The 72089-nt window shown below is 39.8% G+C and overlaps 3 protein-coding genes, 1 long non-coding RNA gene, 3 other non-coding genes and 1 pseudogene across 7 annotated transcripts in view; 4 read left to right on the top strand and 4 right to left on the bottom strand.

The window, feature by feature from the left end:
• Positions 1–4131: 4131 nt before the first annotated feature.
• LOC112084486 lies at positions 4132–5096 on the bottom strand. The gene is made up of 2 exons (XM_024153632.1): positions 4184–5096; positions 4132–4136 (listed from the first exon to the last, which is right to left on the bottom strand). Exons 1-2 carry the CDS (start codon positions 5094–5096, stop codon positions 4132–4134), a joined length of 918 nt encoding a protein of 305 aa, XP_024009400.1.
• A 5529-nt stretch (positions 5097–10625) lies between these two features.
• Positions 10626–10732, bottom strand: LOC112084769. Its single transcript, XR_002898430.1, has one exon. It is a non-coding gene; the product is annotated as a small nucleolar RNA R71 (small nucleolar RNA).
• Positions 10733–24909: 14177 nt separating this feature from the next.
• Positions 24910–47751, top strand: LOC112084485. The gene is made up of 9 exons (XM_024153631.1): positions 24910–25095; positions 45993–46067; positions 46125–46184; positions 46242–46626; positions 46686–46742; positions 46860–47298; positions 47377–47422; positions 47467–47605; positions 47648–47751. The coding sequence occupies exons 1-9, from the start codon at positions 24910–24912 to the stop codon at positions 47749–47751; spliced, it is 1491 nt and encodes a 496-aa protein (XP_024009399.1).
• LOC112084842 lies at positions 30517–30622 on the top strand. The gene has a single exon (XR_002898501.1). It is a non-coding gene; the product is annotated as a small nucleolar RNA R71 (small nucleolar RNA).
• Positions 36379–36486, bottom strand: LOC112084985. Its single transcript, XR_002898630.1, has one exon. It is a non-coding gene; the product is annotated as a small nucleolar RNA R71 (small nucleolar RNA).
• A 439-nt stretch (positions 47752–48190) lies between the features above and the next one.
• LOC112084343 lies at positions 48191–48898 on the top strand. The gene is made up of 2 exons (XR_002898238.1): positions 48191–48331; positions 48704–48898. It is a non-coding gene; the product is annotated as an uncharacterized LOC112084343 (long non-coding RNA).
• Positions 48899–66100: 17202 nt separating this feature from the next.
• On the bottom strand, positions 66101–66501 carry LOC18014162 (annotated as a pseudogene).
• Positions 66502–71848: 5347 nt separating this feature from the next.
• Positions 71849–72089, top strand: part of LOC112084484 (uncharacterized protein At3g60930, chloroplastic-like) — a 3980-nt gene continuing 3739 nt past the window's right edge. The window contains exon 1 of the mRNA XM_024153630.1: positions 71849–71943. Within this exon, the coding sequence (XP_024009398.1) occupies positions 71849–71943 (95 nt within the window). The remainder of the gene's footprint in view (positions 71944–72089) is intronic.

The following is a 72089-nucleotide window of genomic DNA, read 5'->3' as shown; positions in this document are numbered from 1 at the left end:
GGCGCTTACCTACGAGATAACGCTGAGGCATGTGTAGAAAGATTAACGCTGAGGCAATTTCCTGGGAGATAACGCCGAGGCGTGTGTTATTGTTCCTAGTGCTTTGTTTTAGTGAGAATTTCCAGTCCTTATTGTGAGAATTTCCAGCCCGAGACACGTGAGCGGAATGAGTTTTGCGATGATTCGTTTCCAAATAAGTAACTGTTGCAGACTCCACACACCGTAATTGATATTTTGCTATTTCATGAGGCTCACGCAGACCCCACTGATAACACCTGATTTTGATCATTTTTATGGATCATTTTCAATATCTTATGCAGGTGTTTTCACTCAGTTTTAAATGTTTTATAAGTATTTTCCATGTTTTGGAGTTTTAAAAAACTTTTCAGGAAACTTGGATTTTTGGAGTGCATTTTGGAGCAAAAGTACATTTTTGGATAAATTCAGGCCATCAGAATTTTGGTAACCAAAGAAGACCTTTTCACCGTCCGATCATCCCTAAAATTGACGAAATTATAGAGGAAACAACCAGCTTTCCAACACACTTGGAATCAATGCAATCCAAAGGTTAGATCTCCAGATATCATCAATGCACTGAAGGTCAATCAACACAGTCTGGGAAGGGACATAAGCTTGCACCCGCGGAAAAGCTTCTCCCCACCGTGGCTCAGCCCCCTTCACCCGCGGTGGACCTCTGTCTGAAGCCTTAGAAGCCCAACTAAGGCCCAAGACACTTTTTGCACTCATTCTGAAAGCCCTAGACGCCCAGAAGAGAGGAAACACTATAAACACTATAATTTATGCACTCATTTTTAGGTCTTATGTAACCAAGTCTCTTTCATCTCTTTGAGTGAGAACTTCATCTTAGTTTTAGGTTTTACTTTTATGCAATTGTAGATGCTTTTCATCGCCAATACTGTCTTCAATCAGAGAAGTTTTTCTGCATCCTTTTGATACGATCCTCCCAAGGATTTGCACTTGCTTGATTGGTAGGGGTTGATAAACTCGGCCAGATCGGTTCGATCGGAGAGATGCTAAGGGGTGAGGGTTGCTTCGAAGGTCCTTAGGCCCAACTCGCGAGAAAACTGAAACCGAACAAGGGATGAAAACACCAAGTGTAGATCTCGCGGGTAAAGGATGAACAGGCGTGAGACTTGATCTCGAAAATCCTGTTGCCCCTAAACTAAGTTGAACGAAATCGAAAACAAGATGTGAGGAAGGCTGCGTCGAATCCTATGGATTGAATCCGATAAACCAGAATGAAACTTTCAAGGCTAACCACCTAAGAAAGGAAAAACTCAAAAAAGAACAAGAGAAAATCTCGAATATATTGATAAAAGTGAATGAGAAAGGACAAGGGGTTCTGGCTCTTTATATAAAGTCTCATAAGAAGTGCAAAAGACAAAAATAATAAATAGATACATTGAATACGATAATGGACCACTCGGCTCCCTTGGAGGACCGTTTGACTTCTCTCGCGCGAATGGTCTTTCAACTTCTTGTAACGACTATTAACCAATTCAGATAAGGAAAAGATGTGGGCCTTAACCTCATTAAAATCCCATCCGGTAAACCCAGTGGGACAAACCCGTATGCAAGGAAAAATAGTATCAAGGGGCCACACCGTCCGAATAGGCTAAAAGTGTTACAGCTCGGTCGTTTAGTGTAGCATCCGTGAACTTGGCCATCAGCTCGGTGTATAACCTCCAAATGACCATGGAAAGCTTCTTAGCTCGGGACCGTGTAATTGGACCAGTGAGCTCGGTCAAATCCGGACTTGGGTCGTTCACCTCGGCTAACTTTCCTTCCTGAACCTCCATCTCGCTTAGCTCGGCCACTTGGTCATGATTTCCGGTCTGGACTAGTTCTCCGGCCTGTCCCTCAGTTCGCACCTCGTCCATGCTCGTATCATTCCCCCCCTCTTGAAAAGGACTTGTCCTGAAGTCTGGTCCATCTGGAAGAAAGGGAACTAAGTCAGAAACATTAAAGCTTGAGCTGACCGTATACTTACCTCGGAGGTCGATCTGGTAGGCTTTGTCATTGATGCGGTTTAAAACTGTGAATGGTCCATCGACTCGGGGTAAAAGCTTGGACTTCCGTTCCTCAGGAAATCTTTCCTTCCTTAGATAGATCCAAACTTGGTCGCCGGGCTAAAACGTTCTTTTGCTCCTTCCTTTGTTTGCTTTTCTTTGAAATTGCTCGGTTTTCCTTTGAATGTTTTCCTTGGCTTTCTCGTGCATCTGTTTGACCAGTTCGGCCTTTTTCTTACCATCTAGATTAAGTCTTTCACTCATAGGCAAAGGGGTTAGATCAAGTGGAGTAAGCGGATTAAACCCATACACAAGTTGAAAAGGGGAAAACATGGTAGTGGAATGAACCGAATGATTATAAGCAAATTCAACGTGTGGCAAGAAATCTTCCCAAGTTCTAAGATTCTTTTTAATCACAGATCGTAGCAAAGCTGATAAGGTTCGGTTAACTACTTCAGTTTTTCCATCAGTTTGAAGGTGACAAGTAGTTGAGAAACAAAGTCTAGTTCCTAGTTTTGACCATAAGGTTTTCCAAAAGTAACTAAGGAATTTAGTGTCCCGATCTGAAACAATGGTTCTAGGAACCCCATGTAATCGGACAATCTCCCTAAAGAACAGGTCGGCAACATTGGATGCATCATCGGTCTTATGGCATGGAATGAAATGAGCCATTTCAGAAAACCTATCTACAACCACAAAGACCGAATCTCTACCTCTCCTAGTGCGGGGCAATCCTAACACAAAGTCCATTGAAATGTCTGTCCAAGGTTCACTAGGGATTGGAAGGGGAGTGTACATACCTGGGCCTTGGCTTCGGGTTTTGGCCATCTTGCAGACCGTACATCGGCTACAAATTCGCTCCACATCGCGTCTTAGATGCGGCCAGAAGAAGTGGTCTTGCACCACACTTAGAGTCTTAGCTACTCCGAAATGCCCCATCAGTCCTCCTCCATGTGCTTCCCTAACAAGTAAATCACGAAGAGATGTGTTAGGTATGCATAACCGATTTTCATAGAAAAGATAGCCATCACTTTGGTAGTATTTGCCATGGGCAAATTTGGAACTGGCTTGGTAGACTTCCTAAAAGTCTGGATCAGTGATGTATGCTTCCTTCATTAGTTCGAACCCCAACACCTTTGCGTCCAAAGTGGAAATCAAGGTGTATCGTCGAGACAAGGCGTCGGCCACCACATTCTCTTTGCCTTGCTTGTATTGAATGACATAGGGAAAGGTTTCGATGAATTCCATCCATCTGGCATGCCTCTTGTTAAGCTTCTGTTGCCCCTTTAAATGTTTGAGCGATTGGTGATCCGTGTGAATGACGAACTCCTTCGGCCACAAATAGTGCTGCCAAGTCTGTAGGGCGCGAACCAGGGCGTACAGCTCTTTGTCGTAAGTCGGGTAGTTCAAATTTGCCCCGCCTAACTTCTCACTAAAGAAGGCCACTGGTTTCTTCTCTTGCATCAGCACGGCTCCAATTCCAACTCCTGAGGCATCGCACTCGATCTGAAATGTCTTGAGAAAGTCAGGTAGCACCAGTAAGGGCGCATGGGTTAGCTTGTGTTTCAAGAGCTGAAAGGCTTCCTCCTGAGGTTGCTCCCATTTGAACCCGACCTCCTTTTTAATGATCTCGGTCAAAGGCGCGGCTATCGTGCTGAAGTTTTGGACAAAACGACGATAGAACCCAGCTAGTCCATGGAAGCTCCGAACTTCACCAACTGTCTTTGGGCTCGGCCAATCCTGGATCGCTTTGATCTTTTCTTCATCGACCTGGATTCCCTGCGAACTCACAAAAAAACCTAAAAAGACAACGTGATCCGCACAAAAAGTACACTTCTTGAGGTTTCCAAAGAGACGTTCATGCCTAAGCACATCTAACACCTTTTTCAAATGCATCACATGCTCATCTAAGGTCTTGCTGTAAATCAAAATATCATCGAAGTAAACTACCACGAAAATACCTATAAATGACCTAAGAACGTGATTCATCAATCGCATGAAAGTGCTAGGTGCATTAGTGAGTCCAAAAGGCATAACGAGCCACTCATAAAGACCATGCTTAGTTTTGAAAGCCGTTTTCCATTCATCACCTTCTTTCATCCTAATCTGGTGATAGCCACTTTTTAAATCGACTTTAGAAAATATGCATGCACCATGAAGCTCATCTAACATATCGTCTAGCCTAGGTATAGGATGGCGATACTTAACCGTTATGTTGTTGATGGCTCGGCAGTCAACACACATCCTCCAAGTTCCATCCTTCTTGGGCACGAGTAAGACCGGCACAGCACATGGACTCATGCTCTCGCGAATGTAACCCTTGGTCAGAAGTTCATCCACCTGTCTTTGAAGCTCCTTGGTTTCAACTGGATTAGTGCGGTAGGCAGGTCGGTTAGGGAGGGTGGCTCCGGGCACAAAGTCAATTTGGTGTTCAATGCCTCGGATGGGAGGTAAGCCACCTGGGTCGTCTTCCGGAAAGACATCAGAAAAATCCTGCAAAACATGAGAAATTCTGCTCGGTAAAACCGGCTCGGGGTCAGTATGGCTAGCCAAAGCTTCTTTAAAAATGAGAAGGACAAAGGTTTGCTTTGTAACCATGGCGTATTTCACCTCGCTAGGCCTCACAAGAAAAGAATCTTTGCTCACGGGATTTCCCTCACAGGCCATTTCTAGGTTTTTCTCAGACTCTCTCTTTTGAAGTGAAGTGTTTTGGGATTCGCTCATAATGCCTTTACCCTTAGAGTTCTGCTCCAGCTTAACTTGATCGAGATAGACTTCATGTGGTGACAAGGGTGCTAAGACGATCTTGCGACCTTGGTGCTCAAAGGAATGCTTGTTTGAGAACCCATCATAGATCGCCTTCTTGTCAAACTGCCACGGCCGTCCTAGAAGTAAATGACCGGCCTCCATAGGTAAAACGTCGCAAATGACCTCGTCCTCATATCGCCCAATGGTAATTGGAACAGTGACCTGTTTAGTGACCTTGAGTTGCCGCTGGTTGTTAAGCCACCATAGGTTATAAGGATGAGGGTGTTTACGGGTCTCCAAACCCAGCTTGACAATCATGCTAGTGCTAGCCACATTGGTTCAACTCCCTCCATCAATTATCAGGCTACACACCTTTCCTTGGACCAAGCATCGGGTGTGGAACAAGTTTTCCCTCTGATCTTCCTCCTTGATCCGTTCTTGTGCTATGAGCACACGCCGAGCTACAAGTAATTCTCCAGACACAGCTCGCTCCTAGGTCTCTTCATCATCGTAGACCGGCTTGGTTTCCCCCTCGTGATCGGATATGATCTCTCCGGTGTCGAGCAAAAGCATAGCCCGCTGGTTTGGACACTTATTGGCATAGTGTCCCTTTCCCCGACACTTGAAGCACTCGATGTCTCGCATCCTGGATAAGCTGGCCTCGGCCTTGCCTGTGTTCTGGTTCGGCTTTGAGTCCGTCCTCAGTTGATTGTTAGATCGTGAGGGGTAGGTTACCTTATCGTCTCGGTAGTTTGGCCGCGAACTGGCTCCAGGGGTAAATCGATTAGTTCCCTTTCGTTTGAGTTGTTGCTCCACCAAAATCGCCTTGTGTAGCATCTCGGCCATATCGTTATACTCCTGAAGCTCCATTCGGTCCTGCAAATCTCGATTCAGGCCACTTAGAAATCTGGCCATGGTCGCATCCTCTGGCTCGAATACGTCGGCCTTGAGCATTAAACGCTCCATTTCCTGATGGTAGTCCTCCACGGACTTAGTTCATTGCGTGAGCCTCCTAAGCTTGGTATGTAACTCCCGGTGGTAGTGGGAAGGTACGAACCGTTGCCGCATAAGAGTGGCCATCTCGTCCCAAGTTTCCACTGGCCATTCTCCGTTTCTATGTCGGCTGATCATGATCTGGTCCCACCAGTCTATGGCATAGCCATTGAACTCGGAGGCCGCCAAGTTGATCTTCTTCCTCTCCGACAGATCCTGGCAATTGAACACAATATCCACCTTCTTTTCCCATTCCAGGAATGCATCTGGGTCATTCTTTCTGTAGAAAGGTGGAATCCGCAGCTTCATGCCTCCTAGATCATTATCATTACGTCCTCGAGCCTGTTCGGCTTCTCTTTGTTCATGGATGGGTCGCTGAGGTCGTCCTCCTTCACGTCGAAAGTTTTGGCCTGGGAAATTGTTGCCTCGGTCGCGGTCTCCTCCAGCTCGGCCTCGGTGTGCACCACGGGTACCTTGCGGCCTGACTCGGCTACTTCCGGATGAATGATTATCCGCGTAGAAGGGATTGTCCATCTCCTGCTCAAAGTTCCGATCTCGGCGTGTGTGCATCGGTTCCTCGCGGTTTTGGTTATTGGTCTCTTCTTGTCTGGGCTGAACTTCAAGCCGATCCATCCTTTGGCTCATACGCTCCATCATCTCAGTGATTTGATTAAGTTTGGCCTCCATTTCTCTGGGAGTATACCAGCGAACGTGATTTCCTTCTTTGAACGTGTAGAACTCGCACTCGTCCAATGAAAATTCAGATGACATGCACGTACCTCGCAAAAAGAACAAATGCGTTAGTAAAATTCCTTTCTAGTGTTTCTCTCTTTGATTCACTCACTCTCTTATTAATCTCACAAGCCCACAAAAGATTTTCTTCCGGTTCTAAAGGAGTTAATCGATTCACGATGACTGCCTCTAGGTTCCTTTGGTTTATCAAATGTTTGAAGGAGAAGAATAAGGATAGATAGATAGAAAAGAATACGATTTCCTCTTTTTTTTGACTTTTGAAATTCTTTTTTTTTTTTAAGAGACATTTCAACTTTTTTTTTTTTATAACGGAAATAACAGAAGAAAAGGGATGAGAAAAGGCGGAAGTTAAAGAGATAGATTGACACTACCGAGTAAGCAAGTGGGCTCTGATACCACTTGATACGATCCTCCCAAGGATTTGCACTTGCTTGATAGGTAGGGGTTGATAAACTCGGCCAGATCGGTTCGATCGGAGAGATGCTAAGGGGTGAGGGTTGCCTCGAAGGTCCTTAGGCCCAACTCGCAAGAAAACTGAAACTGAACAAGGGATGAAAATACCACGTGTAGATCTCGCGGGTAAAGGATGAACAGGCGTGAGACTTGATCTCGAAAATCCTGTTGCCCCTAAACTAAGTTGAACGAAATCGAAAACAAGATGTAAGGAAGGCTGCGTCGAATCCTATGGATTGAATCCGATAAACCAGAATGAAACTTTCAAGGCTAACCACCTAAGAAAAGAAAAACTCAAAAAAGAACAAGAGAAAATCTCGAATATATTGATAAAAGTGAATGAGAAAGGACAAGGGGTTCTGGCTCTTTATATAGAGTCTCATAAGAAGTGCAAAAGATAAAAATAATAAATAGATACATTGAATACGATAATGGACCACTCGGCTCCCTTGGAGGACCGTTTGACTTCTCTTGCGCGAATGGTCTTTCAACTTCTTGTAACGACTATTAACCAATTCGGATAAGGAAAAGATGTGGGCCTTAACCTCATTAAAACCCCATCCGGTAAACCCAGTGGGACAAACCCGGATGCAAGGAAAAAGAGTATCAAGGGGCCACACCGTCCGAATAGGCTAAAAGTGTTACAGCTCGGTCGTTTAGTGTAGCATCCGTGAACTTGGCCATCAGCTCGGTGTATAACCTCCAAATGACCATGGAAAGCTTCTTAGCTCGGGACCGTGTAATTGGATCAGTGAGCTCGGTCAAATCCGGACTTGGGTCGTTCACCTCGGCTAACTTTCCTTCCTGAACCTCCATCTCGCTTAGCTCGGACACTTGGTCGTGATTTCCGGTCTGGACTAGTTCTCCGGCCTGTCCCTCAGTTCGCACCTCGTTCATGCTCGTATCACCTTTGTTTCTTTACTTTATTGTTTTTTCATTCTTAAACCAATGATGATGTCAAACTCAGCCATGTCTGAGTAGTCACCTTGTTGGGTGAAGGGACCATCAAAGGGGATCCCATATGTTCAAATGACGTCTAGGTTTTTTATGTTAAATTTTTTTAGTTTTTTTTATGATTTTCTTATTCATCGCAATCTCAAAGCGGTTTTCTGGATTGATCACCCAGAGTCCGATCCAAGGTTGAATCTAAGCCAGGGTTACTAAACTGGATCTTATGAACGTCCCTATTGTAGGAGACGAAATCTACATACGGAGGTTATGTAAGCCGAGATGAATTCCGATCTGAAATGCATGATCTTTTTCCGGCATGAGAGCGATAGTTAATTGCTGAGATTAAGTGATTAGATGATTAGGATGACGAGAGTTGGCTAATCTTATAAGTGTTTATCCTAGTTTCAGAATCATAGAAAATCCTTACCTATATTTCCTGTGTCATAGATCATGAACCCTAGAGAGAAATCCTAAATCCAGCGCCGTTTTTCATATAATTTTCACTCAATTTTTCAAGCTTTTTAATTTCCTGCTTAGTTATTTAGATTTAGTGACAACCAAAACCCCCTTTTAATCTGATTAGGTCTACAATTGATTTTAGCATCAGTTAGGAGTCCTCAACACACAAATCCCTGTGAATTCGATTCCTAAGTACTACTGCGTTTGCTGTGCACCTGCAGCTTTGTTTAAGGTAAAATTTGTAGTTGCCCACTGCACCCACATCTCGAATAAAGCGAAGCGCTGGATTATCAGTTGCATCGCGAGCAAGGATAGCTTCTGGACCGAACGCTTCTTCTATGTCTTGGTGAACGAGGCATCTGTAGGCGATGATTACGTCCACATGACCAAGACAGACAGGGGACCAGTTGGTAGCCGACCTGAAGCTTTGCCTCGGCTCGGAAAATTCATGCTTTTGCTTTGGTTTTTGACTTATATTTTTTTGTTTCTTTTTTTGCAGTTCAGAGCATTCCCCCACAGGTTCCTGACGATTTGTTTATTGTTCAAGATGCTCTAGCCTCCATACGGTTTATCTGGAAATGCGACTTTTCACTTGAAAGAGTTGAGAAGGCTCGATCTATACTAACCAGGGTTCCAGTTAGTTCGGGATCGTCAAATTCTTTAGGAAACACACAGGAAAAGATGGTTATTGTGACCCTTAGGGATAAGAAGAGGCGAGAAGCCGATGAGGTTGCTAGACGAGCCGCTGAGGCTGATAAGCAAGGGGATGAAGAAATGGCTCGGGAGGATCCACCAAACCCCGAAAGGGCGAAAGACGAGGTCCTAGATACCGGTGCGGATAACGTCGAGGAGAGGGCTGCCGAGGAGAGAGCTGCTGAAGAAAAATCTGCCAAGGTGGTGCCAGGAGAAATTGTTCCCAAGGCGTAGAACGAAAATTCGGGAGCTCGGAGCCATCAAACACCGACCGCCTCGGCAATTCTTGCTCTCCCTCAATCGTTGAGGCCTCCTGCTTCTACCCTTCTGAAAAACGACTCTGGTCGCAAGCGGCCTGCAGTGGATAAAGGCAAAGGAGTTGCCATCTGTAAGGACAAGCCGTCTAAGAATGCGGTGGACGAGTCGTCTTTGCGTAAATTGTTGGTCGATGATGCAACCGCTTCGGCAACTTCGTTTTCAAGAGTCAACAATTCTAACATCCGATTTACACCTCCTGAGAAGTTGATGAGGGAAAAGTTATACGCGGTGATGGCTCAGCACGACATTAAGGTATATTTTTTTGTTTTGTTTTGTACTCGTTTTTGGCTAAGTAATAACAAGGATTTTTTCATAGTTCGTTGCAGCTATCAATGAGCTGATGACCGACTATGAGTCAGACGTATGCAAGGAGGAGCGTCGCTTAGACGAGGCACGGAATGAGGTGACGGCGGCTAAGGGCAAGCTGGACGAGGTGATAGCTCGGATTAATGTGCTGGAAGAGGAGAAGATAGCTCTCCGCGTCGACTTTGACAAGGCCGCCACTACGGCTGCTCGTCTCGAGGAGGTCCGGAGAAAGAAAAGCGCCGAGATTGCTTCACTGAAGAGATGTATCAAGGCTAAGGATGCTTTGCTTGAGGCCCAAGTGAAGCGAGCTTGCAAAGAGGCAAGGTGTGAGGCAATGCTCAAGTACCAGGAGCATCTTTCGAAGGTAGAAGAGGCCATAAAAAAGCTTCTGAAGGCTAAAAACGATGAGAATGAGCTCGGCCAGTTGATATATTCATAAAATTGCATGTTTATGATGCATTTTTGGTCCAAAAATTGAGTCCTATTCATACATTCTAGGTAGACTTTTCATGTTTTGTATTTGTTTTATAGTTTTAGAAAATTTCATTAGGTCTAGAGTGTCTTGCATTTTTTTAGAATTCAGGCAAGAAATTAATCAAGGAATTCAGGCTCCACCTGTTGAGAACAACAATTTTGAAGTTAAGGCTTTACTTTCTCAATATGGTGCAAAACTCTAAGTTCCATGGCCTGTCTGTGGAGAATCTACTTGATCACATTGATAAATTTGACAGAATCTGTAATCTGACAAAGATTAATAGGGTATCCGAGGATGGCTTTAAGTTAATACTGTTTCCTTTCAGCTTGGGAGACAAAGCTCATCAGTGGAAGAAGAACCTGTCTAGAGGATCCATTCAAACCTGGGAGCAGTGTAAGTGTAAGAAAGCTTTTCTCTCAAAATTTTTCTCAACATCAAGGACAGCCAAGCTGAGGAATCAAATCTCAAACTTTACCCAACACACCAATGATATCTTTGGTGAAGCATGGGAAAGATTTAGAAGCTACATCAACCAGTGTCCCCATCATGGTTTTTCTGAATCTTCACTACTCAGTACCCTATACAGAGGAGCTCTCCCCAAGATAAAAAACCAACTTGATACAACTTCCAATGGCAATTTCCTTGCTAAAGAAATAAATGCAGCAATGAAGTTGGTAGAAAACTTGACTATGAGCAATGACACATATGGTGAAGACTATGATAGAGCCAATAGAGGAGAAAGCTCTATTGAGGAGCAAAGAATGAGAAAAGATATCAAGGAGCTGCAGAGCAAGCTTGATAAGGTTTTAGTTCCTACTCAAAAAGCCTATTCATAGCCTTGGTGAATTTGATGGGCCGAATTAATGTTTTGAGAATGTGAATGAAGAAGGTTTGACTCAGGAAGAACTTCACTACATTGGGAACCAAAACAAATTCAACAGGTTCAACAATTACAATCAGAACCTGAGCTATAGAAACCCCAATGTAGCTAACCATGGTGACTAAGTGTATCCCCTCAGCAAGTTCAGAATCAGAGTTATGTCCCAAAGAACCAGTTCCAAGGAAACTTCCAAGGACAACAAAATTTTCAACAAGCAGGAGTTCACAACCAAAGGAATAACTTCACTAATCAGCCGCCTATGCAAAAGTTTCCACCTGGGTTTGGACAGCAGCAGTAGCAGCCGCAGCAGGTTTAGCAGATGGGTTCAGACTTGAGTGGAGTTCTACAACAGATACTTCAGGGTCAGCAAAGGGTTGAGAATAGTTTCAGTGATATGAGTTCCAAGTATGAAGCTATGCAACATCAGCTGAAGGAACTTCAAAAGAATCAAGCTTCTTCTTCTAGACAACAAGGAACACTTCCTAGGAAACCGGAGCCAAACCCAAATGAGTATGCCCATGCCATTACCCTAAGAAGTGGCAAGGAGCTACCTGAAAGAGAACAAAGACAACACCGTATTTTGACCACTTTTATGGATCGTTTTGAATACTTTTTCTATGTTATTTATTGCTTTCAAGTGCTTTTATTACGTTTTTCTAGTATTTGTAGTTCCAAGACTATTTTTAGGAAACTTAGGGAAATGCTTAACAAAATGGATAGAAGACCAGATTTTCAGCTCAGAGTCAAACCGTCAGAAGTTCACCCCCGATTGAAGGTCTTCTCACCGTCTGATCCAGCTCAAATTTGGAAATCTAAAAGATGGAACTATCAGCTTTCCAACACACTTTACAACTTGGTAATCCAACGGTTCAATCAAAAGATACGCGAAGAGCAAGATGTCCCGTAAACCAGCTGGCAAGCATTTCCATCCGCGGCTAACAGCCATTTCACCACAGTCATAGACTACCCGACCGTGGCCAAGCATCCATTTCCGGTGGCTACGCACTTCTCGACCGCGGCCAGCCAAATCCGAGTTAGAAGGCCCATTTCTGAAGCCAAAATCATTTTCTCAGCCTCAATTCCAGAACCCTAGACACCAGAGAGCATTGGAGACTATAAATACTTATCATTTAGGTCGTTTTTAGGGGTAGAAGAAAATTTAATTTAAGCTTTTGTTTTAGGTTTAGGGAGAGAGAGATCTATCTCTTGAATCCTTGTTCTTTCTTTTTCAATTTCGATTATTGCTCTACTTTTTAATACTATGTTTTTGATTTCGTTCATCATGTCTGAGTAGCTTTATTGTTGGGTTAAAGGGATTTTCGATGGGGATACATGTGTTCGATGAGGATTCCATGAGCCATTGAAGCCGAATCTTAGAACTTTTTCTTCTTAATTTACTTTTACTGCATGAAAGTAGCGTCATGAACTACAATATGATCCAGATGCTTGGTGACACGAAAGTGTTCATCCGGTGTCAGATCTAGTTTGGGAGAGAAAAACAAACATAGGAGTGGAAACCTACCTATGGGCGATTTGTGAATGCTGACGAGTCTTAAACATAATGCATCTTTTTTCTTCCAGGGCCAGAGTGGAAACCTACTGGTCAGGGTTGAGAGAGATAGTTGTTTATGATCAAGACAGAGGCGTATTCATACGTCCGTGACTCTAGTTCGAAAAGTTTTAGCTAAGATCTTATCAAATTTACTATTTAGCAATGATTTGAATCGTTCATACCCCAGAGAAAACTTCCCTGAAACCCAGCGCCTTATTTTCTATAGATTTACATCGATTTTATTTCAAGCTTTAGTTCATCATTTTTATTCTCTTAATCGATTTTCATTTAAGCAATTAGGTTTACCCGTTTTTCTCGTTTTTGTCGATTTCATTAAGTTTAGTTATTAGGTTATTTTAATTCCCGTAATTTCTCGTTAAGATTAGTTTTTACGTTTTAAAGACACCACCAAAACCCTTAAAAAATTTGCCTGGTTCTAGACTTCCTTACTTTATATTTCTTTCGAAGGCTTTTGCAGGAAAGATCTTCCTTCCCTGTGGATTCGATCCCTAAGTACTACAATCGATCAGCTGTGCACTTGCGGCTATTGATTTCATTTAGGGTAAACCTTGACAACCCTCACACAACAGCACATCAAGTTTTTGGCGCCGTTGCCTGGAAGAAACGCGTTTTCTTTTCCGCAAAACCCTAAGAAAGGTTGGTAATTGACTCTAGAACCCTTTTTCTGCATATTTCCATTTTTCGGTCCTTTTGTTTCGATTCTTGAAGCAATGTACCCTATAAATCGAAATCCCTACTATGAGGGAGGTTTTTACAACACTCCTCAAGCCACCAGACGCAGAGAAGAGCAATACATACACGATCTCTACGACGAAGTTCGAACCTCAAACTACTGAACATTCCTGAACGAGCCCTACACGCCTCCGATGGTATACCCTAGTTCACCTATGCATCACATACCTCACCAGATTCTCCAGCAAGATGAGAACGTCCAGCTCAGTAACCGATTGAGTCAGCTCGAAGTCGTGATCAAGCAGTTCACAGAAGCTCAAGCAGTCACTACAGCTGCTCTAAATGAAAGGATTGACAAAATATCGAAACTTTTCAACGAGAAGATCGACAACCTAGCTTCACAAGTCAAATCAATAGAAGAACGAGCAACAAAAGATGCAGCCATGATCGCTAATAGGTTTGACAGCATGGAGGAAGATCAAGCAAAGCACACCTACGAGCTTCACAACACTAAAAACAAGGTCATGGACCTGGATTTCAAACTCGATGATGTGGAAAAAGCCCTCAACGAAGCTAAGAACGAGTCTTACGACTTCACAGTCGAAGTTTCGGAGAAGGTATACAAAGTCATTGACAAAACCGAAGAGCTTGACTCAACCTTGGACAAAGTAGTCTAGGCTCTTGATGAAGCTGAAGAAAAGGTTGAGGAGATCATGCAAGGACTTGGAGAGCAGATTCCAGCAGACAAAATTAAAGACTTAAGTCAAGAAAGGGAGTACACCAAGCCAGAAGACCCAGGAGATCATTCAGGAAGCAAAGGAGCAAGCAATTGCAGTAACTCAACTCGGAGATATTCTCCCGCAGTCGCGTCACCTGTGACCGCGGCCAAGAAGCACTTTCCTGCGGTCGTGCTCGGCCTACCCACAGCCCATAGCCATTTCACCGCGGTTGCGTCTCCTGCAGTCAAGGCCAGCCGAAAAAACGTTCCAAAACAACCCCGTTCGGTTCTTACTAGCAGTTGCTCGACTGATGCACCCTCTGGAATGACTAAACCCCTCCTTCAAAAACTAATTTGATCCATCAGCATCCAAGAATCTGAAGACAAAGGAAAGTCACTGCCCTGCAACATGGTTTGGTCTTGCGAAGACAAGTATGAAAAAAAATACTCTGAAGAAGAAGAGTATGGATTGTTCCTAAAGGATCCAGATGCAGGATATTCCTCTGAAGAAAGTATGGGAGAAATTCAATGGATCACTAACAACATCAGTAGAGAGAAGCTGATAGAGTTTAACAATCTGGTCAAGACATTCCCTGCTCACCTCAATTTTGATGATATCAGGAAATTTGGCTGCCTGCAAGTCTTTTTCAGGTACTGAAAGGAGTCTAAAGAAGACATCCATAAGTACTTTATGCGAGCTAGATACCTAACATCACCAGAAGAAGCTGTCTATGCAATTCATCTTCAAAAGCCTGAAGAATGCAGCCACTACACCAACAAAATCAGCAAAGAAAAGCTCGATGAGTTCAATGATGTAGTTCAAAATTTACCTGAAGGAATCACCTTCGCTAGAGCTTGCAAGGACTTCATGATAGGCCATTACTTCTGTGAGAGTAAGGAATCAATCCCTGAAATAGAAGACTTGTTCAATCATGCCAGAAGAGGTAAACCTGTTTGAATACTTCACAAAATCAAAGGTGCATGTCAGTTTCTCATCTCATGTTCTATTAGAGGTGAAATGTTTAAAGACATACTTTGTGATTCTGGAGCTTGTCTTAACATGATGTCCAAGGAAATTGCTTTGAGACTTGGTATTAAGCACCTGCGCAAGACTAGAGTAAAGATTAGTCTACCTGATGATTCCAATGCAACACCTAAACGAATAGCTCATGACATTCCTTTGAGAATAGGAGATTGCATAGTGCCTGTCGACTTCTACGTTGTCGAATCAAGAGACGCAGCACATCCAGTGATTCTCGGATGGTATTTTCTAACAACTTCCGGAGCTATAATAGACTGGCCAAACTGGAGGATTTCATTTGCAAATATTGACAAAGATGTCTTCACAGAAGCTGTCCTATACAACATCAAAGCAGGAAAACGTTCTGCAACAGAAGAATTTGAAGAAGAACTTTGGAGTGACGAAGAACCTTGATGTGGACATCGACCCTAAGACCTTATCGGAGCTAATGCCATCAGTCAAAGACGGGGCCATGACACGCTCCAAGATTAAATAACTCAGAAATAGATACAAGAGGGCCTTACACATCTTTATCAACTCGCTAGAACCAGACGACCCGCCCTACCTGAATGTCATATACGACTTAAACGACCTTTGCGGCCAAACCGGGGCCGAACACTTGGGATACAGGAATGACCCACCAGACGATCACGTCTCTCAGGCCAAAATGGGTATCTCTCAACCAATTTTTGATTTAAATGCTAACATCCGAGCAGAATTTCATTTTCAGGTTCAAACTTGAAGAACTAAAGGACGATTCAAAAATAGCCGATACGCGAGAACTTTTGGCCGAGACGCAAGAATTTTTAGCCGAGAAACTAGAATCGCCTTGGCAAGTCCAAGTTGGTGAAGGAATTTGTCGTACTGAAGCTGACATCTCTCGACCAAAATCACCAGCTGAATCCAACGCTCAAGACAGAAACAAGTTTGACCGAGCAAATAACGAGATTGCCGAGACCATGCAAAATTTAGCTGATGATTCAAAGACACCCGGGCTAGAATCACAAGACGACTTGGAAACCTCCAACAAAGGTAAGATCTCTCGTCCAAGTCCATATTCTGAAGCTAACGAACGTGAAATTTTGTCCCACCAACGAGCAGATTTGGAGCTGCTTCACAACACACCACTCGGACCCGAGAAAGACCAAGAAGACCAAGAAGCTGGGACGGAGCATCAAATAGCTTGGGGACTTGAAGACAAAGACTTGGCCACAATGTAGAAGCACTTAGAAGACTTTACAAGAAGGTTTCAAGTCAGAGACGTCGCAGCTTCAAGGCCGGCCTCCACAACTACACAAGCGACCAGCCGCAGCCCTCTACACCAAGGTAAGCTTTTCAATTATTATATTGTCCTTGCAGTTGATCTCGGCCCCCACAACGACTAAGTACCACATCAAAACGGCACCAATAGTTTAGTTTCAAGAGTCTGTTGCAAACTTTCCATATTTGAGTTTAATGAAATGATTAGTTTATGTTTTAGGCGTCTAGGTTCATTTCTTGTAGTTTTGCTTTAAACGTCCTGTTGTTTTGAGTCTTTACATTTTTGTTTCGAGTGGAACCCTAGAAGGTTCAAGCTGACGGACTGTTTATAAAGTCCCACACACAGCTTTGTAGTCTGCAACCTTTTTCCCATTATCAATAAAAGAACAAACTTTCTTCTAAGTTTCTGAGAAGCGGCTTCTCATCTTGTTCATTGCTTCCTTGTGAGATTCAAGAAAGCGTGAGCTCCTGCACCGTATCAGAGAGTCACCTCCCTCTGTGTCGTGTATTCACTCCGCCAACGCACCATCTCTTGATCCCACATGAGAGGGCGACCGCCTGTGTGTCAGATCTCCATTCATCGATCATTTACCGAGCAAAGGAGAGGGCGACCGCCTGCTTTGTCTCTCCACCACCTTGTTTCCCGTGAGAACCCCTTGGTTCTTACATCATCTGGTATCAGAGCCGAAAGTTCTGCTTTCGGTTTTTTTACTCTTATCCCTTTTAGATATTTCTTGTTTCCGCATTCATAGATTGTTAGATCGGTTAGTTATTCTAGGAGAAAAGTAATTAAAAAAAAAGTTAGCTAGGGTATTAGATCATTGTCTTGTCTCTTTTCGCTTAAGAAAATAAAAAAAATTCATTTTGAATCATTTGTTCCATCTCCTTTAGTAGTGTTGCATTCTTGTTTTCATGAAATACTCCAAAAAAAATTAGTTAGAATCTTAGTCATCTCTTGCGTTAAATTTCATTTTACATTTGGTACTGTGATGAGTTGTTGTTTTTGTGAGATTACAAGAGGTATGGGAGATAACACCGAGAACGCCACACCTGCTCACGCCAATGGACAACAACACAACGAGCTCATGGCCATGTTAGCCACCATGAGAAAAGAACTGAGGGATACGCGTGAACGTGTTGCAAGACTCGAGCCACCAGCTCACCGAGCACCGAATCATGTACTGCCTCAAGCTCGAAGGAACGTGCGTAATCAGGCCGAGGAGATTCCATTTGACTCTGATTCAGACAGTATGCCTGAACTGGAGGAGGATCTTCCTCTTGACCCTATGCGTAGGCGGCAACCGAGAAGACAAGACCCTTTGCTACGCAATAGGCCGCGAGAACGAGAGCCGAGAGAAGTTTACCATGATATAAAACTAATGCCACCAACTTTTGCAGGAAAATCCAATCCCGAAGTTTACTTGGACTGGGAACGGCGGTTAGAATACATCTTTGACTGCTATGGCTATAGTGAGAATAAGAAAGTGGCCCTAGCCGCGGCCCAACTCACCGATAATGTTTTAGCATGGTGGGATCGCACCGTAGCTGAAAAGAGACGCCAAGTTTTTACCGATACAAACTTGGCACGACATGAAGTACCTCTTATAACTCAGGTATGTTCCTGAACACTATCACCGTGACTTACAGAAGCGTTTTCGTAAGTTAACTCAGGGAATAAGGAGCGTGGAAGAGTACTTTGAGGAATTTGAGAAACTGATGAACTCCCTAGAGCTTGAAGAGACCGAAGAGGCCTTAATGGCTCAGTTTGTTGACGGTCTACAAGAGAGGATAACCAGTAAAGTGGAGAGAGTCAAGTATAGTGGCCTCCACGAGTTATTACATCTTTCAGTTCAGGTGGAACAACAAATCAAGCGCAAAGCCTCGCTAACAAACCGCAACCGAGGGAGCCAGCCGTGGCAAGCTAGCTCTAGTAGAACCATTGACAAGGGCAAGGCCGTGGAATCTGATTCACGTGTCAAATCAAAACCCATCGAGGAACCAAAGACCAACCAACCGGAACCAGGTAAGTTTCAAAACATTAGTCAAGCTAGAACACACGATATAACTTATTTCAAGTGCCAGGGACGAGGGCACTATGCACGAGACTGCCCAAATCAAAGAGTAATGATCATTACTCCGAGTGGAGGATATGAGTCACAAGACGAGCCCGAAGAAGAGCCCGAGGACAACGAAGAGGATGTGGAATATCCGGATACTGGTGAATATCTCTTAGTGACTAGAAGAGTCCTAAGCGTGCAAGTTCAGCCCGAGGATCGGATCCAACGAGAGAATTTGTTTCACACGCGATGCACCATTAACAACAAGGTATGTAATCTTGTTATTGATGGAAGTTTATGTACTAACATGGCAAGCAAGTTTATGGTAGACAGATTAGGGCTGGTGAAGATCAAACACCCGAGGCCTTACAAAATACAGTGGCTTGACGATGCTACCGAGCTCAAAGTAACTGAACAAGTCACGGTTCCTTTCAGTGTGGCCAAGTACAAAGACGAGGTGTTTTGTGATGTTGTGCCGATGCAAGCAGGATACCTTTTACTGGGCAGGCCATGGCAGTTTGACAAGGCTACCTTGCACAATGGCCGCACCAACTTTTACAGCTTTACACACCTTGGCCGCAAATATAATCTAGCACCACTCAGCCCCACCGAGGTCCACGAGCTTCAGATCCGGATGCAACAAGAGGCTAAGTCTTCTAAATCAGCATTATATATATCTACTGGTGAATTAAACCGCGTTTGGAGTGCCAAAGGCACTATGTTATTAATGCTTTCCAAAGAATGTCTTAGTGCAGAGTTAAAGGAACTTGAGCTTCCACCCGAAGTAGAGGCCTTGATCAAACGGTTTGAAGATGTGTTTCCCAAAGAGATCCCACCAGGGCTACCAACCCTATGGGGAATACAACATCAGATAGATCTCGTTCCAGGCTAACCGTTACCAAATAAGGCAGCTTACCGAATGAACCCAGAAGAAAGCAAAGAGCTCGAGAGACAAGTGCGAGACTTGATGGACAAAGGCTATCAGAGAGAGCCTCAGACCCTGTGCCGTGCCTGTGATTTTAGTGCCCAAGAAGGATGGCACATGGCGCATGTGCGTGGATTGCCGGACCATAAACAACATCACTATCAAGTATAGGCACCCGATTCCGCGTTTAGACGACATGTTGGATGAACTTATGGGTCCACTATCTTCTCCAAAGTGGATTTGAAGAGTGGGTATCATCAGGTCAGAATGCGTGAAGGAGATAAATAGAAAACGGCTTTCAAGACCAAGCAAGGTTTGTACGAGTGGCTAGTCATGCCTTTTGGCTTAACTAACGCCTCTAGCACCTTCATGCGATTAATGAACCAGGTTTTTTGAGAATATATAAGTAAATTTTTGGTAGTTTATTTTGATGACATACTTTTATATAGTAAGAACCTACATGACCATCTCACACACCTTGAACTAGTGCTCAAATCACTTTGCAAGGAAGGCCTTTATGCTAACCTCAAGAAGTGCTCATTCTGTACTAATCAACTCGTGTTTCTAGGAATTGTTGTGAGTGAACAGGGCTTACAGGTGGATGAAGAGAAGATCAAAGCTATACAAGAATGGCCTACCCCTTCCACCATCGGTCATGTTCGAAGCTTTCACAGGTTAGCCAGTTTCTACCGACGATTTGTGAAAGATTTCAGCACCGTGGCCGCACCACTTACGGCTGTCATCAAGAAAAACGTTCCAATAAGTGGGGAGCAGCTCAAGATGAAGTTTTTCAAGCCTTGAAGGAAAAGCTCACTCAAGCACCCGTTCTTGCGTTACCTAACTTTGACAAGATGTTCGAAGTGAAATGCGACGCCTCCGGGTTAGGAATCGGAGCTGTACTGCACCAGAAGAAGAGGCCGGTGGCGTATTTCAGTAAGAAACTCCATGGAGCCACCCTCAATTACCCTACCTACAATAAGGAATTGTACGCACTGGTTAGAGCATTGGAAACGTGGCAACATTACTTGTTGTCCAAGGAGTTCATCATACACACTGATCACGAGACCCTGAAACATTTGCGTGGCCAAACCTCACTTAAGCAAAGGCATGCTAAGTGGCTTGAGTTCATAGAGACTTTCCCCTATGTAATCAAGTACAAAAAGGGAAAAGAAAACGTGGTAGCTGACGCTTTATCAAGGCACCATACGTTTATAGTGACCATGGAGGCCAAATGTTTTGGGGTTCGAGCACATCAAAGCACTATACAAAGATGATCCTGAGCTTGGTGAAACATATAACGATTGCTGCAAAGGCCCCACAGGTTCTTTCTATATACATGATGGTTTTCTTTTTAAAGATAAACGCTTGTGTATTCCGCAGAGATCAATGAGGGAACTAGTGCTTAGTGAAGCCCACGGTGGAGGTTTAATGGGACACTTTGGGGTGGATAAAACTCTGGCTGTCATGATGGACCATTTCTATTGGCCACACATGAAAGAGACGTGGAACGGTTCTGTTCAAGATGTATCCAGTGCCACAAAGCCAAATCCAGGTCACACCCTCACGGTCTATACATGCCTCTGCCTATACCTAACGCCCCTTAGGTAGATATTTCGATGGATTTTGTCTTAGGTTTGCCCAAGATCAGGCACAATGACTCCATCTTTGTTGTTGTTGACCGGTTCTCTAAGATGGCCCACTTTATACCGTGTGAAAAGACAAATGACGCCACACAAATAGCCAATTTGTTCTTCAAGGAGGTCGTACGTCTACATGAGATCCCGAGAACAATTATTTCAGACCGAAACACCAAGTTTCTCAGACATTTTTGGCGTATCTTGTGGAAAACGTTAGGCACCAAGCTCCTTTTCTCCACAACTTGCCACCCACAGACCGATGGTCAAACAGAAGTGGTAAACCGAACCTTATCTCCATTACTTAGGGCTGCACTTGGTAAAACATGAGCACATGGCTCGATTGCATCCCTTTTCTAGAATTTGCTTATAACCGTGCAAGACACTCAGCTACAAAGCTATCTCCTTTTGAGATAGTTTATGGTACTAACCCTCTTTCTCTAGTAGATCTTAGACCTATAGCACATGTAGACCAAGCAAATCTAGATGGATTGAGATGAGGAAAGCTATTCAAAAAGTTATATGAGACGGCGAAGACCAACATAGAAAAGAAGACCGAGGTCTACAAGAAGGCCGCAGACAAGGGCTGAAAGGACGTCTCATTTGAGTTAGGAGATTGGGTCTGGTTACACATGAGGACAGAAAGATTCCCTGGTCGACGTGCATCCAAACTCTCACCGCGAGGCGACGACCCATTCAAAGTCTTGAGCAAGATCAACGATAATGCTTACCGTTTGGATCTTCCAGGTGAGTATAACATTTCACACAGTTTCAACGTGGCTGAATTATCTTCTCTTAATGCAGGTGAAGAAGTTTTGGGGTCAAAACCTTTAGAAGAGGGAGGGAATGATGTGGACATCGACCCTAAGGCCTTACCGGAGCTAATGCCATCAGTCCAAGACGGGGCCATGACACGCTCCAAGATTAAACAACTCAGAAATAGATACAAGAGAGCCTTACACATCTTTATCAACTCGCTAGAACCAGACGACCCATTGTTGCCCGACCTGAATGTCATATACGGCTTAAATGACCTTTGCGGCCAAACCGGGGCCGAACACTTGGGATACAGGAATGACCCACTAGACGATCAAGTCTCTCAGGCCAAAATGGGTATCTCTCGACCAATTTTTGATTTAAATGCTAACAGTCCGAGCAGAATTTCATTTTCAGGTTCAAAACTTGAAGAACTAAAGGACGATTCAAAAATAGCCGATATGCGAGAACTTTTGGCTGAGACGCGATAATTTTAGCCGAGAAACTAGAATCGCCTCGGCAAGTCCAAGTTGGCGAAGGAATTTGTCGCACTGAAGCTGACATCTCTCGACCAAAATCACCAGCTGAATCCAACGCTCAAGACAGAAACAAGTTTGACCGAGCGGATAACGAGATTGCCGAGACCATGCAAAATTTAGCCGATGATTTAAAGACACCCGGGCTAGAATCACAAGACGACTTGGAAACCTCCAACAAAGGTAAGATCTCTCGTCCAAGTGCATATTCTGAAGCTAACGAATGTGGAATTTTGTCCCACCAACGAGCAGATTTGGAGCTTCTTCACAACACACCACCCGAACCCGAGAAAGACCAAGAAGACCAAGAATCTAGGACGGAGCATCAAATAGCTTGGGGACTTGAAGACAAAGACTTGGCCACCATAGAGAAGCACTTAGAAGACTTTATAAGAAGGTTTCAAGTCAGAGACGTCGCAGCTTCAAGGCCGGCCCCCACAACTACACAAGCGACCAGCCGCAGCCCTCTACACCAAGGTAAGCTTTTCAATTATTATATTGTCCTTGCAGGTGATCTCAGCCCCCACAACGACTAAGTACCACATCAAAAAGGGACCAATAGTTTAGTTTCAAGAGTCTGTTGCAAACTTTCCATATTTGAGTTTAATGAAACGATGAGTTTATGTTTTAGGCGTCTAGGTTTATTTCTTGTAGTTTTGCTTTAAACGTCTTGTTGTTTTAAGTCTTTCCATTTTTGTTTCGAGTCGAACCCTAGAAGGTTCAAGCTGACGAACTGTTTATAAAGTCCCACACGCAGCTTTGTAGTCTGCAACCTTTTTCCCATTATCAATAAAAGAATGAACGTTCTTCTAAGTTTCTGAGAAGCGGCTTCTCATCTTGTTCATTGCTTCCTTGTGAGATTCAAGCAAGTGTGAGCTCCTGCACCGTATCAGAGATTCACCTCCCCTCTGTGTCGTGTATTCACTCCGCCAACACACCATCTCTTGATCCCACATGAGAGGGCGACCGCCTGCGTGTCAGATCTCCATTCATCCATCATTTACCGAGCCAAAGAGAGGGCGACTGCCTGCTTTGTCTCTCCACCACCTTGTTTCCCGTGAGAACCCCTTGGTTCTTACATCAAACCTGCTAGGTAAAACAAGGAGATGTCAGAAAATACTTGTCTTAGGACAAGATCTTCTTTATTGGACTAAGCCACGTCCTACACCAAAGTCGAGCTAAACGACTTAAAACAAAAATGCTTAGTAGCTGGTCTTGGGAAATTGATGGACATGCCTCACCTTTGGTAGTAGGTTTTTAGCCTACTAAGGTCAATTAACCTCTTGTGTTGTAGCACTTAAGGGTCAAACCATATGGAGAGATCTTAGACGCCAGGACTATATGGAACTATCTTAATTCAAGTCTAATAAGCAGATGAGTTGGTAACCAAGATTATCTAAAAGCATATAATAAAACAACCAAGAACAAGCAGTAATTAAGAACAAGCAAACAAGAGAAACTAAACAAAGACTAAAATTCAAAATAAAGAAAGAGCTAAACCTCTAGATGTGACAGTGATCAGGGTGCTTTAAATGTGAATTCATGATGCTAAAAAACAATGCAACACTTGAAATTCTTTAGTCTAGACTTCCAAAGCAGATTAATTCATTCCCATGACAGAAATCCCTATGCAAATTACTTAATCAAGAATAATTCCCATTAGTGAATAAGCAATCAACAAGCATAAGGTTCCAAGTCTAAAATGACCAGACAGCCTCTTTGTGCATCAAAATAAGAGCTAAGATAGACTGAATCTTACACAGAAAGATATAACAAGCATCACATGATCTCAATTCCAATTTACTTAGAACTCTAAATTAGACTAATCTTCTCATGAAAGCATTAATCTCAATACTAATCCACTTTCAAACCAAATTCCCATTTGTGAAATATGAATCAATAAGCATTAAGAGACAGTTCTAATATGTCATTTATGTATCAAACAGACATTCCCATGTGGTTCAATTAACATAAGCCCTTAACTTAGCTCATTCAGGCATTTCATCAAACACCTTGTGGGTGGAGAAATACCTAAGTTCTAGACCAGAGTGATTATCAAAGATCTAGCATTAAGAGCAGCTAACTAAGGAAAGGAAATGAGAATCTAGAACCTAAACATAATAAATCAAACATCAAAGCAACCTAATTTACACACCTAGAAGCTTAAAAGAAGACTACTCACTTATCATGCTTAACACACCTAATCTTTTGCTAGAGATGATGTTAAACATGATTAGGAGCAAAGATAAGAAGATGAGATGATAAGAAACAGCTTTAGATTGATTAGATCCTTCAGATATCTCTTAACAAACTCGTTTTTAGCTAAAGAGGAAAAGAAAACAAAGATGGAATAAAAGATACTTAGGGGTTTTCCCAACAAAAAAAACTATTTATAGAGAAAGCTTTGGGCCGGGTCAGCCCAGGACAAAATGGGTACTGACCCGTCCTTTCTGGGTTGCTGGAGCCACCCCTCGGCCACCTGAAAAAGTCCTAGACCGAGGCCACACACCGAGGGATCTTGAACTGGGTTGAAACTTGATGAACTTTTCAAGAACATGTGTGAGCTTTGGTCTTTGATCTGGTTGATGTCTTTGAACGTGAACCAAACTTGTTGGTGATCTGGGTTGGTGACAGGAGGCCTCAGTATGGCTCACACCGAGGAGTCAGGTCTAGTTCTGGCTTATTTCATTCGTGACACATGCACCTCGGCATAGATCAGGCCGTGGGGGTGAAGCTGAGGTCCTGCACCTTTGTTGCGTGTGATGTGTACCTCGGTGTGATCAGGTCGAGGGGTCTAGGTCAAGGGGGTCATGTCACAGAGGGCCTCGTGGTAAGTAGGTCGAGGGGTCTAGGTCAAGGGGGTCATGTCACAGAGGGCCTCGTGGTAAGTAGGTCGAGGGGTTATGCTGAGGTCAGCTGTAACACTTAGACAAATCTCAGATCAATCCCCATAGATGTTTGACCTTGATATTTAGTTGTTTGGAGACTAGTTTGGTGAGCACGGGTGCCTCGGTGTTGTATGACCGAGGGGTCAGCCCTAGGTTTAGACCAAAAGCTTCGCAAACAGGCCTCGGTGCACAGATATACCGAGGGTTTCACACCGAGGCACAAAAAAAACACTTAGTCCTCAACAAGCTCTTTGAACCCGGAATGACATGCTTCTCTTCTGTTCTATGTAACTTTCAGCTCAGTGATCCAAATGACACAAGACCAAGTCCTTGGCATATATGAATCTACCATCTCAAACTTTGGTGAAGAACCCGATTGCATCCGGGGATATCTAGGGTTCCCGGGCGGCCGATCTTTGAAGTGCATTGCACTGGTCGGAATTGGCTTCTAGACCTGTCCTTCTTCCGATTGCAATATCTCACAGCTCACAGCTCCAAATCTTCTGAATCCAAGTGTTCTGGAAACTAGATTCAGTAATCTCAAACTTTTATGAAAACCTCGGAAGCCAGATAGGAGGAAAGTCTTTCCGGTAATGGCATCTTTGAGGCGTATTGGATTGCTCCAGAATGAATGCGAGACAGGTTCGTCTTCCGTTGGCCATATCTTTCAGCTCAGTGCTCCAAATCCATTGATTTCAACCTTGACTCAATTATCTTGATCTTTGGTGAAGACTCCAGAAGCTGAGTTGACTGGTAAGACCTTCCGGTAACTCGATGTTTGGAGCGTATCAACACAGGAGATTTTATGTCGAGGTTTATACAAGCGGTACGTGTTTTTGGAACGAGGTTTCCTTCCAGCGGAATGGGTTTGGCCGAGAAAGTCGACCTGCAGTACAGGGTTCCCCCGAGAGACTTCAAAATGCCATTTTCACCATTTTTGATCATTCAAACATCATTTCTCCACCTGGTTCACTTCTTCCACTCCAAGTAACCTCCAAAAGCACCTGTTTGACACTTCAAACCATGCAAAACTCTCTTGGACCTAATGCAAGCTAAGTCCTAAATTAATGCTTAAGGACCTCAAATGCATGAAATGAGACCATGATTTGGACTAAATATGCAAAATAAATGAGGCATTTTATGAATATATCAACTCCCTCACACTTATCATTTGCTTGTTCTCAAGCAAAAAGAACAAATGAGAGAGAGGTTGTGAGTTTGGGAGTTCACATTTCTTATGGGAAGAGAGAGGTAACCACAAAAAAAATTCAAATTCAGGGTCCAATTTGCTAATTCTCAAATGCAATGCAAGACTTTACTTTGATGGAACAAATTCAAACAATGATCTTCACAAGCATTCTTATTCCTCAGCCCTTTAACATTCATTAATTGTTACCATGTGAATCAAAATGATGCATACTTAAACAAACAAGCTTGGCTAGGGATGAGTTTATGAGATAAAAATGATCTTATTCTTTGCACAATGTGGGTTCAGTTCAGCACGAGGGATCTCTCATGATGATCAAACTGTACAAAATGTGGGTTCAGTTCAGCACGAGGGATCTCTCATGAATGATCAAACTTTGGTAAAATGCTAAAGGTAAAAACCAACCAATGCATACAAGGGTTAGAATCCATCTACCCATGCACCTAAGAAGCTTCTAAACCCAATGCACCTAAGAAGCTTCTAAACCCTAAACCTCTAAACTACACTCACATGAACCTCGCACTCTCTCCTCATTCATTTTCTTCTCATTAAGGGATTCTCTTTCATTTACAAACACTGGTTTTGGGGTCTAAACTTTTACACTTAGCTGTTTTTCACTTAGCACTATCTAACCTCTTTTCTCATCTCTTTAGACACTTGAGCCATTTTTGGCTTCTTTTCTTTCTTTCATTTCCACTTAGAGGCTAGACTTTTTTTTTTAATCACTAGAGCTTTCTTTTCTTTGAATCACTAGACCCCAAACCATTTTCTTTTCTTTTCCATCCCCTAGTTCACATCATTTTCCACTTTCTTTACATTTCTTTCTCTTTTCCCTCTCAATAGATTTCTTTCTTAAAGCTCTCACCAATGAAACCTCTCCCCCACACTTGTTTCTAGCATAGATCTACTAGTTCCTTGATGTTGGAACTAATTAATATGAACCCTAACCCTTGTCGCTCCAAACCTAACACTTTTTGCTAAGTTTGATCCAAGGTGGCCTCATAATCACACACAAACATTTGGCTTGACAGAAGGATTGGCTCAAGGTGTGGTAACTGTTCCAATGATGGGAATCAGCTATTTGAGCTAAGGAAAAGAGTGGTAAAATGGGTTTCCAGCTCAAATATGTATATGCTATGCACAAGTTTATTCAAGCATGCATCACATGATAATTGCAAATCAAGTTTAAGGTTTTCATTTGCTAGGGCTGAGTTCAATTCAAAGCTTGTATCAACAATCTCACACATTTCAAGTCTTGCAAGCATAAAAGAACTAACAACTTGGGCCATGAACTAAACTCTTAATGTGATCTTCTCTCAAGGAAATCTATCATTACTCCATGCAAATGATGCAAACCTATATGAAATGCAATCCTAGACACAATCTAAAATGTGAGTACAGCTACATGAGCATTTTTTTTGTGAAAATTTTCAAAATTTTCAATTCTTTTTTTGGTTTTTCTATGCAAATATATGCAACTACATGATCAAATGAGACTCAAGATGCAAAAGAGAAAATAAGAATATAGAAAACATGATTAGTAAACATAAAATACCTCCTCCACACTTAAATAATACAGTCCCTTATGTTATAAAAATATGAGAGAGGAGTGAAAAACAAAAGCAAGAAAAATGCAGAGTAAAAAATCAAGAACTAAATGCATATATACAAAGATTTTGGAGTGTTACTAGACATGTTTTTGATGGACTGGAGGCATGGACTATGAAGTGGCCTTTTTTTATTCATGCACGTGCAAGGGTACTTCGGCCTGGCCATGCCGAGGTGTTTATGCCGAGGGTGTCATGTTTCTGGGCTTGTTGCAAAGGCACTTCGGCTTAGACTCAAGAACTCCTCGGCTTAACCTTCCCGAGGCATCACACCAAGGCTAAGCATTTTTCACTTGATCCAAATTCCTCGGTGAGCACCACCTCAAGGTGTTTGCCCGAGGTCTTGAGCTTTTCATTCGGTGGAAACATTCCACACACCTCGTCCTAGCTTACACCGAGGCTTATGTACCGAGGCCTTCACCAATGCTGAATTAAATCACACGGCCGCCTCATCTAAACTCCTTTTTGCACTTTCTCCTTCATGCCATTAAGCAAGAACACGTCCTAGAACCTGAGATCACTTAACAAATCCATCAAAACATTCCAAAAACACTAAAGAAAAGATTAAAAAGATTTATGTACAAGGATAAGCTTGGGGTGTCTCCCAAGAACACTTTGTTTTAAGTCTCTAAGTTTGACTTTTCATACTTTTTTCTTAGTTGGAGAGAGGGGGAGCATTGATGCTCCTTGTCTTGTCCATGAACTCAATTGTGATAGCCTTGTTCATCAGCTCTTGAACACCAGATGACCCTTTGTCTATGAGCTCTTGTGTGAGGATTGCCCTGACCTTAGCAAAAGGATCCTCCATTGTTTTGGACCTTGTATTCTACAGCTCCACCATCAAACTTCCATGGAGTGAGAGTTAAGACTTGAGAAGAGGACCCAAGAGTGAATGGTTTGGTGCTTGTTGGGTTTTTGTCTTGAGACCCTGAACCATTGCCTTCGTTGCTGCTGATCTCCTTCTCACTTGGTGTAGGAGATAGAGATTCCAAGCAAGCTTCATCATCACTAAAGAAATTCCCTTCAAACTCAAGAACAGGTCTTATTAGGGATTCTTTCTTTCTCTGAACAGATGCAAGGGGTTGAGATTCTTCTATAGTTCCAATACTCCCCACATACTTCATTTCATAGTATTTCAACTCCTCAGAATCATCAGATATAACTCCACAAAATCCAACAAGAGGAGGCTTAAGAGGATAAGAGACTTCATCATCTACCTTAGTAAGCACCACTCTTTGAGTATCAAAATCCATCCTTGCTCCTGTTGTGTTCAGAAAAAGAGTTCCAAGCAAGAGAGAAAGCTCTTTGGCCTTCTTCATCTTCATTACCACAAAATCAGTTGGGACTATGCATTCACCAATATTTAGTGGGTAATCTTCAAGGATTCCATATAGCTTCTTTGAGGATGAATATCCAAAGGTAATTGAGATGGGGTGATGCTTTAGAGTCTTGATCCTTACTCTCTCCACCATGTCTAAAGATATTACACTGATGCTTGATCCAGAATCACATAAAGCATTATCCACTTTCAAGCTTCCAAGAGAGCATGAGATCGAGAACTTTCCTGGATTACCTAGCTTTGGAAAAGTTTTGGGTGTCACCCTTATTGGACCAGTGCTAGAGACTCCATCAGATGTTCTTCCTTGAACCATTCTCTGATCTTTTCCTTCAGCAATCTCAGAAGCATTCTTTTTTCATATCAAAACAAGCTGCCTCCCCACCGTGTTTCTCAATGTCCTCATTGAGGTCACAGAACAGGAACTCATATCATCTTTTGTCAGGCGTTTTGCAATTGAGATATTTCCATGGAGAAGATCCTCAATTTCTTGGACAGCAGCATAATTCTAATCATTTGAGAGGATTGCATAGCAGTATTCTATTGGATGTGCAACTGATGTCCCTAGTAAATATCCTTAAGCTTGAGAACTGCAGTGGCCCTTGTTGTTCTCTAGAGTCTTGACTTTGGAAGCCAATGTTGAAAGCTGAGTTAGAAGATCAGAATAAGTGCCATCCAACTTGTTCTTAATTTCTGCCATTTTCTTGTTGAAGTCCATGGCACCACTTGTTTGACCTTTGAGGATTTGCTGGAGCAGGTTCTGCACTTCTTGATCCTTGGTCCCTGAGTGCTGTTCGAGACTTTGCTGTTGGGGAAGGACAAAACCTTGTTGGTTATTGTTGTGAGGGTAAAAATTCTGGGTGGGGTGATTCTTGTAGTAGTTAAAACCCTTTTGGTAACCTTATTGGCCACCTACAAAGTTCACCTCAGCTGTGGTGTCTTCCCCTTAAACATTGTCCTGAAACACATGATTCACATCTCTTATAAGGTTGGCTGACTGATAAGAAGCTAAGAGAAGTTTATCTAGCTTCTCATTGAGAGACTTGATGTCTTTCCTTGTCCTTTCCTCTTCAGCACTCACAACTCCTCTTAAATTCCTGTCAAAGTCTGATCCATAAAGCTCATCACTCTGAGCAACATTCTCCACAAGGGTCATGGCGTCATTGACTTCCCTAGTCATGAAATTACCATATGAAGCTGTGTCCAAGAGCATTATGACCTTTGGAAAGCACCTCTGTAGAAGGTATTTAGCAGCTGAGCAGCTAAGAATCCATGGGAGGGTATTGCATGGTATACCCTCTAAATCTTTCCCAAGCCTCACAAAATGATTCATGGTTCTTCTGAATGAAAATTGAGATTTCATTTCTCAACCTTGCTGTTCTTGATGAATTGATGAAGAGAAGAACTTGGTTAAAAATGCTCTTTTGCATTGCTCCCATGTTGTGACTGATCCTTGAGGAAGAGATTTTTCCCATTGATGAGCTTTGTCTCCTAGAGAGAAAGGGAATACCCTCAACTTGAAACTGTCCTCACTCACTCCATTAATCTTAGTTAGATCATAAACTCTATCAAAGTTGTCAATGTGATATAATGGGTCTTCTAATGCCAAGCCATGGAACCTGTTTGATTGCACCATGTTGATCAAGCCAGGTTTGATCTCAAAATTGTTTTGAAGTGTAGGAGCTTGAATCTCATGCCTCTGACCCTGAGCATTGGCCTCATCACTAGCTCGTACAACTTGTCTTGGACGTGGTGGTGGAGGCTCTTGCTGATTCTGGTGGTTTCCATTATCACTCTGAGCCTGTTGCTCTTGATCCATGCCTAACCTCTCAATTTGCACCGCTCTTTCTCTTTGTCTTCTTGCTTGAATTCTAGTGTTCATACACCTGAAAACAAAGACAGCACTTGAAAGGTAATCAGTAAAAAAAAAATGACTTGATCTCAAGAAGATCCAAAGTCCTAATTCTAGAATGAACTCTCCAATTGGCAACAGCGCCAAATTGGTAGTACGTTTTTAGCCTACTAAGGTCAATTAACCTCTTGTGTTGTAGCACTTGAGGGTCAATACAAATGGAGAGATTCTAGACACCAAGACTATATGGAACTATTTCCTGGGACATGATGGGTTTTACAGGATATTCATCAAAGATTTCAGCAAAATTGCTAGACCACTAACTATGCTGTTGTGCAAAGATGTTAAGTTTGAGTTCACAGCTGAATGTCTTGCAGCTTTTGAACAGATTAAACATGCATTAGTGAGTGCTCCAATTGTGCAACCTCCAGACTAGAATTTTCCTTTCGAGATGATGTGTAATACCAATGATTTTGCAGTTGGAGCCGTTCTAGGACAAAAGAAGGACAAGAAACTTCATGCAGTTTATTATGCTAGCAGAACACTAGATGATGCACAGAAGAATTATGCGACTGATGTATTCATATCATTGCATGTTTAGAATGCTTTTTTGGTCCAAGAATAGAGACTCATGCATGCATTTTAGATAATTCTTCATGTTTTAGCTTTGTTTTATGTTTTCAGGACATTGCATTAGGTCCAAGGGAGTCTTGCATGTTTGGAGTGATATTCAGGTGCTTTGGAGCTTATTCAGAGTGGAAAAGATGGAAGCAGTGGAAGAAATAGTGAAAGAAGATAAAAATGATGAAAATAAGCATTTGGAGCTTATCGGCCAAACCATGTACCACAGGTCACTTTCTCGGCCAAAAATCTTACTGCGGGTATTCTGTCGGCCAAAAAAGAACCGTAGTACATGATCGTCGGCCAAAATTCTTAGGTGCTGATACGCTTCAAAGATCGTCTTACCGAAATGCCTTTCCATCAGATTCAGTCTCCGCTGTCTTTAAAACAAATCAAGAGTATCGAATCACGGTTCCAGAACACTTAGAATCAATGGATTTGGAGCAGTGAGCTGAAAGATATGGCCAACGAAATATGAACCAGTCTCACATCCATTCCAGACCAATCTGATGCGCCTCCAAGATCACCCAGGACGAAGCCCTTCCATTACAATCCAATTTCCGGGGCGTTCATCAAGATTTGAGAGCATTAAGTCATCTTCCCAGAACGTTTGGAATCACCGAGCTGAAAGATATCCCAAATGAGAAATATACATGTCCCGCACCAAGAAACCGGAACCTCCTGAGCCGATGCAAAGAACCGGTTACTAAAAAGCTTTTCTCTCCCCAGATGCACTCACATTCTTCAGAAATGTTCTAGGTAATTGAGCTATATTCCCTCTGGAGTTTGAATCAAGTTATTTGGACCAGTATCCCAGAAGTTGTGGTGCCTCAAACGCGAACTGGTCCGAGAAAAAATGAAATGCTGCGAGATGGGACAGCGACTGAACAACTCGCAGCAGCGTGTGTTTAACACCAACACCATGCTGCGACATGGAAGCTGCAAGTGGAGAAGGAGAAGACCTGACTCGTAGTTACATTCGCTTGGGGCTGCGACATGGGAGTGCGAGTGGAAAAGAAGAGACCTGACCAGCACACACACTCGCTTGGGACTATGACATGGGAGTGCGAGTTGGAAAGAAAAAGACATCCTCGCAGCACACCATCCTGGACCCAAAGAAGCTGGGTCAGTACCCAGTTTTTCCTGGGCTGATCCCATCCAGAACACTTAGTATATATAGTTTTGGGGTCAAAAATCCTAGACATCTGTGGATCACCTTTTGTTTTCTTTTCCCCTTTTGTGAAAAACAAATTTGCTAAGAGATATCTTTGGGTTTCAATCAATCAAAATCTGTTCATTTACTTCTAATCATGTTTAATATCACCTCTTACAAATGATTAGGTTTGTTAAGCATGATTAGTGAGTAATCTTCTTTTAGCTTCTAGGTATGTAGATTAGGGGGCTTATATGTTTGATTTATGATGTTTAGGTTCTAGATTCTCATTTCTTTTTCTTAGTTAGTTACTCTTAATGCTAGATCTCTCATTATAAGCTTGAACTTGAATTTAGGCATTTATCCACCCACAATGTGTTGTATGAAATGTCTGAATGACCTAACTTAAGGGTTTATGCTTTGAATGCCATGGGAATGTTTGTTTGAAGCATAAATGCCATGTTATAACTGTTTATTAATGCATAGTGATTTATATTTGACCTTGGAACCTTATGCTTGTTAATTGCTTATTCTCTAATGGGAATTAGTCTTGATTAGGTAATTAACAAAATGATTATTATCATAAGAGTGAATTAATCTGATTTATAAGTCTAGGCTAAAGAATTGCAAGTGTTGCATTGTTTGCTTAGCATCATGAATTAATATTTAAAGTACCCTGATCAATGATCACATCTAGAGGTTTAGTTTTATCTTATTTTGAATTTGAGTCTTTGTTTAGTTTCTCTTGTTTGCTTGTTCTTAATTACTGTTTGTTCTTGCTTGTTTTATGTTTTAGATTATCTTGGTTACCAACCTGTTTTATTAGACTTGGATTAAGAATAGTTTCATATAGTTATAGTGCCTAGACATCTCCATTTGGATTGATACCTCAAATACTACAATGATATGAGTAGTTTGAGTAATTGGGTTTGAACCTAAAAGTTCAAATACCTCAAATACTACAATGCTAGATCTCTCATTATAAGCTTGATCTAGAACTTAGGCATTTCTCCACCCACAAGGTGTTGTATGAAATATCTGAATGAGCTAACTTAAGGGTTTATGTTTTGAATGCCATGGGAATGTTTGTTTGAAGCATAAATGACATGTTATAACTGTTTATTAATGCATACTGATTTATAATTCACTAATGGAAATTAGGTTTGAGAGTGGATTAGTATAGAGATTAATATCTTGGGAAATGAATAGTCTAGATTTGAGTTCTAAGTTGATTGGAATTTGAGATCATGTGATGCTTGCTTTATCTTTCTGTATAAGATTCAGTCTATCTTAGCTCTTATTTTGATGCTGATAACACTGTATTTTAACAACTTTTATAGATCATAATTATGTTTTATGCAGGTGTTTTAACTCTGTTTTCAATGGGTTTTAAAGTATTTTCAATGTTTTAGAGTTTCAAAAGACTTTATAAGAAACTTGGGCAAAAGATACGCAATTTGGAACAAATGAGCAATTTTGGATAAATGCAGACAGTCAGAAGTATGGCAAGCGATGAAGACCTTCTCACCGTCTGATCACCCCCAAATTTTGAGACAACATATAGGATCTAACCAGATTTCTAATGCACTTAGTTTGGAGAAAATCCAACGGTTAGATCTTCAGATACTTCTGATGCAAGAATGACAGAAAATGCAGTTCCGAAAGAGAGCCACAAGCCAGGACCGCGGCCAACACCTATTTCCCCGCGGGTAGGAGCACCGCGACTGCAGACATTAGTCGTTCACTTTCCAGACGACTTAATTAAAGCCCAGATCAATTCTTTTCGTTATTTTTGAAGCCCTAAGTGTCCAGAACCACCCCAGAAGCTATAAATACCCCTTTTAGGTCATTCCTAAAGGTGTGTAGACGACATAAGATAGAAAGAGAGAGAAATTTCATGTAACCCTAGAGAGAAGGAGCCGCCGCAGGAGTGACCATCGCGCCTCCATCTGCGATTCCGTTCTTCGTTCTTCTTCCCTGTTCTTTTTAATTTCCTGCAACTTTCAATACTCTGTGATGATTGTTTACAATATGTTTGAGTAGTTACCCAGTTGGGTTTAAAGGGATTGTTCAAAGGGAATTTCGTGTGTCTTTGCTTATGAATCGTTAGATTTAGGATTATTAATCTTCTAGATGTTTTTTGTTTGCCTTTGATTTTACTGCGTGATTCTTTGCTGGCCACTTAGAAGCCGATCTGATATGATATGTTGCGAAAGCTTTCATTGATTGTTTGAACTAGGGTGAAACGAACAATAATTCTATAGGAGTGGAAACCTACTTGTAGTTGAGTTGTGAATGTTGATGAGTTTTGTTCTGCTATTGCATCTTCTCCCTTCCAGGATCAGAGTGGAAACCTAGTGATCAGGGTTGCGAGAGATAGTTGTTTAGTGCTGCGAAAGTAGGCTATTCATACTTCCGTGCGTCGAGGTCTAGAACATACGTAGTTGATTACCTTTATCACTTGTTTAAAATCAACACAGCCTAGTCCATCCCTGCAAAACCCCTTGAGCCCCCAACGTTTGTCTTCCATTGCTTACAACCTTCGAATTCATTTGCTTTTCATTCGCTTATTACCTGCTTCCATTCCCCTTTGATTTATTCACTTTTTACTTGCTTTATTTGCTTTCGTTTTTCAATTGGTTTTACTTGTTTTGATTTCTAGTTTAGATTTCGTGACAACCAAAACCCAAACCTGTTTAGTTCTAATCTGATTTAAGCATTGCCGTGAATTCGTACTGAAACAACTAAGTCTATGTGGATCGATACCCTAAGTACTACAGCGCACATCTGTGCACTTGCAGACATTTAGGGGTTATAAATTTAAAACCTGAAGCTTAGTAAAACGAAAACAACAACCCCGCTTTTGTCGCATCAAGTTTTTGGCGCCGTTGCCGGGGACTTTGATTTGTTTCGTTTTGAATCCTAGCTTATATCCATTAGAACACTTTTTTACTTTTACTTTTTCCTTTGAATTTTTCAGTTTTCTCTGCGATGAGAGACCGAGAGCATGTTCCTGGGACTCTTGGTGATCCACCATATCGTGTGGATGGTGATCCAAGCGATGATGACTTGACTGATGATGAGTTTGAAGAACCGATCTATGATGACAATGAACTGATCGGATCGACACAACGTGAAGATGATGATGAACTGATTGGAAGTTTTGATTCACTCAAAAAGTTCATGGAAGATCGAAAAGCTATTCAACCAGACTTACCAAAGGATGGCAAAACCGAAATTAAGGTACCCTATATCCATTTAGTTCAACAAAATCAATTCCATAGTTACATATCCGAACACCCGATTGACCATATCGAGACGTTCGAAGAATTATGTGCAACCTTTACAGCAAATGGGGATTACCACAATTGTAGTCTCTTCCCATTCTCAGTGAGAGACAATGCCAGCAAATAGCTAAAATCTTTGCAACCTGCTTCACTAAAAACGTGGGCAGCATGTAGAACTGTTTTCCTAAATCGTTTTTATACTAGAAATCGTTCCAATCTCTTAAGAAACACGATAAGAACTTTTAAACAAAAACAAGATGAAGATCTTTTAGATACTTGGAAAAGATTTAGGGAATACCAAAGAGATTGTCCACACCATGGATATACCGACGAATACCTGCTGAGTATCTTCTATCCAGGTATTACTCCAGAGTTACGACACTCTTTCGACACAGCAAGTAATGGAGACTTCTCAACTAGATCTGTAGAAGATACTCATGTTTTCATCAACAATTTCGCAAACAGCATCTGTAATCAAGCAACCTTTGGTAATTCTGCACTTCTTGAGAAGAAAAAAGAGATTTCGGAAGTCATGAAGTGTCTCCATCACATAATGAGTCAACTTGGATTGCAACAACCAAACAAGGAACACAATACGTGTAACTTTGATGGATGGGAAAACCCAATGGATTCTTATGATCAAGGGATGGTGAACACTGCAGAAGTCTATCAAATCCAAGATTTTCCCTTCGTTTCTGACCGCGGGTCCATTCATTCGGACCGCGGCCAAGCAAGCTTTCACCGCGGTTGTGATGATGCGGACCGCGGCCAATACCTGTTTCACCGCGGTCGCGAGCCTTCTGACTGCGGGAAATTGTCTTCCGAACTTATCTGGAAACCACATTCCGAACCAATCTCGGCTATTCAATCTAATTCCAATCCCTATCCTAGTTTTCCCTCTTCTGAAGCTGGAAACCTAAACAAAAGAATGCTAGAGCTTGAAAAAATCTAGGTCTGTAGAAATTAGTGATCTTAGATCTGAACTAAAAACGATGCAATAAGATTTTAATGAAAAATTTTCCACCCTCCTTAGCCTGATGATCGAAACTAATTCTAAAAACATAGAAAATTCTGAAGAGGAGCCAAGTGAAATTCTTTTGAAAACTCAAGCAAAGCAGATCCCTCCGATCATGTGAAAGCTATCACACTTAGGAGTGGATTAGCTTACAAAGAGCCTGAATTTCCTAAAGATCCCGAAGTTGAGGAAAAGGGTAAGGAAAAGGAGAAAGAAAGAGAAAAAATCACGATTGGAGATGTTGAAAAAGAAGTGGTAGGAGAGAAGGATGGAAGAGAAGTAAGAGAAGGTACATCCCGGGAAATCCTCGGAGAAGACCCAATTCCACCTCCACCAACTCGTGTCTACAAACCTAAACCTCCATATCCTAGAGCCTTAAGAGCCCGTAAGAAAGAGAAAGAAAAAGCTAAGCCGAAAGAGCTAATCGATCAATTAAATGTGAGATTACCTTTCGTAGAAGCTTCTGCTAGCTATGATTCCCGCTTTAAGAAAATACATGAAGGAAATTCTTTAACTCTTGAAGAAGGCGTTATGATGATAACCCATGAATGTAGTTATATCCTGCAAAGCCGAATCTCTGAAAAGAAAAACGATCCTGGAAGCTTTGTACTTTCTTGCACCATCAATGATGTAGCTTTTGACCATGCTCTCTGTGATTTAGGATCGAGCATACACATGATGCCTCTTTCAGTTGCAAAACGTTTAGGACACCACACTTTCCAGCCCACTAAAATTTCCTTAGTATTAGCTGATCGTTCTGTTAGACAACCCGTAGGTATCTTAATAGATGTTCCTGTCGAAATCGAAAAATGTTCCATACCAACCGATTTCGTAGTTCTAGAACTTGAAAGAGAACCTAATGATACCCTTATTCTTGGACGACCATTCCTATCTATAGACGGAGCCATAATCAATGTCCCGGAAGGAAAAATTGACCTTCATCTAGCCGGTCTAGTTATGCAGTTTGACATGAACAAAAGTTTCGATAAACCGACTTTGGATGGCAAAATTTGTTGGATTGATGAGTAAGACGGAATTATTAAGGAAGTCTATGAAGATCTACTTCTCGATGACCCTTTAAGTGTCACGCTTTCACCCGCAAAAGACGAACACAATTTCCTTGAAGAAATTTTGAGTGAATGCGCGTGTATGCTTGATAAGTCTGAAACTTATAGAAAACCTCTAAACTATCTAGATCTTAAGAACCAAACAAACAATCCTACACCTCCTAAAGACACTGCTGCAGCAATTAATGATCCTTGGAGCGAGCTTAAAGCCCCTAAAGTCAAGCTTAAACTTCTTCTCGTCGGACTTAAGTACGCTTTTCTTGGACCAAATTCTATGTATCTGTCATTATCAACTCTGGTTTGACAGAAGAAGAAACAACAATGCTGTTAACTGAGCTTAGAAAGCATAGAAAAGACTTAGGATATTCACTTGATGACATACCTGGAATTTCTCCAGATCTTTGTATGCACAAGATTAATCTAGAGGATAATGCTAAAAACTCAATTGAAAGTCAAAGGAGACTGAACCCTAATCTCATGGATGTTGGATGTTGTCAAGAAGGAAATTATGAAGCTTTTAGAAGCTGGAATAATCTTTCCTATCTCAGATAGCACTTGGGTTAGCCCAGTTCATGTTGTCCCAAAGAAAGGAGGAGTCACTGTCATTAAAAATGATAAAGACGAAATGATCGCTACAAGAACAGTAACTGGACATCATATGTGCATCGATTACTGAAAACTGAACTCAGCAACTAGGAAATATCATTTTCCACTTCCTTTCATAGATCAAATGCTAGAAAGGTTAGCTAATCACCCCTACTATTGCTTCCTTGATGGATACTCCGGATTTTCCCAAATTTCTATGCGACCGGAGGATCAGGAAAAAACGACATTCACTTGTCCATATGGCACGTTCGCTTACCGATGTATGCCTTTTGACTTGTGTAATGCACCTGCTACCTTCCAGCGGTGCATGATGTTGATCTTCACAGACTTTATTGAAGATTTCATGGAAGTATTCATGGATGATTTCTCTGTCTATGGATCTTCTTTCGAAAAATGCCTAGGCAACCTTGGTAAAGTTCTGCAAAGATGTGAAGATAAGCACTTAGTATTAAATTGGGAAAAATGTCACTTCATGGTATGAGACGGAATTGTGCTTGGGCACAAAATTTCGGGAAAAGGAATTGAAGTTGACAAAGCTAAAATCGAAGTCATGACAAGCCTACAACCACCCACAAACGTAAAAGGCATCCGTAGTTTCTTAGGACACGCAGGATTCTATAGGCGCTTCATTAAAGATTTTTCTCAAATAGCTAGACCTCTTACGTCTTTGCTCTGCAAGGAAACAAACTTCGAGTTCGATGATGAGTGCTTAGCCGCGTTTCATAAGATCAAAAAGGCCCTTGTCTCCGCTCCAGTCGTGCAAGCACCTGATTGGGAACTCCCATTCGAAATCATGTGTGATGCAAGTGACTATGCAGTCGGAGCAGTGCTTGGCAACGAAAAGATAAGAAAATGCACGAAATATACTACGCAAGCAGAACTCTAGACGAAGCTCAATGTATGCAACAACAGAGAAAGAACTTCTAGCTGTCATATTTGCATTTGAGAAATTCCGTTCTTATCTCGTAGGATCTAAGGTTATAGTTCATATTGATCATGCTGCAATCAAGTATTTAATGTCTAAGAAAGATGCTAAACCGAGGTTGATAAGATGGATCCTCCTACTGCAAGAATTGGCTCAGATAATGGAGTTGCAGACCATCTTTCACGAATTCGAGTTGAAGAAAGATTGCTTTTAAATGATAGTTTGCCAGAAGAAAACATCTATGCAATAGATACAACCCCAACCAATGCCAGTGCAGCACCACCACGTCAACTCATGCGACAATCAGATGCTTTCAACACACAATGGTTTAGGCACATAGCGAATTACCTAGCAGCAGATGTAGAACCACCACAATTTTTTGGTTATAGGAAGAAAACGTTTCTGAATGTGGTAAGACATTATTTTTGGGATGAACCCTATCTCTATAATAGATGTGCTGATGGGTTATTCCGAAGATGCGTGGCTGAAGAAGAGATGGAAGGAATTTTATTCGGATGCCATAGCTCGTCTTACGCAAGACATTTTGCAACAATCAAAACTGCTTCAAAGATTTTACAAGCAGGTTTTTGGTGGCCTACTTTGTTCAAAGATACTCAAGCTTATATATCGCGATGTGATAAATGTCAAAAGATGGGCAACATAAGCAAAATGAATGAGATGCCTCAAAATTTTATTCTCGAAGTCGAAATTTTCGATGTCTGGGGAATAGATTTTATGGGACCATTTCCTACTTCTTTCGGAAACCAATACATCTTAGTAGTAGTAGACTACGTCTCTAAGTGGGTAGAAGCAGTAGCTAGTCCCACCAATGATGCGAAAGTCTTCATGAAGCTGTTTAAATCTGTGATATTCCCGCGTTTTGGAGTTTCTAGAATTGTGATAAGCGACGGAGGATCGTATTTCATCAACAGAATTTTCGAGAATCTTCTTAGAAAGAATGGAGTTACACATAAAGTTGCTTCTCCATACCATCCCCAAACCAGCGGTCAGGTAGAAATCTCAAACAGAGAAATCAAGTCGATTTTGCAGAAAACAACTGCAGTTCATCGCAAGGATTGGTCTACAAAGCTTGACGATGCATTATGGGCATATCAAACAGCTTTCAAGACGCCATTAGGAACAACACCATTCAATCTAGTTTACGGAAAATCATGTCACCTTCCAGTAGAACTCGAGTATAAAGCGCAATGGGCTATCAAGGAGATGAACATGAACATGAAAACAGCTGGAGAAAGAAGACTACTTCAACTTCACGAGTTAGAAGAAATTCGATACAATGCTTACGAAAACTCGAAGATCTACAAGGAGAATACTAAAAGCATATCATGATAAGAAGATTATTCATAGAACTTTTGCTCCTAACGATAAAGTTCTTCTTTTCAATTCCCATCTTAAGCGTTTTCTAGGAAAGTTACGTTCAAGATGGTCAGGACCCTTCACGATAAAGGAAGTTAAGCCATACGGAGCCATCGTGCTGTGGGACAAAACTGGAAACTCATTTACAATGAATGAACAACACCATGTCTGGCTGAAGAAAGAGAAGACGAGAGAGAGGTGATGTTTTTAATTGATCCATCCTCTGCCAAAGATGAAGTCAAGGAGTGTCACGACCCCGGTTAAGTCTAATCGAACAACAATGTCAAGCTAACGACTTGAAACAAGCGCTTAGTGGGAGGCAACCCACTTGGTATTTTATTTATTTTCCTTTGACCTTTATTTTCTATTTCCATTGCTTGGTTTCTGTTTCATTTAATTTCAGGTTTTATTTAAGGAAGAACAAACACAAAAGACGAGCAGCACTCTCCAGCACGATAAGTACTCTTAAACATTTCAACTTTTCTACTTTCTTTACCATTCTTTCCAAGATTTATCACACTAGGGACAGTGTGAAATAAGTCTGGGGGAGGATGTTCATCCGTTACCAATGAAATTTGATTTGTTTTGAGTTTGTTTTGGACACATAAATTTTTTTCAAAAAGTTTTTCAAAATTCTTCATAAAATTTTTCAAAAATCATTTTCAAAATGTTTTTCAAAAATTTTTCAAACCAGGAACACAATAAACAATACTATGATGATTTATACCAGTGTGCTTCTACGCTATTTCCTCGTTTTTCTCTTTTTGTGATTTCGGCCTAGACTAGGCGGTAGCTAGAATACTTGCATTACGAAATCCCACCAGACGACTTCTATTCATGGAGATTCCTTCTGACAGGATACACTAGCTCATTTAATCTGGACTTAATTTTGACTTAATTTTTTCATTAAAGCATTAGATCAGTGAAACAAATCATACATTCAGGACTCCTTTATCCTTTTACCACACTTTGTTGATCCTGAATGGCTAGTTCATCTTTAGCTAGTTCCCCACCGAACCTAACCTCTTTCAAACCACATGCACTCTTGTTTTTCATTGTCCTATATACAGATATGTGCAAAAACATTGGAGAGTAAGAGGATCAACGCGGTTTTCAGTCACTGAAGACGAAGACCTGCGGCTTCATTGGAATGATTCAACAAAAGGAGAAAACTCAGTTTGCCTTGGAAAAACTTCAAAATCTTGGTACAATTTTGACCCTTAGACTCTCTCTCTATAAATGGTTATTTCCCCTTTCGAAAAATAACACCGAAAAAAAGAAAGGAAAGGACATTTAAGACCTTAGAGAGTTTAGGAGGATCAAATTTTATACTTGAGGCAAGCTTGATTCGATTATATGGAGTTTTGGAGATTATCTTTATGATTCCCGGAAAAGATCTAAGTATGGGGGAACAGCTGTTTACAACAAAAGAGGAAGATTATGCAATAACATTTGGCAAAGGAGAAGTGACTGAAAATCTGCGGTCATCAACAGGTCCTTCTCTCTCTTGCGGTTTTGCATAATATCTTGCACCCTCCATATTCTTCAGGTAACCCGAAATACTTAAACTCCACCACTTAAAAAGCCCTTAATACCAAACGCCGTCGACCCTGAATAATGTCTTTAATGAGAACTCACAATATACTTAATGAATGTAGAGAACTAGTTGACTGGAAGTTAGATCTAAATGTGTAGATTTTCGCATGACGGATTAACGGACTAGTTTGCTTGTATTTTGGTGAGAATTTTCTAGACTTTATCCAAATAGATGTTTCACGATAAGTTATGGTTTATAAGAACGGTCACTGAAATATTGTTTAGTTCCTGCGATTTTAAAAATTTCTTTCCTGACTTAAGTTTGTTTGAGGATAAACAAAAAGGTAAGTCTAGGGGAGTTGATAACACCGTATTTTGACCACTTTTATGGATCATAATTATGTCTTATGCAGGTGTTTTAACTCTGTTTTCAATGGTTTTTAAAGTTTTTTCAATGTTTTAGAGTTTCAAAAGACTTTACAGGAAACTTGGGCAAAAGATATGTAATTTGGAACAAATGAGCAATTTTGGATAAATGCAGACCGTCAGAAGTATGGCAAGCAATGAAGACCTTCTCACCATCTGATCACCCCCAAAATTTGAGACAACATAGAGGATCCAACCAGCTTTCTAATTCACTTGGTGTGGAGACAATCCAACGGTTAGATCTTCAGATACTCCCGATGCAAGAATGACAGAAAATGCAGTTCCGGAAGAGAGCCACAAGCCGGGACCGCGGCCAACACCTATTTCCCCGTGGGTAGGAGCACTGCGACCACAGACATTAGTCGTTCACTTTCCAGACGACTTAATTAAAGCCCAGATCAATTCTTTTTGTTATTTTGAAGCACTAAGTGTCCAGAACCACCCCACAAGCTATAAATACCCCATTTAGGTCATTCCTAAAGGTGTGTAGACGATATAAGATAGAAAGAGAGAGAAATTTCGTGTAACCCTAGAGATAAGGAGCCACCGTCTTCGAAGAGGAGCCGCTGCAGGAGTGACCATCGCGCCTCCATCTGCGATTCCGTTCTTTGTTCTTCTTCCATGTTCTTTTTAATTTCCTGCAACTTTCAATACTCTGTGATGATTGTTTACAATATGTTTGAGTAGTTACCCAGTTGGGTTTAAAGGGATTGTTCAAAGGGAATTTTGTGTGTCTTTTCTTATGAATCGATAGATTTAGGATTATTAATCTTCTAGATGTTCTTCGTTTGCCTTTGATTTTACTGTTTGATTCTTTCCTGGCCACTTAGAAGCCGATCTGATATGATGTGTTGCGAAAGCTTTCATTGATTGTCTGAATTAGGGTGAAATGAGCAATAGTTCTATAGGAGTGGAAACCTACCTGTAGTTGAGTTGTGAATGTTGATGAGTTTTTTCTGCTATTGCATCTTCTCCCTTCCAGAATCAGAGTGGAAACCTACTGATCAGGGTTGCGAGAGATAGTTGTTTAGTGCTGCGAAAATAGGCTATTCATACTTCCGTGCCTCGAGTTCTAGAACATACATAGTTGATTACCTTTATCACTTGTTTAAAATCAACACAGCCTAGTCCATGAATCCCTGCAAAACCCCTTGAGCCCCCAACGTTTGTCTTCCATTGCTTACAATCTTCGAATTCACTTGCTTTTCATTCGCTTATTACCTGCTTCCATTCGCCTTTGATTTATTCGCTTTTTACTTGTATTACTTGCTTTCGTTTTTCAATTGCTTTTATTTGTTTTGATTTCTAGTTTAGATTTCGTGACAACCAAAACCCAAAACCAAAACCCAAACCTGTTTAGTTCTAATCTGATTTAAGCATTACCGTGAATTCGTACTGAAACAACTAAGTCTATGTGGATCGATACCCTAAGTACTACAGCGCACACTTGCAGACATTTAGGGGTTATAAATTTAAAACCTGAAGCTTAGTAAAACGAAAACAACAACCCCGCTTTTGCTCCCATCAGATGCACAAAGAGGCTGTTTGGTCACATTAGGCTTGGAACCTTATGCTTGTTAATTGCTAATTCTCTAATGGGAATTAGTCTGTATTAGGTAATTAACAAAATGATTATTATCATGAGAGTGAATTAATCTGATTTATAAGTCTAGGCTAAAGAATTGCAAGTGTTGCATTGTTTGCGTAGCATCATGAATTAAGATTTAAAGCACCCTGATCAATGATTACATCTAGAGGTTTAGTTTTATCTTATTTTGAATTTGAGTCTTTGTTTAGTTTCTCTTGTTTGCTTGTTCTTAATTACTGTTTGTTCTTGCTTGTTTAATGTTTTAGATCATCTTGGTTACCAACCTGTTTCATTAGACTTGGATTAAGAATAGTTCCATATAGTTATAGTGCCTAGACATCTCCATTTGGATTGATACCTCAATTACTACAATGATATGGGTAGTTTGAGTATTTGGGTTTGAACCTAAATGTTCAAATACCTCAAATACTACAATGCTAGATCTCTCATTATAAGCTTGATCTAGAACTTAGGCATTTCTCCACCCACAAGGTGTTGTATGAAATGTCTGAATGAGCTAACTTAAGGGTTTATGTTTTGAATGCCATGGGAATGTTTGTTTGAAGCATAAATGACATGTTATAACTGTTTATTAATGCATACTGATTTATATTTCACTAATGGAAATTAGGTTTGAAAGTGGATTAGTATAGAGATTAATATCTTGGGAAATGATTAGTCTAGATTTGAGTTCTAAGTTGATTGGAATTTGAGATCATGTGATGCTTGCTTTATCTTTCTATATAAGATTCAGTCTATCTTTTTTGTTCAAAAAATTCAATCTATCTTTTTTTGTTCAAAAAATTCAGTCTATCTTAGTTCTTATTTTGATGCACAAAGAGGCTGTTTAGTCATATTAGGTTTGGAACCTTATGCGTGTTAATTGCTAATTCTCTAATGGTAATTAGTCTTGATTAGGTAATTAACAAAATGAGAGTGAATTAATCTGATTTATAAGTCTAGGCTAAAGAATTGCAAGTAATGCATTGTTTGCTTAACATCATGAATTAACATTTAAAGCACCCTGATCAATGATCACATCTATAGGTTTAGTTTTATCTTATTTTTAATTTGAGTCTTTGTTTAGTTTCTCTTGTTTGCTTGTTCTTAATTACTGTTTGTTCTTGCTTGTTTTATGTTTTAGATCATATTGGTTACCAACCTGTTTCATTAGACTTGGATTAAGAATAGTTCCATATAGTTATAGTGCCTAGACATCTCCATTTGGATTGATACCTCAAACACTACAATGATATGAGTAGTTTGAGTAATTGGGTTTGAACCTAAAAGTTCTTACTATCAGCGACTACTGAGAAAGAGTTGTTGGCTGTAGTGTTTGCATTCAAGAAGTTTCGTCCTTATCTGGTAGGGTCCAAGATGATAGTGCATACAGATCATCCTTGTCTTAAATACTTGATGTAGAAGAAGGATGCGAAACCAAGGTTACTGCGATGGATCCTCCTTCAGGAATTCGATATTGAGGTGAAGGAAAAGAAAGGTGTTTAGAATGGAGTTCCTGACATTCTCTCGCGGATAAAGGTCGATGAAGACGTTCCCATTGACAATTTTCTACCTGAAGAGAATGTCTACTCTACTGAAACTGGGTTCCACAGTGGTTTTGACAAATATTTGCTGGTTTTTCGAGTTGGAAATGGCTGGTGTCCAGCGACACTACCATCAGTGCTGGTCGACACTAACCCCGAGACACTGGTGTCGATCAACACCATCACTAGTGTCGCACGACACTCACCACAGCCAAACCCAGAATTGTCGAAGGTTCAGGATAGTGTTTCTGAGATGAGTTCAGCTATTGTGGCTGCTTCCAATCGACCATGGTATGCCAATATTGCAAACTATCTTGCTGCAGAAGACGAGCCTGAGAACTTCAAGGGAGTTGCTAAGAAGAGGTTCTTAAGGGAACTGAGTAGATTTCACTGGGATGAACCTTTACCTATACAAACTTTGCTCTGATGAGATTTACAGAAGATGTATTACAGAATCAGAGGTTTCTGAAGTGCTGTTTCACTGTCATGGGTCAGAGTATGCTGGACACTTTGCTACCTTCAAAACAGTATCCAAAGTTCTTCAAGCCACTTTTGGTGGCCTATAATGTTTAAGGATGCTCACATCTTCATCTCACAGTGTGATGTTTGTCAGAAGAGAGGAAGATCAGTAAGCGACACGAGATGCCACAAAACTTCATCCTCGAGGTTGAATTTTTTGATTGCTGGGGCATTGATTTCATAGGTCATTTTCCCTCATCTTATGGGAATAAGTACATCCTGGTTTATGTAGACTATGTGTCTAAGTGGGTGGAAGCAATTGCTAGTCTAACTAATGATGCTTTGGTGGTTCTCAAGATGTTTAAGACCATTATCTTCCCTCGATTTGGAGTGCCTCAAATTGTTCTAAGTGATCGTGGTTCTCACTTTATTAACAAGGTCTTTGAGAAGCTACTAAGGAAGCAAGGTGTGCATCATAGAGTAGCCACTCCTTATCATCCTCAGACAAGTAGACAAGTTAAGGTTTCCAACAGGCAAATCAAGGAGATTCTAGAGAAGATTGTGGGCAAGACTCGGAAGGATTGGGCTGCAAGGTAGGATGATGCGCTCTGGGCTTACAGAACTGCGATCAAAACACCACTTGGGACTACACCGTTTCATCTGCTTTACAGGAAACCATTTTATCTTCCAGTGGAGATTAAGCACAAGGCAGCTTGGGCGATTAAGATGATGAACTTCGACATAAAATCTGCTTGGTTCAGATGAACGAACTAGATGAGATCAGATACCACACCTATGAGAGCTCGAAGCTGTACAAGGAGAGAACCAAGGCATATCATGATCAGAAGATCCTCTCCAGATACCCTAAGCCAAACGACCAAGTACTTCTGTATAACTCTCGTTTGCAATAGTTTCCTAGAAAATTGTGTTCTCATTGGTCAGGTCCTTTTACCATCAAGAAGGTCAGACCATATGGTGCTATCGTCTTGTTCTGCTCAGACGGCAAGGAATTCACAATGAATGGACAAAGGGTGAAACACTACTAAGCGAAAGCCGATATTCCGGAAGGGCATATAGTGCCTATGGATGATGCACCCCCTGTCTGAACTTCCGTCAAGTCAAGCTAATGACTTAAAACAAGCACTTAGTGGGATGCAACCCCCTGGTAAGTCTGTACATAAGTCGTTTTCTTTCTTTTAGTTTCCGTTTTTAGTTTTTTTTTATGTTTTAGGTGTAGCAAATTCAAAGTTTTTATGTTGAACGATATTACCATTAGTTTTAGTCGACACCTAATTTGTCACCTAAAAAATTAAAAAAAATAATAATAATTAGGAAAAACAGGTAGATCTGCTCCAACACGGGACGTAAAGTTTTTGTGTCAAGCAACACTACTATCAGTGTGAGTGTGGGTCGACACCACTTATCCAGATAAGTACCCCTAAACCCTTTTAAAACCCTCACCACCCTCCATCTCCTTTTTCCTCGCCTCACTCGAAACCATCAAAGCTCCCACACCCTAAAACTCTAACTCCCTCAATTCTTCACGGATTTGAGTGATTCCAGAGCCAAACCTCATTAGTTTTTCGTGCTGGTTCTATTTCTTCTATCAATTTGACCGATTTCCAGGTATTACACTCGAAAACCCCTTTTTTGATTTCGGTACTCAAGGTTTAGACTGTCTATTTTGCCTCTTGCAGCTTGTTTCAATGCTTGCTTCCTGCCTCTTAGGTTGTTATAGAGCAATTTTCGACATCTCCATTCACTTTATTAGACCTGTTGGCAGGTTTTGGAAAATTTTGGTCATTGATGATGAGTTTGGTTTGAAAACTGCTCGCGGCAAGGGTTTTAGAACTGATTTAGGGTCGATTTCTGATGATTGTGGTGCTGGATTTCTTGCTAATGATGTTTAGATCCTTGAACTTGCCAATTTTTGAATTTCATTTTTGGCTGATTCTTGGATTTTTCTTTGTTGTGCTTGCTTTGTTTTTGTTGTTGCAGATGCCTCCACGCAGGAAGCAATGTACATACGAAGCATGAGATTTTAAAAATTACTTATTAAATTTTAATATTAAGTTTTAAACCATTCAAAGAAAATGAAAAGTTTTGTTTATTAATTGACTTTGAAATAATATTTCTGTAAATGTTAAAATCGATGTTATAACTAATTAAAAATATTGATGGATATTTTTTATTTTTTATATAACTTTAGATTACTTAATAATACTCAATATATATTTAAAATTGATTTTTTTTTAAAAAATAATTGTTTATATTAATATACTAACAAGTAGAAATAATGATTATATTATATTTTACAAAAATAAAAATAAAAAAAATATAAATTTAAAATAATTGAAAAGAAAAATCTGCATGTTACGTGCATGTATTCACCTAATATAGTTATAAGAGATAGTCTTCTGAATCTCGTTTAAAGCTGATGAGTAGTATTATACATACTAAATGTGTTATATGACCAAACCTGAACTTCTAAACTGATTGAATCAAGACTTGTTTTGTAGGTTTTTTATATCTACATTAAAAATATATTTGATAATTTTTTATTTTGTAGTTAAGATTGAGATTCTAAGATAATAGGCGAAATATTTATTTACTAAAAAAATAGAATACTCCAATTTTTGTCAACTAATAAGTTTATTTCTTAGTATTTTAACACTTCATTTTTTTTTGTTAGACTTGAGCGGGGTTATAGGCTTATGGATTTTACTTGGTTTTTTTCGTGTAAATCCAAAAATACATGTTTAGGAAAGTCCTGATCAAAATTTTCTAATATTCGTTCTATGATTTTACAATAGGTTTAAATAGGTGTTGTTAAATACTAAATATTTATGAACATATATAATTATTCATTGGATTTTAATGGATTTAAAATTAATGTCAAGTTAAAAAAAAGACTTAAAAACATGAATAATATCTATGGATTTACAAATATTAACTGAAATCCACACGTTAGTTTTTGAAATCAATGTATTATACAAAGCGAAAACCTTTTATATATATTTCTAAATAAATAAAATATACAAACAAATAACGCCTTCTTCAATTATTTTTTTTTGGTTTTTATTGTGAACTATAATTAGTAAGAAATATATATATATATATATATATATACGGTTTTATTTATTGGTCAACCTTACTTTTTGATGCTAAACATTCATATGACCAAGGAAATTAATTTGGTTTTATGATCTTATTTGCTAACCATAAATTCCGACGCTTAAATATTGTATGACCATACATTTTTGTTCATATTTGTGTTTAAAATTACAACCAGAAAAATTTATATGCTAAAAACAATATCCACACAAAAGAACTATAAATACAGAACACTGATATGCTTATTATTCTAAAAATTAAATGAGAAAAAATGAACTATTTCATTGTTTTTATGTTAGTTATTGTTATGTGTTTTGAGTTGAAGCAAGCATGCCCGTCAAACACGGTAATATTCTCCAACGGACTCACTCCACATCGTATTCTAAACATACATTGCCATGTTGGAAAAAATTATAACACAATGATGGATTTGAAATTTGGTGAAAATAAGAACTTCACATTTATAGAGAAGCAGAAGAGATATACAAGGATGATAATTAAATGTCTCTTCAGGGACGGGTCTAGATCTAAAAACGTTCAAGTATATAGAGGAGCGAAAGGACCACGATGTTATCAGACACGTGTATGGGTGGCCAGAAGTGATGGAATTTACTTTATGAAAAATAATATACGTCCGCTTGCACATGCGCTTGACTGGTAACAAAGTAAAAAAATTTATGCTTCAACGTTTATGACTTTATGTAGATGTATACTTTAATGCTTAATATTTCTACATCAACATCAAGAGATCTGAATTTCAATTCCAAAGAATGTAATATTTCTGCTAATAATGGTGGCAAATTTATGAAAAAAAATTTCAACATGGTGCAATATTTCTGCAAATATTGCAGACAAACAAAATTTTACACCAAGAGATCAGATTTTCAACTCTAAATGATTTAATATTTCTGCAAATAATGGAGGTAAATTTGTTAAAAAAATGTCAACATGGTGCAGGTAAAACCATTCATCATGGTGTGTCCATTACAGAATTATCCTTGTGGTAGATAATTTTAAAGAGACACTTTTACTATATAAGTTACATTTTTACACTAGTATAATTATTTATACAAAATATCACATTTCACGGGTGTTTAATTTTATTCCTAATTTCTGTTTTTAATTTGTTTTATAGATTATATATAACCCAATAAAAAAGCTGTAAAAGTAGAAAATAATATTAAATTTAAGTCACTCGTGAATCAAAAAAAAAGATGGAGAATGCCACATAAATTTTTTTGTTGCTACCCAAAAAAAGAGAAGCCTAACATATTAGTAACATTTATTTATATATTTTAACTAGAGTGTGATACGCGTGGATATGTTAATTAATTATTTTTCTATATTAAAAAAATATTTTTGTTTTATAGTTTAATGTTTTGTCTTTGTTTATTACAGATCTATTTTTAAATTTAAAAAGTGATTGTTCATTTATGCAATTAATTATTTTTCTTAAAGCTGATTGTTTTGTATTTGTTTAGTAAAATGGTATGATATTCGCTTAGTAGAAAACATTAAGAGTCTCTAATGGATGCATTTTTTATTTAATTTATTCCAATTGGAGTGTGCATAAATTATGCGTGGTAAGCAATTTCTAAACTATTTTTATGATCTAATGTTATTATTTTTTGGAGTCTTATAGTTATTTGAATTCTCTTTGTGAGCTTAAGAGATATGTGTTTTTTTTTTTATCTTTTTGGTTTTTATTTTTAATTTTTTGGAATATATGATCATTTATATGTTTGTTTAGTGGACGGTACACATTTTTATTCTTATTTTGTTTTTGGCTAACAATTTTATGCAATTAGTTGAGGTTTTTAAAGGGAAGATATTAACATTTTAATTATTTTTCTGCATAATTTTTATTTTTTTATGTTGTTTCTTGTAAGACATATTTGTTGAAATCCATATAAAATATGTTTCTAAATTATGTTTTTGGATATAACTTCCCGATTTATTTTGAACATATGACTTAAAATGGACATGTTCCTATTAAATTATTTATCTCCGTATTATTTTATTCTCTATTTGAAATATATTTCAAAATTAAAGAACTACAATAAACTAAGACACAAATTATATGTTCATATTTTGTGTGTAAGTAAAAGATGCTGATTTAAAGTGTGAAATATGATATATGTTTTTTTTAATTTATCCAAAAAGAATTCAATTTTTAGCTAAAATATTTGTAAATGAAAATAAAATAATCTAAATCAAATTAATCGATCATTAAATTAGCTGCTCCAGCATTCTAGTTAACAATAACCAAGCATATTCTTGGATAATCGAGGCAACCATAAAATTTACTACCATGGCATTAAATATAACATTCATCTACTAAATCTAGTAAAGAATAGAAAATCGATTGTACACTGACATAACAGTAGATTTGGTGATTGGCGTGAGTATTGAGTATTCTAGTATTTGTAGAATGAACATTGATAGTAGACGAAGTGATCAAATTATAATCGAAATACTCGGTGCTTTGCTAGTCCAACAGTGTATATGATTTGAGTGTTTTTCATTATTGAAATTTTTGTCTTGAATTGTTGTATATAAGTAAGTATAGCTTATTAATTACTTAAAAATAGACATTATGATTTCATATACTCAATCTTAATTTTTTTATATATATTTATATAATTTTATTTATTAAATATAAAATTAATCATAAAATATATCAAATTTTGTTTTATATTATACTCTCTACCACATATACCAACAGAAATTAATTTTTAATAAATTTAAAAATAATGTGGTTAATGGGGTTGATAGCAATGGATTTATTTTTTGTTAAAAATAAAATGTGTAATTATTTTTTGTTAAACTAAACTGTGTAATTGTTAAAACTAAAATGTTATTTATTTATTAATGATCTTATTTATGTAATTAAAACCAATTGTTGACAAAAAAAATAACTAAAATGACTTTTTTTGACGTCTTAATAACTGAAATGATATTTAAAAAAACTAATTAAAATTTGACATGCAAACAATAAGGTGAGAGCATGAGAAGAGAGAAAACCTAACTTTTTTTTTTGGCTTTGAAAAAATTTGACATATATAGATTCTCTACTTTTTTCTATAATTTAATTTTCAATAAAGTTTGTCTCATATTTCCAAATATTTGGTTTTTCCTACTCCTATTTGAATATGTTCACTCTTTATTGTATAGCTATATATATATATATTTTTTTTTTCTTTGATGAATTGAATTTTCATATTTTATTTGAATTAGATTTACTCATTTTTTTAATAATATTTGATTTTCATGCTAAGATCTATCAACATTTCGAATTTTTATCCAATTCTCCATCATCAGAAAGCGAAAACGAGTTGGGAATAATCCTAGTGGGGATATGCAATATAGAAAGCTTAGGTAGAGCTTCAAAAGCATTTAAACTTCTTTCCATCATTTTGACTTTCGAGTACTCTGTTCATCAGTTGAATACACCAGAGACCAATGTACATTTATCTTCTTTGCAATCTCCTTTTCCTCTTCAGTTCTTTCATCACCAAATATCCATGTTTGCTCTCCATTTTCAAGATCCTTATAGATCCAATCAGGAAAGTAAGCCTAAGTAGCGTTTGTTTGTTTTTTTTTTTTTTTGAAACATATTTCCATTCATTTCAAAGCCAAACGGCAGGTTACAACCCGGTATCCAACTACAGGCCAAAAAATTACATGTAACCTGCGACAAAACTAACTAATCCCCAAACAGGGAGAACCAAGAAGTTAGATATGAGTCAGTCGACGGAGGAATTCTCTGCGCTCGAGATAGCGGGTCGAGCCGGCTTTGAAGGGTGGTGCTAATGTCAGAGACGATCGCGGAGGCTGGGCGAGAGGTAGAAGAGTGCAGACGGTTGTTACGCTCCTTCCATATCACATAAAGAGATACCTGGTAAGCCAGTTTCATGATGAGAACAATGTTGCCATTTGGAGTAGGGTCTTTCATCCATCTCAGACCATCTTCAAACCGAACAGGCGATGAAAGACGAGCGCGAGATGTGAAAAAGGACCAAACCTCGCCACTGAAGCTGCAATCGAAGAACAGATGCTGACGAGTTTCGTTAGCTGCGCTGCAGAGCAGGCAAGAGAGGGGAGTGTTTAGACCCCATCGAGCAATCCGATCCCTGGTGGGCAAACAATCTCTCGCGACAACCCAGGTAAGAAACGCATGTTTGGGGATAAGACCCGTGAACCATACCGAGCAGTGCCAATCGACAGTGACGGTGATCGGATGAAGGGCCTTCCACGTGCGTGATGAGGAGAAGAACGGTTTGGGATCGTGGTTGGGAGTCTTCCATAGGTAGATATCATCAGATTTGGAGTTCGCAACCGAAGCAGCTGAGGAGAGGCAGTCTCGGAGGATCATAATGATAGGAGAGCGGCTACGCGAGGATTGGATTGCCCACTCGCGGACCTGAATGGCATCCCGCACAACTGAATTCTTGGGAATGCCTGATATTCTCGGACCAGACTCTCCCGTAAGATTGATCAGAGGCCCTAAAGAAGTCCAATTATCCTGCCAAAATCGAGCGGTAATACCAGAACCTACTTCGCAAACAACAAACGAACGAGCAACAGGCCGGAGCTTACAAAGAGACCTCCAAATCCAGCTTCCAGACAATCTGGCATCCAGGTCCCATAAATTATGATCCCCGATAAGATGAAGTCTCACCCAAGATACCCACAACGACCCGCTAGAAGCAAAAATCAACCAAATCAGTTTGAGGCCAAGAAGTTTGTTCCACGCCGCAGTCCTCCGAAGGCCAAGCCCGCCACTTTCCTTCGGGGAACAAACTGAGTCCTAACTGATTTTTGCACCACGGGCACAATTAGGTGCTCCCTTCCAGAGAAAAGCGCTACACATTTGCTCGAGCGTTACCAAACACTGGTTTGGGAGAATGAATATCGAGGCCCAAAAACTGATGGTGGAATAAATAACCGACTGAAGGAGCTGTAGTCTACCAGCGAAAGACAGATGCCTTACCGTCCACGAAGAAAACCGCTTAGAAAGCCTGTCAATAAAGGGTTGGTAGTCCTGTTTCCGCAACTTCTGAGTAGTGATAGGAACACCAAGATACCTTACAAAGACCCTGGTTTGAGCCCAAGCCGACCCGCCATTTCCCTGCAATCGTTGAAGTTCCCACCATCAATGAATAAGAAGGTCTTGGATTTGTTTAGATGAAGGCCAGATGCGATCCTGAATTCCTCGAGAATAGCCAGAATTACCTCTACTGATCCTTCTGTGCCATCAAAAAATAACAGAACATCATCTGCAAAACTGAGGTGAGTAAGCAGGGGAGCATGACACTGCGGGTGGACCACAAAAGACTGAGCCGCAGTCCCACGATCCAGCAGTTTAGAGAGAATATCCATGGCGAGAACGAACAGCATGGAGGACATAGGGTCACCCTTTCTGAGACCTTTGCGACCTGGGAAGAAGCCCACAAGTTCTCAGTTCACCGCGATGCTAAAGTGAGGTGAGGATATACATGACTGAATCCAGTTTATGAAGCATGGAGGAAGGTCCAGGGCGTGAAGGAGAATAAGCAGAAACTCCCACGAGAGGTTGTCATATGCCTTAGTGAGGTCAATCTGTAAACAACCGCAAGAAACAGGGCCAGGACGGTGAAAGTTATTTACTAGCTCGAAAGCTAAGAGAACATTTTCGCAAAGTAGCCTACCCTTTACGAACCCCACTTGGTTCCCTTGGACCACATTCAGAATAAAGAGAGCCAGACGCTTGGAGATTATCCGGGATATTACCTTGTACACTGTAGAACAACAGGCAACTGGTCTGAACATACTCAAATGATCCGCTCCTGGTTCCTTTGGGATGAGAGTTATCGAAGTGACATTAAACCTCTTCAACAGGATGCCAGAAACAAAGAATTTCTTAACTGCCTGGATTAAGTCTGAGCCAACTATGTCCTATGATTCAACAAAAAAATCCATTAGTAGACCGTCGGGGCCTGGGGCCTTGTTCTATGGCATAGAGAATAGAGCAGCTTTAATTTCCTCCGCTATGGGGATTGCAGAGAGCCGAGTCGTCCATTCGGGGGAACATCTGAAAGGGTGAATGCTTTTGAGCATCTCCATCGAGTAGGGAGTAATACCGATACTCTCTGAGCCAAGAAGATTCCTATAATAAGCGAGGATGAGATCTCTAATTTGGTCCAGATTGTCCACACGAACATCCCCTTCCAGCCGCAGATGCCTGATATAATTAAAGCCCTGCCTTGCAACCACCACCTTGTGAAAGAAGGTAGTATTAGCATCGCCTTCCTTCAACCATTTTATCCTTGACTTTCTTTTGTAGAAGATTTCCAGAGCACTAGAAAAGAAGTTTGACTTCTCGCAGGCACTCCTTTCATCGGTAAATAACACGGCGGAAGGAGAGGAAAGAAGTCGAGCTTGGACCTCTGTGAGCTGAGTGAGCGCTTCCTTGGCTCGATGCTGAATGTTTCCAAAACCCTCCTGATTTAGCTTTCTATAGCAGACCTTAGCTGCATGCATTTTTTGTCCAAGTAAGAAGGAGGCAGACCCCACTGCAGTTGGAGAAGATCAGGCGGTAGCCAACTTATCCGAGAAAGCGGGGTGAGTGGTGAGGTAAGAAAAATATTTGAAGCTTTTCTTTCCCCGAATATCTGTAGAGAGAATACTGACCAAGCAGGGAGCATGATCAGAGTCCCCTGGAGAATCGAAGAAAGCAGAAGATTTCCCCATCCAATCTTCATTCACCAGGGTCTATCAAGTTTCCGAAGTATGGAGTCTTCAGCTTGGTGGTTAGACCAGGTATAATAAACTCCACTGCTAGTGAGATCAGATAGATCATTCTCCTCCATCCAATCCTTGAAGTCAGCCATAGCCCTGAGAGGTAAGTTGGATGGAATAAGAGAGAAATGCTCTTGAGCTGAGGCAATTTTGCTGTAATCCCCCATAAGAATGCAGGGGGACTGGAGAGTGTGCTCGGAGAGCTGATAAATCATCCCATAGCTCTTTGCGCTGAGAGTCAGTGTTGCGAGCATACATGAAAGCCACTGAGAAAGAAATAGAGGAAGCTGGATCAAAAACACCACATAATATATACTGATCAGAATTACTATAGATGATGACAGACACGGCTGGATCCCAAACCACCCAGTTACGACCATTTTCCGCGAAAGAATAGTTACTTTCAGACCTCCACCCAGGGAAGGTTGAAGAGAGAATAGACGCCGCATTATCTTCCTTGACGCGAGTCTCCAAAACACTACTGATGACAGGTCGATTAGTACAGACCCAGATACGAACTAAAGCTTGACGAGAAGACGAAGTCAAACCCCTAATATTCCAGGAAAAAATCTTCATATTTACACCAAAAAGGAGAAAGCAGATCTTTCAGAGCAGAGGACCTTTGCCCGAGGGAGAGGCAAAAGTTGTCGAGGATTTGTCGCGATGGATCGAAACACCCTGGCTGTTCAAAAGTTGGGAAGTGAGAACCTTATGCTTGGTCTTCTTCTTTTTATTTGCCGCGGATGTTAAGGCTTTAGAGGTATTTTTCCTTGACCCAGGTGATATCTGATAACACCATATTTTGACCATTTTTATGGATCATTTTGAAATATTTTTTCTATGTTTTTTATTGGTTTAAGTACTTTTATTACGTTTTTCTAGTATTTGTAGTCCCAAGACTCTTTTCAGGAAATTTAGGGAAACGCTTAACAAAATGGATAGAAAACCAGATTTCCTGCTCAGAGTCAAACCGTCATAAGTTCACCCCCGATTCAAGGCCTTCTCACCGTCTGATCCAGCTCAAATTTGGAGATCTTAAAGATGGAACTATCAGCTTTCCAGCACACTTTACAGCTTGGCAATCCAACGGTTCAATCAAATGATATGCGAAGAGCAAGATGTCTCGTAAACCATCCGGCAAGCATTTCCACACGCGGCCAACAGCCATTTCACCACGGTCAGAGGCTACCCAACCACGGCCAAGCATCCATTCCCTGCAGCCACGCACTTCCCGACCGCGGCCAGCCAACTCCGAGTTAGAAGGCCCATTTCTGAAGCCCAAATTATTTTCTCAGCCTCACCGGAACCCTAAACACCAGAGAGCATTGGAGACTATAAATACTTATCATTTAGGTCGTTTTAAAAGAGATAGAAGAGAGACGAAATACTTTAGAAGAAATTTTACTTTAAGCTTTTATTTTTAGGTTTATGGAGAGAGAGATCTATCTCTTGAACCCTTGTTCTTTCTTTTTTAATGTCGATTATTGCTCTACTTTTTAATACTATGTTTTTGATTTTGTTCATCATGTCTGAGTATTTTTATTGTTGGGTCAAGGAGATTTTCGATGGGGATATATATGTTCGATGAGGATTCCATGAGCTATTGAAGCCGAATCTTGGAACTTTTTCTGCTGAATTCACTTTTACTGCATGAGAGTAGCATCATGAACTACAATCTGATCCAGATGCTTGGTGACACGAAAGTGTTCATCTGGTGTCAGATCTAGTTTGGGAGAACAAAATAAATATAGGAGTGGAAACCTACCTATGGGCAATTTGTGAATGCTGACGATTCTTAAACATAATGCATCTTTTCTCTTCCAGGGCCAGAGTGGAAACCTACTGGTCAGGGTTGAGAGAGATAGTTGTCTATGATCACGACAGTGGCGTATTCATACGTCACTGACATTAGGTCGAAAAGTTTTATCTAAGATCTTATCAAATTTACTCTTTAGCAATGTTTTGAATCGTTCATACCCTAGAGAAAACTTCCCTGAAACCTAGCGCATTCTTTTCTATATATTTACACCGATTTTATCTCAAGCTTTAGTTCATCATTTTTATTCTCTTAATCAATTTTCATTTAAGCAATTAGGTTTAGCCGTTTTTTCTTGTTTTTAGTCAATTTCATTAACTTTAGTTATTAGGTCATTTTAATTCCCGTATTTTCTTGTTAAGATTAGTTTTTACGTTTTAAAGACACCACCAAAACCCCTATAAAAATCGTCTGGTTTTAGAATTCCTTACTTTATATTTCTTTCGAAGGTTTTTGCAGGAAAGATCCTCCTTCCCTGTGGATTCGATCCCTAAGTACTACAATCGATCAGATGTGCACTTGCGGCTATTAATTTCATTTAGAGTAAAACTTGACAACCCTCACACGATAGCACATCAAGTTTTTGGCGCCGTTGCCGGGGAAGGCACGCGTTTTCTTTTCCCCAAAACCCTAAGAAAGGTTGGTAAATCAATTCTAGAACCCTTTTTCTGCATATTTTCACTTTTTGGTTCTTTTGTTTCCATTCCCGAAGCAATGGACCCTATAAATCGAAATCCCTACTATGAGGGAGGTTTTTACAACACTCCTCAAGCCACCAGACGCAGAGAAGAACATCATGCTCTAGATCTTAGCTACATGGATCGATACACCCATCTGAATCATCCATACTACTTGCGCAGGGAGCCTGCTCGACGCCGGGAAGATCCTTACGGTCCTCCTCCAACCTATTTCGAGCCACACGCCTACCATCCTACACCGCAGAACCCTAATCAGCAAGAGGAAAACTTGAGGATCAGCAAACGTTTGGGACGTCTTGAAGGAATGATAAACCAGTTCCTTGATCAGCAAATTTTCACCAAAAACACCCTGCTCAAGAGGATTGATTCAATTTCTGAAGAATTCAACAGAAAATTTGATGATCTGGCCAATCATGTATGAGTTCTGGAAGAACAAACCCACAAGGACGCACAAACACTAGCTGGGATGATCAACCAAGTCGCAGTAGAGCAGACAAGGGAAGGGTATGACATTATACAAAACTCAAGTGATATTGTCGAATCGAAACAGGAGATCAAAGAAGTTGGAGAATTCGCCTTCTGGTATAGAGAGAAGACAGACGAAGAGTTTCAAGAAATCGAGCACAGGCTGAACAAACTCGAGCTCAAGGCACGGGAGATTGATGCAAGAATGGGACATATGCCCAACATTGAGCCAATTGTGAGATCTTCTAAGAAATCTCCCAAATATCCTGATGAAGATGTACAACAAGACCCTGGAGTGAGTTCAAACGTACTCTCCTCCCAGCTCTCCGCCCCGTTAGGGCCTGTAGAAGGAAGTGCTTGCCATCCTACTGCATACCAGCCGATAATCGGACATCAACTTCCGAACCAATCTTGGCTATTTAATCTAATCATGTTTCATATCCTAGTTTTCCCTCTTCTAAAGCTGAAAATCTAAACAAAAGAATTCTAGAGCTTGAAAAATCTAGGTCTCAAGAGATTATGATCTTAGATCTGAACTAAAAACGATGCAAGAGGATTTCAATGAAAAATTTTCCACCCTCTTAGTCTGATGATCAAATTAATTCTAAAAACTTAGAAAATTCTGAAGAGGAACCAAGTGAAAATTCTTTCGAAAACTCAAGTGAAGCAGATCCCTCCGATCATGTGAAAGCTATCACACTTAGGAGTGGATTAGCTTACAAAGAGCCTGAATTTCCTAAAGATCCCGAAGATGAGGAAAAGGGTAAGGAAAAAGAAAAAGAAAGAGAAAGAATCACGGTTGAAGATGTTGAAAAATAAGTGGTAGGAGAAAAGGATGGAGAAGAAGTAAGAGAAGATACATCCCGGGAAATTCTCGGAGAAGACCCGATTCCACCACCACCAACTCGTGTCTATAAACCAAAACCTCCATATCCTAGAGCTTTAAGAGCCCCTAAGAAAGAGAAAGAAAAAGCTAAGCTTAAAGAGCTAATCGATTAATTAAATGTGAGATTACCTTTCGTAGAAGCTTGTGCTATGATTCCCGCTTTAAGAAAATACATGAAGGGTATTCTAACAAATTCTTTAACTCTTGAAGAAGGCGTTATGATGATAACCCATGAATATAGTTCTATCCTGCAAAGCTGAATCCCTGAAAAGAAAAACGATCCTGGAAGCTTTGTACTTTCATGCACCATCAATGATGTAGCTTTTGAGCGTGCTCTCTGTGATTTAGGTTCTAGCATAGATATGATGCCTCTTTCAGTAGCAAAACGTTTAGGACATCACACTTTCCAGCCCACTAAAATTTCTTTAGTATTAGCTGATCGTTCTGTTAGACAACGAGTAGGTATCCTAATAGATGTTCCTGTAGAAATCGAAAAATGTTCCATACCCACCGATTTCGTAGTTCTAGAACTAGAAAGAGAACCTAAGGATCCACTTATTCTTGGACGACCATTCCTATCTACAGCCGGAGCCATAATCAATGTTATTGAAGGAAAAATTGACCTTCATCTAGCTGGCCTAGTTATGCAATTTGACATGAACAAAAGTTTCGATAAACCGACTCTGGATGGCAAAATTTGTTGGGTTGATGAGTTAGACGGAATTATTGAGGAAGTCTATGAAGATCTGCTTCTAGACGACCCTTTAATTGTCACGCTTTCACCCGCAAAAGATGAACGCAATTTCCTTGAAGAAATTGCAAGTGAATGCGCACGTATGCTTGATAAATCCGAAACTTATAGGAAACCTCTAAACTATCTAGATCTTAAGGACCAAACAAACATTCCTACACCTCCTAAAGACACTGCCGCAGCAATCAATGATCCTTGTAGCGAGCTTAAAGCCCCTAAAGTCGAGCTTAAACCTTTTCCCGTCGAACTTAAGTACGCTTTCCTTGGACCAAATTCTACTTATCCTGTCAAAATAAACTCTGGTTTGACGGAAGAAGAAACCACAATGCTGTTGACTGAACTGGGAAAGCATAGAAAAACCTTAGGATATTCACTTGATGACATACGTGGAATCTCTCCAGATCTTTGTATGCACAAGATAAATCTAGAGGATAATGCTAAAAACTCAATCGAAAGTCAAAGGAGACTGAACCCTAATCTCATGGATGTTGTCTAGAAGGAGATTATGAAGCTTTTAGAAGCTGGAATAATCTTTCCTATCTCAGATAGCATTTGGGTTAGCCCAGTTCATGTTGTCCCAAAGAAAGGAGGAGTAAAAATGATAAAGATGAAATGATCGCTACAAGAACAGTAATGGACATCGTATGTGCATCGATTACCGGAAACTGAATGCAGCAACTAGGAAAGATCATTTTCCACTTCCCTTCATAGATCAAATGCTAGAAAGATTAGTTAATCATCCCTACTATTGCTTTCTTGATGGATACTCCGGATTTTTCCAAATTCCTATTCGCCCATAGGATCAAGGAAAAACAACATTCATTTGTCCATATGGCATGTTTGCTTACCGACGTATGCCTTTTGGATTGTGTAATGCACCTGCTACCTTCCAGCGGTGCATGATGTCGATCTTCACAGACTTTATTGAAGATTTCATGGAAGTATTCATGGATGATTTCTCCGTCTATGGATCTTCCTTTGAAAAATGCCTAGGAAACTTTGGTAAAGTTCTGCAGAGATGTGAAGATAAGCACTTAGTATTAAATTGGGAAAAATGTCACTTCATGGTAAGAGACGGAATCGTGCTTGGGCATAGAATTTCGGGAAAAGGAATTGAAGTTGAATCCTTAGAAAAATTTGCCTTGAAAAAATCTCAAATTTTGGTACAATCTCGTCCTCTAGTCTCTCTCTCTTTAAAAGGCATTTCCCCTTTCTAAAAAAAAATCCGTAAATAAGAAAGGAAAGGAAATAAAAGCCTTAGAGAGTCTAGAGAGGTCGAATTTTAAGTCCCAATGCAAGCTAGAGTTCGATTTTATGAAGGTTTGGAGATCATTTTCTGATTCCTGGAAAGAATCTAAGTCTGGGGGAATAGCTGTTCACAACAAATGAGGAAGGATTATGCAACAACATTGGACAAGAAGAAGTGACTGAAAATTGTGGTCATCAACAGGTCTTTATCTCTCTTGCGATATTGCATATTATCTTGCATCCTCCAGATTCATTAGATAACCCGAAACACTTTAACTCCACCACTTAAACAGTCTTTTAATGCCAAACGCCGTCTACCCTGGATGATGTCTTTAATGAGAATTCAATATTGCACTTAATGAATGTAGATAGCTAGTTGACTGGAATCAAGATTTAGATTGTTTAAGTTTTGCATGACAGAAAAAGTAGACTAGTATCTTTTGTGTCTTGGTGAGAATTTTCTAGACTAAGTTGTGGATTGATGCACGGTCTTTGGTCCTAGTTTAGGAGTTCATGTCTCTGAGATTTGTGCATTTCCTATTTTTTTTTCACTTAACTAGTTTAAACTTTTGCTTTGTTTGTGGACAAACAAAGGTTTAAGTCTGGGGGAGTTGATAACACCATATTTTGACCACTTTTATGGATCGTTTTGAAATAATTTTTCTAGTTTTCTATTGCTTTCAGGTACTTTTATTACGTTTTTCTAGTATTTATAGTCCCAAGACTCTTTTCAGGAAATTTAGGGAAAAGCTTAACAAAATGGATAGAAAACCCGATTTTCAGCTCAGAGTCAAACCGTCATAAGTTCACCCCCGATTCAAGACCTTCTCACCGTCTAATCCAGCTCAAATTTGGAGATCTCAAAGATGAAACTATCAGCTTTCCAGCACACTTTACAGCTTGGCAATCCAACGGTTCAATCAAAAGATACGCGAAGAGAAAGATGTCCTGTAAACCAGCCGGCAAGCATTTCCACCCGCGGCCAACAGCCATTTCACCACGGTCAGAGGCTACCCGACCGCGGCCATGCACTTCCTGACCGCGGCCAGTCAACTCCGAGTTAGAAGACCCATTTCTGAAGTCCAAATCATTTTCACAGCCTCAATTCCGGAATCCTAGACAGCAGAGAGCATTGGAGACTATAAATACTTATCATTTAGGTCATTTTAAAAGAGAGAAGAAGATAGGCGAAATACTTTAGAAGAAGTTTTACTTTAAGCTTTTGTTTTTAGATTTAGGGAGAGAGAGATCTATCTCTTGAACCCTTGTTCTTTCTTTTTCAATTTCGATTATTGCTCTATTTTTTAATACTATGTTTTTGATTTTATTCATCATGTCTGAGTAGTTTTATTATTCGGGGATTTTCGATGGGGATATATATGTTCGATGAGGATTCCATGAGCTATTGAAGTCGAATTTTAGACATTTTTCTTCTGAATTTACTTTTACTGCATGAGAGTAGCATCATGAACTACAATCTGATCCAGATGCTTGGTGACACAAAAGTGTTCATTCGGTGTGAGATCTAGTTTGGGAGAGCAAAACAAACATAGGGCTGTAAACCTACCTATGGGCGATTTGTGAATGCTGACGAGTCTTAAACATAATGCATATTTTCTCTTCTAGGGCCAGAGTGGAAACCTACTGGTCAGGGTTGAGAGAGATAGTTGTCTATGATCACGACAGTGGCATATTCATACGTCTGTGACTCTAGTTCAAAATTTTTTATCTAAGATCTTATCAAATTACTCTTTAGCAATGTTTTGAATCGTTCATACCCCAGAAAAAACTTCCCTGAAACCCAGCGCCTTCTTTTCTATAGTTTTACACCGATTTTATTTCAAGCTTTAGTTCATCATTTTCATCCCCTTAATCGATTTTCATTTAGCAATTAGGTTTAGCCGTTTTTTTCTCGTTTTTAGTCGATTTCATTAAGTTTAGTTATTAGGTTATTTTAATTCCTGTATTTTCTTGTTAAAAATAGTTTTTACGTTTAAAAGACACCACCAAAACCCCTACAAAAATCGTGTGGTTCTAGACTTCCTTACTTTATATTTCTTTCGAAGGCTTTTGCAGGAAAGATCCTCATTCCATGTGGATTCGATCCTTAAGTACTACAATCGATCAGCTATGCACTTGCGGCTATTGATTTCATTTAGGGTAAAACTTGACAACCCTTCCAGATCATTTGGTGGTGGAGCTGAAATGGTGTCACTCACCACACTGTCCTGAATAGGTGAAGTGTCACTCTTTGGTACTGAATTCGACTCGGGAGGAGGAACGTCTCCCACCTCCGGCTCTACCGGCACTATAGAATCCGCTGCCGGAGAGGGAGGATCAGAGCTGATGTTAGTAACTGGTGGAGTACTGTGAGCCCGCGACCGCGATCATGATCTGGCTCGACGAGCATTGCGCTTGCTTTGGGTGCCTTTGGCATCATCAGAAGTCAAAGAATCCCGATGACTTGAGTCAGAAGTGGGGATGGTAGGTTCGACAGCAACTAGAGAGATGTCAGAGGAGGTAACCGCAACTGATGGAGTGTCCGAGGTCGCTGGTTTCTTCTTCAAGAGGGGACGAGGACAGCGGTTCAGGAGATGTCCGAATCGGTGGCAATTGGAACATTTTGGTGGCAGACGAGGATACTCAATCTGGACCCGAACTCAATTGCCCACCCTATCTTTGACGATGACAGATTCCAGCGGACAGCAGTCGAGATCAATCTCAACTTTGACCTTAGTATCACCAAAGTGGTACGGGTCCAACCTCGACTTTTCTGTGTGCAGCGGCTCTCCGATAGTGCTTGCGATAACGTTAATAACGTCGAGAGAGTATAGCTGTGGGGGGCATATTCTTGAGCACCACCCATGTCCGAGTCGTTTTGAGTTCCTGAATGAGAAGCGAGCCATCTGGAGACCACGGGAAGACTAAGAAAGCACAGTTCGCCGCTTGCCAGTAACCAACCCTGAGGACCCATTCCCTAGTCTGAACAGAGGGGATGAAGATCAAGCAAATTGTGTCTGAGACGGAGCGGATACGTAATATTTACAAACTTCCCCCATGCGGGGTTGAGGTCTGCGAAGATCTTTGCGGGAGGAGGGAGGAGTCCATGAAAGTGAGCGATGATGTGGTCTTTCCATAAATCAGCAGACTGGAGGAGTAGCCTAACTAGCGTTGGAAGCAGTGGTTTCTACTATTTCTTTGTTCCTTTCTCCAACCATTTGGAGGAGCAACATTTCATAGCTATACACTTGAGAATAGCTCAGGTGCAATGTAACCTATAGTTTCTTGTAATTATCAATGACACATTATCGTTTTCTTTTTTTTCACCGAGCTTAGGATGGCCAAAGTCTGAGACTTTAGGACCAGAAAAATCATCTAACAGACAGAATAATCTGAGATTTAATGTCGAAATGCAAAATTCTTGTTTTGCAGCATACGTAAAGATATTGTATACGGAAGCATACGTAAATATTGAAATAGGAGATAAGAAAAATGTTCTTGATATAGATTGCAATTTTTTATTTAATAGACACAATATCTACTTCAAGAACGGAAGACAGGAAATTACAGTGAAAACAAAGATTATTTAAATTCCATTTCATTTTAGTAACCAAATATTTTTATATTCACTGTTAATTTATTTGTAGACCCATTTATACTCTAACTTGGGCATTGCTTTATCATGTATAAAGTAAATCCCAACTTCTCTAGCGTCCCAAAAGTTTTTTTACCATGACGAAGTATGAGACCACCACTTTTATATGCCATGAACTTTGCATGAAATCTGAAATCAAGTCCCTGCCATAAGTCACAACTGATCCTCCTTCCCGCGATATTATCATAAAAACTACAATCATAAGTTTGTCCATGGCTCAAATGGTGGTAGCCTGGATCATCTTCATCGGATATACAATGAATTCTAAGAATGTTATTTTGACCAAGAGAATTCTTAAAATGTACAGAATTTTTCTTTTTGTTGGCATTACTCAACCCTATGCACAATGCAATGATAAATAGAGAACACGAGAGATGATTCATTGTTTGATTGATTGATGTGCTCTTTAGTTTCAGGAGTGATATCATTGATATGTATATATAGAAAATAAATATCCTCATTTATACCAAGGTCCAGATTTTATATGTAATAAAGTTGTATTGACGACAAAAAAAATATGCAATAAAGTTGTATTAGGTGATTATCCGCATCCTGTGCGGGATAAATATTAATCACAATTTTTATTCGAATATGCAAATATAATACATATAAATACAATTAAAAAATGTTAACTGATATTCGTAAATTTATGCACTGGTTATACAATTACAAATATTAGTTACAATTATATTTATTTTATAGTATAATTACATAAATGCTAGATAATTATTGGTTTTATAATTAATTACAATAGTATCATTTATATGAATAAAATTACACATTTTAATATACTAAATTGGATTAATATGTTCTATTTAACCGGTTCAATATCAGACTAATATATTTAAATTTTAATTAAAAAAAATTTAATTATAACATATAATACATATATATATTAATACATCTCAATTATGGAACGTATTCTAAATACTAATTATGGAGAAGAATGGTGAATTGGTGATGCTATTGACTTTTTAGTTCGTCATCTAATAATCAACATGGATGCAAATAAATACTCACTCTCTTCTTTTTAACGTCAACATCTACTAAATTATTGTTATCTTTTCAATTAGATCTTGCTTAAAAATTCTAAGAAATTAATATAAAATCCAATATTTTCTGAACTCTATTTACTTTTCTTGTCTTAAAGAACTGTTTTCTTACTACAAAAAGAAACAAGGAAAAGATTAGAGATGTGACTGAAAGTTTAAATATTTACCAAATAAATTTTCATAAATATTAGTTCGTCTTTAAAAGTTTCAAACAAAAGAAGAAAGAAAGTAACGACATGGTTAGTCAATTCTTCCTTTTTTAAATTGCTAAATTTATTACTTTGAAATGGGTTGACGATCTATTTCCCCATGGTAACTATCATATAGCATCAGATCCACACCAAACTATGACCTCGTTCTATATGTCTATCAAATGAAAGTTTAAGATCTATATTCCCACGAAAGGATAGTTCGAATCCTTATTCCCCATAGGTGTTGGTTTTTACGGTTTGTGACGGTTAATGATCTAAACCGAAGAATTAAACCAATATTCAGCAAAACTTAACAAAAAAAACGACCCGAACAAAAGAAAACCCGACCTCTCCAATATGGTCTGAAAATCCCCAAATCAAAAAATACACTAAGAACCCTAAAATCGATTCTGAAAAATCGATTGTTCTAATCTGTAATTTCTGAAATCGAGGGTAAGTATACTGTCATGGGTTCATATTTGAGGGTAAATCATAGTCTATTTCTTCTATTTCGTGGTCCAAAATTTTTCTCGACTTCAGTTGCATCTTGATCGACTTCTTCTTCATCGAAATCGTCTTCGCCAAGCTGAGGACGAAGGACTAACACCAACGAAATCGTCTTCAACCTCTTCCTTCAGCTTTAATTTTCGAATTTAATTTCTAAGGTTCTACGATTTGGGGATTTTTCTAATTTGGGGATTTCAGTGTTAGGGTTGGGAACGGGTTTCGACTGTATTTGGGTTTACTAGGTTTTTTCGGTTTATTATTCCTAATCGGGTCATAATCCGGATCGTTATTGGTTTATCTACCCTTATACATGGTTTAGGTTTGTTTCAAAAACAGTAAACCACCTAAAACCAAGCGTAATGGGGTTTTAGATTTCGAACTTTTATAATGTGGGGAATAAGGATTTGAACTATCGTTTTGGGGCGATATAGATCTTAAACTTTCATTTGATGGACATATAGAACGAGGTCATAGTTCGATGTGGATCTGGTGCTATATGATAGTTACCATGGAAAAATAGATCGTCAACCCCTTTGAAGTTAACTTCAGCAAGGGATAACCCTCCACCTCAAAAAAACCGTCAAATGCGAAAAAGGAATCAGTTTCTGTTTTACTTGCGAAAGAAGGTAAGAGTAATTTTAGGACATATGACGATGGCCTCTTCGTCTGGTCGGCCACATGCCTCACTTGCAAGTATTTCTCCTTCTGTTTTTTTTCTTTTTTTCTCAAGTTTAATGTAATGATGCATCTGTTGTAAAAACAATTTTTTTTTGCTCTTGAATATAATTTTACATTCAGTTAAAAAAAGGTAAAAGTAATTTTATAGAGTTATGTTTCCATATGCAGACTCCTCCAGAGCTTGGAAACTCCGATATTTTCCTGGCAAAGCTGAAAACAGAGATAAAGTCAAAGTTGTAGTCCTCGTGGATCCTGGACTGAAAGATCTTTAAACAAATGTTTTCTGAAATATGATTTAACGTTTCTTGTTTTCTTTGAAAAACGCTGTAAATAACCTTTTGAAACTCCTCCCGAAGCTTCAACCGAGATGCCTTTTTTCCTCTTGTTGCTTCTTTGATAATTATCTGTTCGATTAGTTTTCCCAAATGTTTTTTGTAAGTTGTAATATGTGCTTATTTGTGTGATTTTCGAAGAATATATATTTCTAGTTGTCATAAAATCAATCAAATTTTTTCTTTGTTCTTTTCTTTTATATAATGCAAAGATTTTGCTATCAAGGGCATCAAGCAAATATCTGAAGCTTTCCATTATTTGGAGATTTGCTAAAATTAAAAGACATCTAAAAGAAGTTTTGAATACTATGGAAGATGGAGGAAGACGATTGTTTTAGGTAAATAGCCATGAAGAGAGCACATGTCAAACATGGAGAAGCATGAGAAGGTAAAGCAAAAATTATTTCAACAATGTGGCAATGTATTTTTATTTAAAAAAATGTTGTCTTGGGAGCGTGTAACTAAGACCATGTTCATTGCTAGATACTCAAATGGATCTTTTGTCTATTTTTTATTATTAAAATGGGTTTAGAGATTCAAATAAAAAACCCATTTATTTTGTGACTCCAATGTTAGAATCTCTATGATTTTTGGTCGGGAAAAAGATATGATGAAAAAGAGAAAAAGAAATTTTGTCCCCACTTTTAACAAGCCAATAAACTTAGGACCTTATTTGTTTGTTTTTGGTGTGTTGAGTTTAGAGCTATTCAGGTAGTTGATTTGATGCATCTAGGGAGATCATGAGAAAGTGAATTGAATAAGAAAAGGATTAGATGAAGCACCAGCATGAATTATTTGTTCACCCTGATGATTGGATAATGATTGTAAAGTAGCTAGAAAAGAGGTGATCGACTAGTGCAGACACTAGGTTCGATTATTGTTTGTTGGAGTTCATGCCTGGAAGAAAGGATGATCCAGATCGCTAGGTGGTTATGGCGAACCACTCATTGTATGTGTGACGAAAGAGTTTGCCATGTCTTGAACATGATGAGAGTTTGCCATGTCTTGAATATGATGAGAGTTTGCCATGCCTTGAGCATGATGATCCGGTGCGCTTGAAATTGCTTGTGTGCTTGTAAATTACTGTTTGTTGCTTATTTAGTTTTATGTTTAATATATTGGAAATAAATGGATAATGTTTTCAGAGTGTGGATTTATTTCTTCACTGATTTTCCCAAATTACTCACTCCTTTCGAATCTCTATTTTACAGGTGAGTATGAGGATTATATGACCTTGATGGTTACGAGAAAGAGTAGTTCGAAGTAGTGTGCTTTCCGGGATGGGTTTTCTTTTGTTATTTCAATTTCAGTATTCCTTTTAAAAGACTTATTGATAATTTGCTTCAGTTTTCATTTCTAAGAATAATTTATGAATTTAATTGCAAGACTTGATTTTTTATTAAATGAATGAGAGTATTATTCAGGAATATGTTTATTTAGTCTAATAAATGTAATAAACCGGTTAACGGAAGGTGAATAGTTCGGTTGGTCTGGTAGAGAGGTTCACAATCACCCTCCCGCATTTGAAGCTTCAGATGGTCGGAGGGTTAAACTTAATCGTAATTCATGGAAGTCTTTTAATTGTCGACGTGGTGGGATCTGCTGTGGTTCAGTATCAGTATGGTTTACGGTTGTCAAATAGTCATTCTCACCGGACTGGAAGCACGGACTTATATCGACGTTACCATACTTTGTTTCCATATTTGTCGTCCTCTGCGTCATTACACCAATTTCACTGTGGAGATTTCCATGACAGAAGAAATTGATGTGGTAATGAAAAGACATGAGAGGCGCCGACATATGGAACTGTTCTCGTTTCCATCTTTCTTCTTTTTGTTACTATGTTGGTTCATAGCAACCACCTTTCCTCTCCTCTTTGGAGCCTCCTTCCCGTGTCCATCACGGTGGTGCTGGCAGTGTTATGTTTCTGAAATCGTTTGGATTTTTTTTCCAACCAATTATCGAATTTGGTCAGCAGCATTCCCAGCGAATTTCATTATTGTAATTTGGAATCCCAGACCGGGAATTAGTGGTTATAGAGTTAAGGAAGAGGGGCAAGCACATGATAGAGGATTCATGTTAGAAAACAAAAGTCACTGTTTTTTATAGTGACAATGATACGTACTGATTGGTATCATATTGTTGATTGTTCAGAGCTATATACAAAAGTATTGGGTTTTGTAATGGGATGTGCAAATTGGATTTTTTTTGTTTTATAAAGAAAAGATAGCTATATATACATAATTTTTGTTCTGCTCGATTACAGAAGAAGAAAATAATATGGATTAAATAATCGTTAACTAGTAAGACTTCAAAAAATCATTGTCAAATTCATTTTTTAGTTTATATAGTTTTAAATACATAGCAGATATTCATGCTTATGTAATAATTTTTTAAAAAAGTTTTTGTGTGAGCCAAAACTCGCACAACCAAAAATTTGTTTAAGAAAAACTAAGGGAACGGAAACTTCTAGGGTTTATCGTCAAAAACAATAAGATCGAAAGAAAATTTTTCTTACTGTAAAAGTGTTTAGCTCTTATTGCTTAGGGTTGCAAAAGTTACAGAATGAATTATATACATCGTCTATTTATACTAATTCTCTGAACCGCCTAGCCGAGATCTCGGGAGAAATTTTCGGAATATTTCCTTATCGCCTCGTGCGGCTCACCGCCTTTGTATTTTGCCTAGAGTTTCTATGGGCTTCGTCTCTCAAGGCCTTGGTTCGGCTCATCTCAACTTCTCCACGGCTCGGCCCACTTGTCATTTGAATCGAGACGTGACTTGGTCCACTTCACAAACCCACGGCTCGGCCCAAGCATGTTGAAGTGCGGCTCGGCCCATTTTTCATGATACGGCTCGGCCCATCTATCTTTCTTCACGGCTCTCCCCATTTGTCTATCTTCGCGGCTTTCCCACTTGGTGACCACGGCTCTCCCACTTGTCTTGGTGACCACGGCTCTCCCACTTGTCATGGCGAGCACGGCTCTCCCGCTTGTCTTGGCGAGCATGGCTCTCCCGCTTTGTCCTGGTGAGCACGGCTCGGCCCCTGTTTGGTGGACGGCTCGGTTACTTTGTCTTTCTTCCATACTTAGTCATTTTGAGATGGTTTTATCTGCTTGGGGTGAAAACCGACCCCAACAGTTAGCCCCCCAGCTCGTCAGTTTCGTAGGCGAGAGTGACGAGGTCCATTACTCCTGTCCGTAGGATAAAC

The sequence above is a fragment of the Eutrema salsugineum genome, unplaced genomic scaffold, assembly GCF_000478725.1.
Source record: "Eutrema salsugineum unplaced genomic scaffold, Eutsalg1_0 scaffold_4, whole genome shotgun sequence".
Lineage (NCBI taxonomy): Eukaryota > Viridiplantae > Streptophyta > Magnoliopsida > Brassicales > Brassicaceae > Eutrema > Eutrema salsugineum.
The sequence above is the reverse complement of the archived record's forward strand: the minus strand, read 5'-3'. Positions and strand labels throughout refer to the sequence as shown.

Excerpts from the sequence above, each read along its gene's own strand:
- LOC112084486 (XM_024153632.1), bottom strand. The coding sequence starts at position 5,096 with ATGATTGTCAAGCTGGGTTTGGAGACCCGTAAACACCCTCATCCTTAT.
- LOC112084485 (XM_024153631.1), top strand. The coding sequence starts at position 24,910 with ATGCACCTCGGCATAGATCAGGCCGTGGGGGTGAAGCTGAGGTCCTGC. Across the intron at positions 25,096-45,992 it reads ATGTCACAGAGGGCCTCGTG|TTCTTACTATCAGCGACTAC; the intron begins GTAAGTAGGTCG and ends TGAACCTAAAAG. Across the intron at positions 46,627-46,685 it reads GAGGTTCTTAAGGGAACTGA|AAGATGTATTACAGAATCAG; the intron begins GTAGATTTCACT and ends TGAGATTTACAG.